The following is a 62,015-nucleotide window of genomic DNA, read 5'->3' on the forward strand; positions in this document are numbered from 1 at the left end:
TGATGCATAGTTTCCTTGCTGCAACTTACCACTGCGAATATCATCTTTCTTAGCATAACATTGGGTTGCAATATGACATGTTTTGCCACAATAGTGACACACAATACCAGAGTTGTTAGAGCCTTTGTTCTGCCATCCACCTCTTCCTCCAAAGCTCCCCCTGCCTCTAAAGTTACTACGTCCTCCTGAAACTTGCATATCTCCAAATTGCTGATTCAATCTGTTTTGCTGGTTGTCACTACCATGTCCTGTACCATGGCCTCTTGAAGAGAACCTGCCACATTCCCTTCCTGAACTAGAGTAGAAAGCTTGAACATGTTCACCACTTCTTTCAGATGTCTCACTCTGCATGTTGATCTCTTCAGTGATCATAAGAAAGACCAACTCATTGAAATCTAGAAATGGCTTTCTGACATATACGAAAGTTACAAAAGACTTCCAAGCCTTTTCATTGTTAAGTCCACCCAAGGTAGATGACACCAAATCATCATCATTGGGTATTGCATCAATTGTTGCCAATGCATCTGCAATGCTCTTTACCTTCATTCAGTGCATACTCATTGATAGACATCTTCCCTTTCTTCAATGTATTCAACTCTTTCTTGAGTTGAATCTTTCGTGCCTTTATATTTACAGAAAAGATACTTTCAAGTATGGTCCAAGCTGCATATGAATTCTCTACATTTCTAATATGTCCCAGCATATTATTGTCAATTACTGCAGACAACCAATACATGACCTTCTTGTCTTTTGCATTCCATTCCTTCCGTTCCTTTGTCTCTTCTGCAGTTGGAGGATCACTCACCTCCGGCTCCTTTTCTTCACCTGAAACAAACTCGTAGAGGCCTTTTCCAATAAGTAAGTTCATGACACGGAACTTCCATGAAGGTTAGTTGTTCTTGTCGAGCTTCTCAATGATGGGGCTTCCATTGTTCTCTGCCAATATCACAAAACTAATACCAAATAGTAAGCAAATCTTCTGCAACCCTCAACCTGTAGTGCACAGCAATACACCGGACAGCCTTTTTCACTGTTTGCTCAACAATACATGCAATCTGCAACTTGTTTGCAGATAAACCTTATGTTTGCTTCCTGCAAACACCTCAAGAATTACAGATTCACAATCTGTAACCTGCGCACCCACTTTTGGTCAAAACAACCGAAATCACAGTGTACCCTGAAACTGTTGTCTGTAACCTTGTGGCTCTAAAACGAGGCCTGAAACGGTCTCAGATGCCCAAAATAACTGCGAGACTACCCTAAAGGGCTCATCTACAGAATACACCGTGCTCTTCACGCACACCAAATCTCACTGCAATCTGAGATTTTTGCTATGCCCTGCTTCCGGTGCCTCCACAGGCACTATCCAAGAGAAAGAGTGGAAGGATGGGAGAGCTCCTTACTCGTGGCTTGCTTGCTCAAACCTTGCTTCTTCTCCTTCATTTCAGCCTTCGAAATCAATCTCTCTCAGTGGTGCAGCTCTGATACCATGTCAAGAATGGCGTGGTGGGGGGACTTGCTCAAGATGTTGTGCCGAACACACACAGAATGCATAAGGAGAAGCTCACTCAAGAGACAAGAAGAAAGATGGAGGCCAAAACGTTTTCTTGTTGGTTTCTTCTTCTTCTTCCACACACTTTTCAATGTACACAAAGTATAGATAAGATACAACATAAAGGAAAGTGGCGTACTAAGTCAAACAATGCATAACCAACTACACTAGTCAAGTGGCGTTATAACTATGCCAGCTGTAAATAGATGTAACAACCTGAATATAATAAGTAATGAGTCAATGGCCATGTGAGAGTCATAATGACCACCAACATGCTAAGTGTAGACGTGTGGACCCATCTAACCACACGGTCCATCATTAATGTCCGCATGTGTTGAGCTTGTCATCTCAACACCTTCGAGAGATAAGGAGAATCCAACACAAATATGAGTTTCTCATCCCGAAAAGTTCTTTTCATAAGGTTGCTCAAGAAGTCATGCAAGACTCGGAGCTGAAAGGGATGGGAAGATTTTGGGCACGAGTGCGGGATGGCCCACCAGCAAGAAGGTGGACTACTGCAGCTATGGAGGCCCTACAAATAGCTGCAAAGGGATTTCTCATTGACTTGTTCGATGATACATAGCTTGCGGCCATCCATGCAAAGCATGTCACAATCACAGATAAAGATATGAACTTTATTATTCGGCTTCGATACGGCAAGGGGACTCCGTCATAGTTTACTAGATTAATGATGCAAGTTTTGTAATGAGTGTTATAGCACCATAACATCTTGGAAGGCCAAAAAAATTTGTATACTCTGCCACATTTGAATATTTATTTATATATACATAATATCTGATGCGATGTGTACTAAATTCAAATAATTGAGTAAAGTTTTTTTGTTTTGTTTCTTGAAACACATGACTCTTAATTTTTGTTTAACGTACGAACGCATCAAAAGTAGTAATATGTATGGATACAAGTTACATTATTGCTTATGCATAATCGCAAGTGTAGTACTACGTGTTGAATTATATTAATATATGCAGATGCACCATTCACGTACCACACATTATCATCGCACTTACACAATCTCAAGTGTAGTACTACATATTGAATTATGTTAATGTATGTGAATGTGTCATTCACGTACCACACATTATCATCACACTTATAAGAGCCACACATTTATTTAATAAATATTTATTTATAAGAACAAAGTAAAGTATCTTATATTCATCAAGAAAAATACATATGATGGCTCTAGTGATGGTAGATACAAAAAGCCGATAGCCAACAAGAACTCTCAATTGTTCCTTTGCTTTTTCATCAGTGGAGAGGAGGGGCCAGCTTCCGATGAAAATATAAGTTTCTTATTTTCTTCAAAAATGATGCGCTCCCCCTTCAGCTCTTTCTCTAGGAGAAGCGAATATGACACTTTAGCGAGGTCGCCTAATGTAGCAAGCAAACACATTGCTCCACCACGTGTTTGGTCAAACAATTAAAGAAGCTTTGACCGCTTGATTAGCACCACCTTCTCCAAGCTGATGTCACAGGTATTGCTCGAAAAGATCCAAACTTGATCAAAACTCGAATTTTCATGATTATTTCTTGCCCTCCTGGTGAGCACTTCTTATGGAAGACTACCAAATCTACAACAAGGTTACCAATATACTCCTTCAGAGTTGAATCCTTTCATCGATTCATATGTCGAGCTCCTCCTTGCCTTGATGCAAACTCATCTATATACAGTATGCCCTGAATGACAAAGTCAAATCAAACAATATATTTAGCAACTAACCTAGAGTTATTAGAAAGTGATGAAACTTGACGGTAGGGTGCGTTGGGCCTAGAAAGTGGCCCCAGACGCAAGACTTCGAACAGGGCAGCTACAGGCATCATTTTTTGCCAATATTTCACCGATGGACTCCGGGGGACCCGACACACCCTACCGTCAAGTTTCATTGCATAAAAATATATGGTAGTTAGAAATCTCACCTTCTCTAGATCATCCTCGTGTGTCAGGAAGGCACCTCTTTGGGAAGAGGAATCTATAAACTCCTTGGTAGGAAGTTGGGGCCTTGGTCTGAATAAATCATGTTGTAGTGCTTCAAATTTAGCATCTGGCACAATGTAATCTTCTTCAACCGAGGTAATATGCTCCTGTGCTGCTATGATGGCACTCACAGTATCTAAGCTTGTGCCATCATATCTTCCAATCTCTACTGTTGTCGGATACACATCCATGTGATCATAATCTATCAGGTCTTCCATTGAATCCTTGACTAGGATAGAAAACAACTCTTCTTCCTTCATTTCCAAGTATTGCAGTACATCTGATAGAAGCAAGTATTGTATACCATCTACTTCAATGGGTGTCAAGGAGACAAGGTTGGGTTTGTCGACTTGTAGAGCTATTCTGAAGAAGATGGCACCATGAGAGCCAACCCTTGCTCTGCTACCACTCGATGTTCCTCTTTACCATTTATGAGCTCTTCAATCGGTTCTTCTCCCTTGTATGTGATAGAAACAACCTGTGGAGTTGTATCTTCATCGCTCTCCTCCTCTAGGGGTGTATCCAATGCAAGGAGGTAAATTTCCAATGCACAATCACACTCCATGAGATCCAAAGGTGATGTACCTAGTGCACTTCCCATGGGAACAGTGCATACTCTGTGCAAAGGATCCACATGGGCCAGACACATATTCACCACTTTTTGGTGATTCTTTCCTGCCTGAAATACCATGAATTGTTCCAGAGGCCCCCAAATCATGTCGGATCCCTCGATGGATTATGTGCATATAGCAATGGTGCTCACAAAGTCTTCCAAAACCTGAAGGGGGGGATCCAGCGATGAGAGCACGCTTTCAAGGTTAAAGTTCTTAGAGAAAACCTGGAATATCTCCTCACCCTGGTTGGCAAAGATAGTCTTGTGGATCCACTCATCAAAGTGTGTGCGAGCATCCGTTGTAACAAGTAGGAGGGATGTGGTGGATATACATAGATGAAGAGAGAAAGTGTGAAAAGAAACAATGAAACAAGAACTAAACTAGTTCAACCTTAAAAACCTTAAGTTTTAAACCATTAAGGGTTATTCGCATACAATATTTAGTTATGGCTTTACTTATGTCTTTGTAAAGTTTACATGCATATGTAAATATGTTGATGTGGAAAGTGTATAACAAGTGTATGATTTTGCATAAATACCATAATTTTTAAATATTGCAAGTTTGTAAGCGACAATATTTTATTGGCCAAAAAAATCCAAAAATTTATAGGTGTTGGATATTACAACTTGTGGTGCTGGGATTTTTAGGGAGGCTCTACAATTTCTAAAATATGTGGAGCCACACACTTTTCGCTTGTAACAGTATCCTCAGCTCGGCTTCAAATGTTCCTACCATCTAGTTTAAAATAGAAGCTAACAGGTGGATTCTCCATTAACATTGTAATTTCCTGGCGCATTATACTCAAGGGCCAATCATCCTCCATTTGCAACACTTGGGGCTCGCGGCCCTCACAAATGATAGTAACATCCATAGCTGCACTTTTACACATCTCTTGATCAAGGCACAACCATTTACCCTTGAGCATCCTCCATCTACGATACTTGAACATTGGGCATAAAGTCTGTTGTGCGACAAAGTACCCGTAATTGGAAAGGAAAGCTAGCCGATTCATCCCAAAGTAAGATAATAGTCAAATAAGAGAGAAAAATTTTACCTGAAATCCATTTCCCTTGTTGTGACTCGACACTCCACTGTGTCAGGACTGTGAGTTATTTTTTATATCCAAGTTTTGCCTAGAATCCTTGTTACATAATCCTCTGATGTATTTTTTATGACGTACGTGCTTTTGGTACGTCTCAAACCCTTACATTCCTTGAACATGTGTGCAAAAATTGCAATCGGTATGAACCAGCTTAGATGTACATACTTTGAGCCGGTGCTTGGCTCCATAGAATTCAATATGTCCGCTGAAATTTTTGTGCTACACATGTGCAAAATGCTGCTACTACACAATGGCTATTCTATGCTATTGAGATTTGATATGTGCATAGACTCAAGGGCTCCATATTCTCGACTACCCTTGGGCAATATGTACTTGGAGTCATACAAAAAAACAAGGTCCTATATGCGAGTTGCTTAGCTATACGCCCCTCAAAGAGAAATCTACCAATTTTGAGGTGGTAACACTTTAAAAAACTAGTGAAACTCTCAACATTTTGCCACTCACAACAATCCGAATTGTATACTTCTGTAAATACGAGACAAGTTGTTACATAGGTATCATGAAATTTCTCATTCTCAATGAGTTGCAAATACTTATTGTTTGCAATGTTTCGTTGAAAGGGCACAGTGGGTGCAATATGTATTTGTTTTTGCATGAATACATGTTGTACAAACACCTTTGTTACAAGGTGAGAATCAACATTCCTTTGTTTGAGAGCTAAAATTTTACCCTTCCAGTGCTTTGATACATCTGCAATTGTAGATGCTTTCACCCTGAAAGCTCCCTTCATACTTGGACGCATATGTACCCAAGATGAGCAATGATACGTATCAGTGATCTAATTCCCTTCTTCATCTTTTATGTTACATACTTCTATCAAGAGAATGATTGTTCTTCTCTCAAGCATTATAACCTACATATTAGATGTAAAGAAGTATGTATTAACCCCTAAATAATAAGCATTTTAAGTCTGTCCAGTAATCACCAATATGCCATACAAATCAACATGACATTAAGATATGTTTACACTTTTGTAAATAGACATAAACATCAATATCAAAACGCATGTGGATATATACATCAACACAAAGTATAGATTTAATTTCAAGGCATCACTTTAATCATACCATTTACATGAAATATAATGAAAAGAATAGCACAAGAATACTCAGAGAATTTTTCCAAAATAAATTTTATTATAATGAAGAGGAGTCTGATTTGACTCAATACATTATATGAAATGTGGGTATTATAGAGTAGTTGTTACAAGGATAGTAGCCACATGGCATGCAAATCTTAATAGGCACATTGGATTGACACCTAAGATATTCGAAGACTCAACACATTGTGTGTTATATGGATGATATGATACAAGAGCTTCATGGATCATTGCCAATTGGCATGGAGATCCAAATGGACACATACGACCAATAAAGCAGAGGATTTTTGAACCATCGACTTCCAGCAAATCCATATCATCCAACACAAAGGAATCACTCACCACATCAAAATAGTCAATCGAGAATTATATGCTTCACCTAAACCTTGTACAATACCTACATATACAAAAAAACACCTGCATGAATCCCTTTTAACAAAAATACTTGTATGAATCCCTTTTAGCAAAAAATATCTAGATAACTACATGAATAGAAGCAATACAAAATGGGCCAATTTACCTATAAGCTGATTTGTTGAAGATAAGATTGAATCATTGCTAATCAAAACCCATTGCAAATTATGGACATAAGAAAACACCAATCCCATCAAACATAAAAGTCACTAATTAAATGAATAAATTTTGGCACCACAAAATATGGCAGATTTACCTGTAAATTGAGCTACAGAATCTCTGCTCTACCTTGTGTTAAGTGCTACAACAACAATTGATCCTTAAGTTAGAATTAGCATCAAACCCTATTGTAAAGATAGTAGAAAAGGGATAATGCAGAGAGGAAGAAAGAGAGTGTGTGTGAGTACGCAAGAGAGAGAAAGAAATGAGCACCTATCCAATCTTGCCCAAATTGATCTCTGCAAAAGATAATTTTGCAAGAGTTAGTATTTACATGAAGGTATACTGGAAAAAACAGTAGAAAAGAGGAAAGATAGAGAAAGAAAGAGAGAGGGAGAGAGAGATAAGCACTTATGCAATGTCACCCCAAAATTATCTCTGTAATAAAAGAACAATAAGGGTTAGAACTAACATTATGTTGTATTGAAAAGATATCAGCAAAAAAAAAAACAAACAGAGAGAGAGAGATTAATACCTTTGCCTCTTACTCCAAATAAACTCTGCAAGAAAACAAAACAATTAGAACCAACATCAAATTCTATTGAAAACACAACATAAAAGAGAAACAACACATAGAGAGAGGGAGGAAAGAAAGAAGAGAGAGATGAGCACCTCTGTCTCATGCCCCAAACAACCTCTGCAATAAAACAACAATAATAGTAAGAAACAATATCAACCCCTATTGAAAAAATAGGAAACAAGAGAAAATGCAAAGAGAGATGGGCACCTGTGTTTTGCCCAAAATTTGGAGCTGCATGGAGAAGAAAGTCCAGAGGTAAGCAGAACGCTCAAAACCCCAATTACTCTCAGCAAGGAGCTTCAATGGAGACAAAAATTCACGAGTATAGAAAAGAGAGGGAAAGTGGTCTGTTGATCAACTTTAGGGACCAATTTTGTGAGAGGAAAAAAAACTAAAATTTAACATTCTTCAAAAAAAGGGGGGATATACGAGGTGAGAGAAACTCATATTTTGTGTACTATTCATTCTCTCTTTTTTTAATTCCCCACTACCCCTTTTTTTAATAGAAAACCCAATTTTTGGAGAGAGAAGATTCGCCCTCCATGGATGTCAACATCTAGCCTTCTTATTGGACAATCCAAAAGGCCCACATCTTAAACTATATTATTTTTAAGGGCCCATTTGTGAGTTCGTTTTTTTTCTAATGGGAGACCCTCCCAAGACTAGCTTATTAAAACTATGTTTATAGTATAGAACAACAAAAAGAACTAGGCTAGTGGATAGTCACTTGGTAGTTAAGTACACTTGGGTGATGACACTGCTAGGATGGGTGGCCTCCCGGGAAGATTTTCCTACAAGCTAAAGGGAGCTTCTCACGCACAATCAATGGCACCAACGAAGCCTTCGTAGTCCGTTGCTAAGTATGCCAAGGCCAAGATGCTAAGGTCTATGCCTTAGTCACCACCTCACCATCTTAGTCATAGCCTCGGAGTGACGGCTGCCCGACGATGCGCCATATGATGCTCGTCCATATATTCATAAATTTTTATCATCAAGCTACAAAAATGGAGATCCCTCTTGATGTCATCAATGATATCATCAGAAGCACTAAAAGAAAGTGTTTTCTCTTTCTCATCGATAATGTCATAAAAAAACTCTAAAAAGCAAGCATCCTCTCTTTTATCCCCCCTGCAAAACTATAAATTGAGGGCATGGGGATGACTAGGGAGATAGATAAGAGCAATCTTGACGAGGACGAGACACTGATCGAGAAGGAGGAGACTCTATTCCGCGAGACAAGGAGACATCATTCCATTCAACCCAAGGAGGGGATACACTGAAGGTCTCTCATCCTCTTCTACTCTAATCTGAGAAGACAAGACAATGAAGAACTTTACCCTATTCTATCAATCCGATTATAAGTCATATCTCTACTCTCGTCCCTATTTTGCCAACTAGCGAGAGTGAGATCATACCTATTTTCTCGCTCTTGCTCTATACTAGAGAAAGAGCTACTCTTGTTATTACCCTTTCTTGCTAAGGTGAGAGAGAGAGAGAGAAGCATTGCTCTTCACGAAGCAAGAAGAACCATTCGTGAAGCCTACATTAATGAATCTTGCAACAACCAGCATTATCATCAAGAGTCTTACACCCTTACTAATCGGTATTACTGCATTGCTATTCTTCTTCTACGAATCATATTTTTGTCATGGCCCCAAAGAAAAATAATTCAAAAGTGGAAATCACGACTGACCCTACTAACGTGGAAGCAACAGTTGGAGTTGCGAGCACGAGAGTCACTAACGGAGTTATAGAGGTTGATAACAACCCTTTACCAATTTCGATACAACAAGTTTTTCTAAAACCATTTTGCATGGTGTTGTCGTAGGAATATTAATGTATCATATCCTAGGTACATATGCTCTCTCGTGGACTCTAAATACATCAAAAGTATTATCTTTATCTAGGTCTCCATTTCTTGCCATCTCTCTCTTGGGTTGCCAACCATTTTGCATGGTGTTGTCTAGTTGTGCTATTTTCATATCTCGCTTTTCTCACTTCATATATTGCCCTACTTAGAAATTTTGCTTGAGAGGTTTTGGACTTCTTTAAATCTTTTTCCTCATATTGTATCTCTAATCACCTATACCACTATTGTAATAATTGCCTCATAGAATTGGAATCATTGATGCCACCTCCATGATCAGTTGCCTTTTGAAAAGCACATCGAGCTTGCTAATGAGATTGTTCCATGCCTTGAGAAACTTCCTTGATCTGCAAATGTGCTTCAAGTATATACTGAACAAGAAGAGAGATTAGAAACACTAACTAATTCAAAATGATGATATGTTTTTGTAATGATGACAATATTGACCACGTAGTGTGTTATACCATTTGTAGTCTATGCCTTCACCATGGACTTATAAAATTTAGCAACTGTCTCTTTAAATGTATTGGCATCACCATCCCTAAACCTTACCTTTTGTAAGAGAGCTACTAGTGTATCTAGATGTATCCACACTTCTGCCTTTGCAATCCTCGTTCATCCCCCATTGCTCCAATACGGAACAGCAAGGTGCAACTCTTTCCATGCTTCATACTTCTCTAGTTGTTTTACAAGTATATTCCCTTCCTCATCTCAAGGTGGATATATAAACTTCCTAGCCTTGGGTCCTTCGAAGCATGGTTTACAAGGGATATTTACACTCTTTCTTTTTTATTCCTACTTGGCCCCTATGCCATCCAACTTCAAAGAGGACTCGTTCTACCTTCTTGCATGTAACATCAGCTTCTAATACATGTTGCATCTTGTATACAAAGCATATATATTCATATACCAACTTTTCGATTATTCTAACCAAACAATGCAATATGCAAAACTGGACCCTTGTTGGTGGTATTTCCAAAATAGGGTGTCGGTTTGAATCCATTGGAACTAGCATTCCATTTCTCATGACTTTTTGATCATGTGTTGGAGTGCCTTGTTGTCCTGCCTTGGCAAGCCATTGTTCTTTCCATCTTTCCCTTTCTTACTAGTTTGCATGCAGTATATGCATGAAAATTTTGCATTCGCTGCATTTGATAAACCAAACATACACTTCAATGTTTTTAAATCACCTACAAGATGCCATTCAACCTAATAGTCCCCAAACCCCTTGATATGTAAAATTTCTCCTTTATTTTGTTGTTGAATAACACTGGGTATATTAGTGAGGTTAAAAAAAACTTTAAGTATCTCATGGTCCTCCTTTGGTACTTCAAATGTTGCAAGCCACCATATTTCATTCTCTGACTGTACACTAAAGTATAAAGGATGGTTTTCATTAATGTTGGGATCCAATGCTCGATTCATAAGTGTTATACTCACACGTTCAAGTTTTTGCCCCTTAATAATCTCACCCTCATCAAGTTTAAGGACAAACTTAAGCTTACCTCTACATTCTTTTATAGACATATTGTAGAACTTGACCATAGCAATCTGAACCCTACATATATCCAATACAAAATTGTTGGATACATTCAATACAAATGCAACTTCTTTGGAACCATACTTCAATATGTGTATTTTCTAGATGCATTGGCTCACCAATTAGTTCTAAAACTTTCTCATTTAGTTATTTTCGAGCCTTCTTCACATGAAATGGTTTTGAGAGAGGCATTACTTGCTTAGTTTTGAAGACTTGCTTAAATCCTGTATCCAATTGTTGATAGAGCATACTATATGACTCAGAACTCATTCCCACCTTGTCACATAATCCTTGAGCATCTGCAGACAGTAAACAAGTTGCTCACATCCCTAAGATGTTCACTTGCGACACCATCTACAATGTCCCCAAATTTACAATTTTCCAATGCATTTTTTACCATATCATTGCAATAGTATCATTCTCTGCATGACGGAACATGTTTCTCATTGTAGCATATTGAGCATATATCCGTCTATGATATTGTCCACTTCCTTTGGTTAATTGGTGAATTGGTTTAACTAATCGGATGCACCAACGTGCTTCTTTGGTTTTTAAAGTGGGTCCAATCTCCAAATTTTTTGTGAGCTTCCTCTTTATGTTTCGATTCTCCTTCTCCAAGTCCATAACTTTAGACTATAATATATTTTGCACGTGTGTAGCCTGCATAGCATCTTCAATGACAGACATTGCTTGTTGGAGGCTATGGTTCTCTCTATCCTTCTTAGCCAATAATCTATCATTTTCCATCAAAGACTACATATTCCCTTGTAATCTTGTTTGCATATTTGTCAAGGCTTAATGAGCCCCTACTAATCCTTGTGTGACAAGTCTGCGTGTGTATCCATGCAATCCTTCATTGCCTTCACAAAAGAACTTTACAAATGATGTAAGCTCTTCAAATTGTGGTGGCCTTTGAGTGACTGGATCAGGTGGATAAATGCACCCATCAACCCAAAGGTCCACATTTTTTTCCCCTGCATTTCTTTCTTGTTGCATCCTGTATCTTATTGCACCACCCCTTTCTACAGTTCTTTTGAACATTTGTGCATATTCATCCTCCAATTGAAAGTGAATATCTCTCTTTCTCTTGGTACGTCCTGCACCTACATCCTATAAAGAAAAATGTATGCCAATTTTAACATTATACAATTACACCCCTTTGATTAATAGTAAGCTAAGGAGTCTATGCCAATTTTTTTATCAATAAAAAAATGTTTAAATATTTGGGAGATGCAGGTCAGCATCAATCCAGCAGCATCCAGCTAATTCTGGACTAGCTCAAATCACACAATTACACCCCTTTGATTCACTATATCTGTGTTCTTTTTTTCCGAGTTGGATCTTGTCTCTTTCTCTTGATTTTAGTCATGCTAGACCCTAATTAACCTCTAATCTGCTTATAATCTTAGCTTTTAATCTACCTCTAATCAGCATCCAATCTTATCTTCTATTCTATCTAACATACACACACACACACACACACACACACACACTCACTCACTCACTCTCTCACTCTCTCTCTCTCTCTCTCTCTCTCTCTCTCTCTCTCTCTCTCAGAATTGATCAAAGATATTTAAATGCATTTATATAGAAGCTTGGCTAGTGGAGAACAATAACATCATCTTATATTCTACCCTAATTTACTCTTTGTCACTATATCACTTATTTTCTTAGTTCATCTCACACAGTCCTCTCTCTCTCTCTCTCTCTCTCTCTCTCTCTCTCTCTCTCTCTCTCTCTCTCTCTCTCTCTCTCTCTCTCTCTCAATTGACACTTAAGGATTAAACAACTATGAAGAATAATAACATCACAAAGATTAAAGAAATAAAGATACCTCTATTATCACTTGATTACTTATAGTATAGAGTGTTGAAGAGGAAGATATCTTATAGCATAGTTTTGAAGAGGGAGATTGCTTGTACCAGGGTAGAGAGTGTTGTAGATAGAGATTATTTGATTTCAGCAAATGCTATCAAAACCACTCCTAAGATTTCTTGTAGCAGGATAGAGAGTATTGTAGATAATACTGAGTGTTGCTTCAGAAGAATTCGTATGCAAGAAACCATATTCTAGAGGGAAGAAGAACAGTACACAAAATTTTAGACAAAACTAGAGCTTTGAGAGGGAATGAAAAAATGCCCAGAAATAGGCATATACTCGTCCAAAAACGAAACGATAAAAATTTACAAGGAAACTCTCGAGTCAAAAAGGTATCTCTAGGTAAAAAATAATCTTAAAATATAATGTGTACATCATTTTATATCATTTTTTAATTTCTGCCCTTTTAAGAAGCAAGAATGAGAATGATTCTAATATATTGTCATGTTGAAAAGTCATGAGGGCATTAAAGAGTCGTATATTAATGATTGGCTTCGTTTTTACAGAAAATAGAATTGTATTTTTTTAGTTATGAGGATTTTGAGAAAAAGTGACATCTTACAATTTGAGAATAAAATAATAGGTAAAATCTATTGAAAATACAAATACAAGATTTGCCTGATTGTAGAATATCTCTTATTCTAATATTATTTTGGAATCTCTTTTTAGAGAGAGAGAGGTGAGAGAAACCCCTTAAGGGGCAAAAAAGAGAGTCTATATTTCTCCTAATGCGGTCTATAGGTCTTGGCTGTTGAGCTTGATCTCACCTCCACATTTTGTTTCGTTGCCGAGACCAACGGATTAAAGCCTTGAGTGCTTGCACGCTCCGAATCAAGCATTAAAGTAAGGTTTTCCCCAGATCGGTGCTTGAGGTAGATAGGTAGGAAGTGATGGAGTTTGAAGATGTATTTGATCTTCTTAGTAAGTAGCTTTTTGGTTTTTTTTATTTGGAAAAGCAGGTTGGAGTAGTGTAGGTGTTTTCTTTGTGATTTGGATGCATTAGGATAGGAAAAAACAAAGGAAAAAAAAAAACAAGCATTAGGGTTTCTGCTATCATAACAGGGCAAGAGGGTTTGATTTGTTTGCCAATTTGTATTTTCGAGTTTATTTGTTTTTCCAGGTATACACAATCTTTCATTAGGGTCTATTTTTACATTTTGAAAGTTTGTGCGACCCGTCATGACCAAATTTGTTAGAATTGAGTGATTTTCATCATCCTCGAAAACTCATCCACAGGAATCGGACACTTTAACAAAGTCTGATTCCCAGAATCGAACAAGGATGGTTCGATTCCCAGAATAAGACGGGTCCGATTTTGGACTCAAACTAACCCATCCTGTCTTATCGGACATAACTTGTCTAATTTCAAAAATCGGACACCCCATAATTGAACGTTTGATTCCTAGAATCAGACTTTCAGAATCGGACATAAAAATCAGACACTCCAAAATTAGACATCTGACAAATCAGACGTTCGATTCCCAGAATCGGATGCACAAAAATCAAACACACAAAAATTGGGCCAATCCATAATCGAACCACCTGAATTGGACCGTTGGGACTCAAACCGCGTCTGATCAGTCGATCAGACCAACCCAAAATTGAATGTCCAATTCTGATAACCCAACTCCTAAGAATTAGACCTCAGAGAATCAGTCAAAAAACTATCAAAATTAGACAAGTAAATAGAATATAGATTTGACACATCTAAGCCCTTAAATCGACCTAGAGACCGTATAGAGCCGAAAGCACATCATAGATCTATCACGAAGCTGAAATCTAGAGCAAGTAGTTCAAAACTTGGCTATGAACGATCCTTCAAATCGTGCATAGTATTTAGCGTAATGGCCCTGTGGGCCAAGGGAGACTACCCCCCTCCCCCGGACTCCCGCAAAGGGGGCTTTGCCCCCTCTGCACCTCCCCCAAGTAGGCTGGAGAGAAAATGTGCACAATGTCAAGTCCTCCAAATTAGATCCTAATGTTGTAATGGCTCTGCATAAGCATATATTCTCACTTGCAAAATAGCAACCAAAAGCCCATACCCAAACAAAGACAAATAGAGACCCTAGAACCTCAATGGGCCAATCTAGCCAATAAGGGAAAAAATGCCACACCACAAAAACATGTATAGGTTGCATTCAGACTACATCTAGTTAAAGCGGAATGCAACAACATCAAGCTACAACTGTGAGGGTGATAAGACATGATAGTCTTGATGATGGATGCACCTTGAACGTCATTGCACAGATGGCCAAAGACATCAATGGAGAATCCACATTTGGTTGTGCAGTTGGGGACTCAAAGGCATGTATCAGAAGGCTTGAATTTATAAGCCAAGACCCAAAAGATAAAGACATAGTACCTCTTGCTTATCTTAGGGTCAAACTCACCGCAAAAAGAGAGCATTGTGTCGATGCTCTCATCAATGAATGAGGTGATTTTAATATCTTGACCTACGAAGCATGGACTCTACTCGGCCAATCAGAGCTCACACTGACTAATGAAACTCTTAGTCCTTATAGGGGACACCCACAAGCACCTATAGGGAAGTGAAAAATCCTTGTAACTATTGAAATGGAAAGCTTGCTTATCCTATTCCATTTTCCTCCAAATAGTGTGAATTCTAGAAAGGAAACCCTCCTAGGGAAGACCCTTTAAAACGGCAACGAAGTGTGAGGCTGATTATGTAGCACAGAGGATACACTTGATACTACCGAGTGTGAGGATAATCACAACTTTTAGTAAGGGTGACCTCATTAAACCTCGAGGAAAAGACAAGGAACATCTTAGCATACCAAGCAAGCCTAGTAATGAGAGTAAGGACTTGTTGAAAGAGTTGATGCAAGCACATGTGAAACAAAGAGAACCAGTGAGTGAGGCCATGCTTGAAACAAGAAGGTCAAGAGATAATGGCAAGGATAGCCTTTGGACTTACAAATATCATAGAAGACCACAAAAGAAGCCAAGCCTTATAGACAGAGGTATCGATGGAGAGCCAGCACAATGTCGTGATGGATATCCAAATTGTTGCTACATGCTCAAGGGTATTGCGTAGGTAACCGATGGGTTTGGGTACCAAAGCCCCTGCTAAACCACCTCTATTAGCTAAAGACCATATCGTATCAAAAGCAAATAAGTGAAAGAGGAAATCTAAACGAAAATCCAAGCCTCAAGGCAACAACATTAGAGCGGCTGAGCCCCTCATGATTAAAATCAAGAAACCAAACATGATAGTGCGAAAGGTAGATCCTCAGCCTAGCGTGCTTAACAAGTAGATATCATATGTAACTATCAGGTGTGCACAAAGACCACTAGTGCCCAAGGATCCTTTGACTTTCCAAGAGGATAATGAGTATCACATGTGCAAGATTGCTCATGATAAGGCTGATTGCTCAACAAAGCAAATGGCAAAATCGTCAAACAGCAACGAGCAAATCTTCCAGCTAGTGCCAAGTCCACCTAGGAGTCTTAAATCTCCTACACCCTCTTTCCCTAAATGGCACAGGAAGCACAACAACAGTTGTTAAGTGCAGCTGCTTATTTCCAATCTATATCTCCATCTAAGCTTCCAAATGTCCAAGATGCAGGACATGAAACCACCCTTAGCTCTCCGCCTAAGGATATGCCTATGCAATCCACCATCACTAGCTCAACTGATGCTCGATCTACACAAGTGAATGCACAAAGGGTAACAAAAGACACAACCATTTCTGATCTGCTTAAGAACTTGGCATCGCAGAGTCTACCAATAGTGGCCAGTCTACTAAACTAGCTGCTACTACATCCAATCAGGAATCACAGCAGTCACAACCTTTGGCTGTGAACAATGCCCCTTGCGGAACATGTCCTTATAGCATTTCACATGCGGAAGAGGTGTCACAACCAACATCCTTGACACCTCCATTACTTGCAAAGCACCTAAAGCCTAGGCTTGAGGAGAAATCTCTCGAAGATTTGGTCAAGGAGATGGCGCATCTAACCAATGAACCAAAGATTAAGTGCATGATGAAGCTTGATCAAAAGCTAATAGACATCACACGTGCATATGTCCATGTGGACATTGGAAGGCCAACACCAGAGCACACAAAGCTCATAGCCAAACCCCTAACTTGGGACAAGCAACAACATGTTTACTTCCACTATGTAGCTGTCACTAAAGAAGTCATAAAGGGCATCTCAAAGTCCCTAGCTAGAGAGTTGCACTTGATACCCTCACTCTATACTGCTCAATGTGAGATAAACAAGGAAAAGCTCGAAGCAACGAAAAGAAAAGGAAAAGAACAATGCAACTTTGTGCAAAAATGGTACTCCAACCAGAGTTTGGTAGTCAAAATTGGCCACCGACTAATGACACTCGTTGAGCAAAGGAAAGCCCTTTGGACATCAATACATGATCCCATATACGTTGCCCCGACCTCATTAAGAGTGTTGGCAATGGTCCATGAGATCTAGCTTTCTGCCACTGTCCAAAAACATCCCTTGTATGATAAACTGCTTCTAGAAGAAGATCATATAGCTAGCAGACTAGGAGTAGGAAACATGGTACTTGATGTTAGCGCATATGTCTTCTGCCTCACTCAAGATCCCGCAATCCTTGATCTCTATGCTTCCCAGATCAGCTAGTTTCTTGGTTCTATAGACTAGAGTCACTGAAACCTCATTAGCAAGAGAAAAACAACTCTAAACACAACACCCGCACTGATAAGAAGCAATGGAGGCATGTTCCAATGGGTAAGGACAAGAGCCTAGAGCAAACGCCTCCTGACCTAGAGCAACTGCCAATGCAATTGGATGAGGGGCTCAACGAAAGAGAATTGGCTAAAGAGCTAGACTCTCCACAAAGAGAGACAATTGTACCCTCAGAACCTAGTGAGGCTATTCAGCAGGCCACATCTATGTCCCATGAGGACACACTAAAGAAACAGAATGCTGAGACCCAACCAAGCACATCAACTGTTGATGTGGTTCAGGGTCTTGAGTCTTTAAAGGATACACCGTATCCTTCAATTGCCAAAAAAAAAAAAGGATAAAACAACAAAAACAATGACAATTGCAAGTGGCTGTAGACGGCAAGAAGATTGAGACCAAGAGTGCTAAAGAGCCAAGGAATAAAGCATTGAGTCCACCCATGAATGAACCCATTGCTATCTCTCCTAGCAATGGTGAAACCTCAGACACATCCATGTGTCATCTTGATAAGTAAAAGTAACCATTACCATCAACAATTTCTTGCAACACTCAATCCACTGACAATAGAACTTACATTGACCAGTCAAGAGTGGATATAACACTATCACAACAGGTTGACAAAACTATACTAGTCACATCTAAGGAGAAACATGACACAATAGCAACAAAGCCTTAGGAGAAACATGGAAACCCTGAGGACAGGAGCAATCCTAGCAACGACCAATCTTACTCATCTAGGCCTGAACCCCCAGCTATGCAAAAGCCTAGGGAAACTCCCAGAACCTTACATGAGATAGCTACCGAACAAGCCTTCATAGAACATAGAAGTGTCACAGAATGCTTGACCGGGTTGAAGGCTAAACTCAAATTATTCACACGTGCTTACATCCTTGCAGAAATGGGCACATTCCCTAGGGAGCAGATTGAGGAATATTTCTTATATCCGCTATCTTGGGAAGAGCAAGAATATCTTAACGAGCATTATGACAAGCTCCTACATGAACGCATGCAACTCATCTCTGACGAGAAGGCCGACAAACTACGCTTTACTGTGACATTCAACGAAGCGCTTTGCCAACCAAATCTCTTAGAGATAGAGCAACTAAAGCAACAATTAGAGGGTCAAAGTCAATTTGAAAAACGTTGGTTTGAAAACTGCGCTACAATGGCTGAACTTGGAGCCCAGATTATGATAGTCTCAGAGGAGCGATTGGCCAAATGGCGGTCTCAAAGAGACCCGACCTATGTGGCGCAACTTTCTTTCAAGTACTAACTACTGTTCGGGGTATGGACATAGTCAAAACTAGCCAAGAAAACTCTCTAATTGATAAAATTCTCATTGAGGAGGAGCTACATGTTGCGAGTAGACTCGAACAAGGTACCATGCTACTCGATGTTGCAAAATATCTATTGTTGTTGAGTAGGTTGCCATGATTCCTAGATGTGTGTGCCACACTCCAGCACAATCCTGAGTTCTACAATTGGTTTTTATCCTCATGAAGTGACATGGATCCATAAACGTGTACATAAATAAACAATGAGTTTTGTGACTATGTATAGATAATACCAAAAAAGCAAAGCTAGCACACACACAAGCAATGACTGGCCAACTATGAAAGGTTCATAATATGGTTGGATATGCCAACTAGACTACCTCCTCGAGCTATAAAAGGAAGAACCCTCTAGAGCCATCATCAATAACCCAGTCAAAGTTCTTCCAACTACCCTTAAGTTCTTTGCCTATCATCTATCTAGATCGCCATCTAAGCTTCATAGTGGAAGCACACACATGGACAGAGCCATCTTTGTACTAGTTTGTTTGAAATTAAAGCAATCTTTGTTCTTCTCGTACTTGTTGTGTGTTCTCTACTCCATAATCAAATTTTGTCCATTGTGCCATGTAATTTCTACACTAACCATTGGCCATACCCTTAGAAAATCAAACGTGCTTTCAAACCTAGTCAACATAGCATGTTCATTTTCTCGAAGCTCCCTAATATCTACATCAAACAGCCTTCCCTTACATACACCTTTCAACCTAGAGATCTAATATTCTCCTTCCAATTTTTCATCTACCTATTCACAAATTCTCCATAAATATGCCTCTATACCATCATTATATTTGCCTTCTCACCCTGGTCTCAACCCCCCTATAAATGACATATACATGCTCTCTTCTTTGACATCTATAGCAGAGTTAACCTATTAGCAATGGTTGGAATTCATCTCCATCTCATACTACTCTCTACTTTCTGCTTCGACTTCATTGATGACAAGAATGATAGCAGGTTTATTACCTATACAAATTACTTTCCAGTACTTCCATAACTACTTGTTGTGACTATTATCATTTCTACAACTTGTGTTGCAATCATGTACTTTCTACATTTGACCTTTTTCACCTTAACCTATTTCAATCGATCAACTTACTTTCTACCTTTCTACCACCACATCCATCTTCACCATGTGATTTCCCATCTCACAAATCACCCTCTAATTCTCTAATCCATTTAGAGCGGAACTTTTCAAAAGAAATAGAGAAAATGCTCCAATTGTACCATATGTAGGAGACTACATCTAGGGTTCCTAAGCTAGAAACATCATATGGCTTCAATTAATTGGCTCTACCTTTAACCTTTTAGCCCTTTTCCCTTCACACACTATCTAGGACACATCAAGGTGGTAGGATACCTTGAGCTTTCTTAGAAGACTTGAACACTTGGATCCGCTATACCACACCCTTATCACCAATTAAGCCCTCTAGGACACATCAAGGGCAAGATACCTTGAGTTTTCTTAGAAGACTTGAACACTTGGATCCACTATACCACACCCTTATCACCAATTAAGCCCTCAAGTGTGGGATACACCTGATTATTGACTCCCTAAGTTAAATCCATCTCCCAATTCCACCTCCAACCATGATTCACGTTATTGTAAAGTGTAAACCCATAGGCAATTACACATTGCAAGGTTGAAGCAAGAAGAAACTATGGATAATCCCCCTTTACCTTGCCATTAATCCATCACTTAACAAAAGTCCCCTTCGCATCATAGTACCATGGCACTTGCACAAGCTAGCAAGGGGATAATATCAAGAGATTTATAAAAAGGGGAGAATATTTTTGAAATTTGCAAGGTCAAAGGTACTTATTTGAAGGTCAAAGATCAAAGCAAGAGTCACGTAGAACTCAAATGGACCCAACTCCTAAAAATATGTTGACAAAATTAGAAGTTACTAAACATAGTAGGTTGACGTTGTGATGCCAAGAGTCACCTAGGAGTCAAAACAAGCCCAACTTCTAAAAATAGCATATGGCTAAAGATAGTAATCCATGAACTTAGAAGTTATGAAAAATAGTACGTTGGCATTGTGATGCTCCAATAAAGAATGAACCCAAGAAAGTATGTGACACAATAGAAACACTTCAACAAGAGAAATGAGAAGTAGTAGGCGTGATGATATAATCATAGACTTAGTACAAGAATAGGTAGGCTTCTCATTGCTCAAGAGTAGAGTAAGAACATCAAGATCTCCAAGAATCTACCTTACAAGCTACTAGGAATGCGATACCCATAACATCATGAGGGAATTTCAAAGGATTTGACATGCATTAGGGACGATAAAGGAAGGGCATAATAGGTCTACCTCCCTAGGATTCAGAGACTTCATGAACAGGTCTACAACTATGGCTCACACACAAGCCTACATCAACATTCCAAAGGACACAAAAGCAAATCTACAACAATGGCTCACACACAAGCAACATCAACATTCTAGAGGACACAAGCGAGGAACTCCTCTAGAAGGAGGCGTGTCGCCCTCCATCGAATCCTCTCACCGTCGTGATCATCAAGAGTCTCGTGCTTACAATTTCCTCATGACTTCCGGAGGATGCTCTTCCCCCGATCCTACATTGCCTTGGAAATACCAAAATATATTGAGAATCTCCTTTCCTTTTGTGACTACGTCCATGAGGTCGCAACTCGCTTCCTTCCCTTCTTACGTCCGTGAGGGCTGTTGAAATTGTGTATCAATGTAAAATCTCAAGTACTTTAAAATATTATTAAATACAGATTTGGAAACCTATCGCTCAAGATGACATTCAATCCAAGTGTCAAGCTTACTACCATGCATATTCTCTGCAAGCTATAAATATAAACAAGAAAAAACTATTTTCTCATTGCTAATTTTAGTTTTGCACAAGTTATCTCAAAAGTCATAGGTAAAATACTCGAGGCCTATTATCATATGGGAAGGGGGTTCTGTAGTTGATGATCCTGCATACAACAATCCACAAGACGTACATGTATTGGAAATATGTAAATTTTCGAGAAAACATCCCACTTGTAAAAATTCAAAGTAATGAAAAAAGGGCATTCTTATGTGTTACTTTGGAGCTTTTGTGTTCTTATCTTCGTTTTCTCTATCCTTCATAGCATAGAGAGAGAGAGAGAGAGAGAGAGAGAGAGGGTGTGAAAAATAACATGTTTATTACTTATTTATCGAATGCAAATGCAAAAAGTGTGCCCTTGGTCACCATTTTACAAACTAGGCAAGGGAGACTCCCCATCCAACAATGGTGAGGAATTCACATATTTAGCAAATAAATAACAAGTCATATCCTCTCTAGGTGCGAAGAATTTTCAACGACCAACCACTATATAACATAGTAGGTGTTCGACATTTGGTGTGTAACAAGCCTCTTTCTTCCCCTCTTATTCTTCTTCTTCTTCTCAAGTAACAAAATTGGGAGGAAGCTATAGATCAAGTGGAGCTTTGGGGGTGAGGACGAAGGGTTGTGGACTAGCATTGCAATTTAGCTTTGACCAACATACATTGTGGTTGCTCAACAACAAGGTGATGATGACAAATAGCAATGATGGAAACGATGGCAAATAATAATGATGACAATGATGGATGATGACAAAAGGCATCTAGAAAGGTGGTGATGATGTTTTGGACAAATGAAAAAAGTGATTAGGCATAATATCTCCCTACTCCAAGTGCTTGAGTTTCATACTTAATTTATTTTGCTTTGAAACGCATTTGGAATTATATGAAAGCTTATCATTTTAGCCAAAAATATGAGTAAATTTGGAGCAGCTTAATAGCTTTGTCTACTTTCAGGGCTTTCAAAATATTTTGGGTTGACCATTTTGGATTCCCTATGTTTTTGTCTTACATGCATGTGCACACGTGCATGCATGTGCACACGTGCATGCATGTGTTGATGTGCACACGCATGGGTGCACATGTATGTATGCAAGCACATGCACATTTATGTGTGTTCATGTGTGCACACAACTACCTTGGTTGTCGTCTTGCTTGACAAGCTACATCTCTTAAGGGCTCTCGCTCTCCCTAACATTGTATCATGACTCATATCTATTTAAAATCATTCATCACTATCATTTCTTTATTATTGTGGAGGTATTCTTATCACACATGCTTCAAGATGTGCACATTCTAACATGATATACTAGATGTTTCTACATCTTTCACCAAAACTAACATATAGAAGTCAAAAATCTTCTAACACTAATTTCCCAACACTTAATTCAATGTGACAATAACTAGGTACAACAATAGGAACACCCCAACTATCATAACAAAAAGTGTGTGCAAGCATGCTTAAAATTTGTCCCAAAAGCATATGTAGACATGGTTAAACAAGTTGTGCCATGGTCCATGAACATACGTTTCACAAGCTACAATTTTGGTACTAATGAGCAACCCACAAACTACCACCAAGGTAGTACCACTAAATAACATTATTAAAACATGTACTGGAGTATAGCCAATCCACTAAAGTAGGCAAACATAGTATATAAGGCATAATAGAAATCCATTAGGAAAACCTTAGTGTGAAATATGTTAGGGGCCAATTCAATCCTCTTAACTTGCAAACTCAAACTCACTCTCAAACAAGAGATGGGTTTCAAGCTTAAATGGCTACATGCACTCTCTTAACACCTCTAACCTACACCATCTTGCCACTTTCTCCACTCACAATGTCAATTTTCTTATCAATCAAAAGAATAGTATATTGCACCATTGTGTGCGCGCACGCGCGCATGCGCATAGTATTAGACATGCACAATTGTTCCCCATAAAAGTTATGGAACTACTACCAAGTTATGGCACTACTACCAAAATAGTGAGGCCAGAATGGCTCTTAAGTTCCCTATTCCAACCCTAGCTTGACAAAGTTGCGACCTACATAAAATGTGCAAAGTCCATACATGTGAGATCTAAAGTTTCTTCTTATTGCACCTACACCTACCTATAGATATGATATGTTACATTGCTCACTAGATGTCCAAGTCACATGGGATGGGGCATGGGTTGGAGACAAGGGACATGAGGATCAAGAGATGGAATTGTGCACATAAATAACATTTTATATTCAACAGATGTCTATCTTATCACGTGTTGGGTGGATAGGTGTGTTGAATGTGGGTGCGGGACTTAAATAACATTTTATATTCAACAATTGTCTATCTTATTATGTGTTGGGTGGATAGGTGTGTCTGAATGTGGGTGTGGGGAGTATGTGTGCATGCATCCAAGTGAGTATAGATGGGATCATATATCATTTATGAGGTGGGCTACTACAAATTATAGTCTCTTAAATTCTGTATCTATATATCCAACATCAATTGTTACACTATGGTCTATCATTGATAACCAACGTGTCGTGTGTATGTACATGGGCAAAACAAAAAAGAATGCTTTATTTGAAGAGAGAGATTATTTCATTTTGTGTGTGGTATAAATGTAAGATATTTTTTCTATAGGGATGGGATTTGAATGTGTACATGGATGTATGAAAGTTAAGTAGAAAACATTGAATTTTTGGAAAATAATTGTGATGTTTTTTACATCCTAAAAATGCACAAGGTGTATGTGTAAGTGTGATGCGATAGCTTATTCTGTATGTGTGGTATGAGTGAAAAATATGTGTTGATTTTGTACAAGTGTGACTTGAGAATGTGCGTATATATGGAAGATAAGGGGAACAAATATTGAACCTTTTTTTGAGAAAAAAAAATATATATTAAACTCTTTAAGTTCTATCTAAAGTAAGTTGAAATTTTATGGTGTGTGTGTGTGTGTGTGTGTGTGTGTGCGCGTGCGCGCAAAAGTCCAAATTTACATATAAGACAAAAACAAATACGTGTGAAATTCAAGTAACTATCATGTTTCCCAAGTACAATAAAGAAAGCATGATCTAAGGGAAACCATCATCCTAGGAAACAACTAAAAGAAAGAATAAAACCGTTAGGGGCCTAAGACAATGTGGAACTCACACATCCCATGAGGAAAAGGAGGATCGACAATATCCCAAGATCTCTCATACATTTATCCACATAGATAAGCTAAAGCATTGAGCTAAGGGTTGTTCAATAATATTGTCAATATTGACAATATTCTCCAATGGTGTGCCTCAGGCATGGACATGAACCAATGAGCCATGGTGGCTTTCTTTGCATCTCTCAATGGTTCTACCTAAGGTGACTCCTTGCAATAGAAAAACAAGTTGGCCTTGATTGTGCTCTGAAGTATTAGATGTAGTTGCAACTCTAAAAAGGTCAATAAGAATGCACTAACATATATTGCCAAGATGCCTCCCTCAAGGTTGTGAGAAGCGGTCTCTATGTCAAAAAGTGGCTCAAACCCCTTGATCTCATAATACACCACACCCCTCCTATGTAATGTTTCTCAATTATCAAGCTATAAGGATTGATGACCTAATCCTAGGAGGAGGAACTCTACTACGTATCCACAAATCCTTATTCATAACTGGTGTTAGGCTGTGTGGAGTTGACCAATGGTAAGACAAGTCTATATCCATATGTCTAGACCATATCCATGTGTCTAGACCAAATCATAAAACCATCAAGGAAATCGAGGTCAAGTGTAAAAGATACTTTGAGAAGAGCCATCCTCGTCCCTAGATCCTTGGTAGGCATCAACCAAGTCTTAGTTGTGTGTATCACAATAATGTCCATCCTAATGATCCTCTTGAGCTCCTCTCAACTAAGCTCTAGGATACTTGTACAACTAAAGTGAACGTGAACTTTTTTGAAATAACATGAGAACCAAGTCAAAGATGTCATGACATGCTTGGTTGACCTATGCTTTTTTGGGTTGCCATGGTACTTCAAAAACAATTTGAATGATCTCATAAAATTGTTGACTAGAACAAGCTATTATCTTGCAATGAATAAGCTTGTAGTAGAGACCATACAACACCACCGTAGGTCACCTTCAGGGCATGTCATAGTAGGTGATAGAGAGCTCCCCACATACATAATGTTGATGACACATATATTCTCAACAGATTGACTTGACATGTGAAGTCTCCATTTTGGAAGCTACACAAGCAATTGCAAATGCCCAAGTGACACTAGTATGAATGAAGGAGAAGCACGTACTCATGAAGAACTTAAATCTCCGTGTAAGATGTACACACTGCCCAAATCTTTACTTCAACAAGCCCATCCTTAAAAACTCATCATTGAATGGATTGGTTGTGCTTGAATGATGGGATGATCAAAATCTTCATGTGGTGTGTGATCAAGACACCCAAAGGTCGTGTGCACAATCTTATCTTCAATCTCAGATTGCCTTGCACAAAATATTATCTTCATTCTTATCTTTGTGCTATAGCCTGAGTGTGTACGGTCTATTTCATCAATCAGGCCATTAAATCAATACAGAATTTTTAGTTAGCAATTGTTTTCAGTTTTTGGGCCTTACTGGAAAATAATCGGCCAAATATACAATGCACTGCTCACTATTTGTCCAGAATTGGCCAAATAAAGGTCTATGAAGGTGATGAACTGGTGCTCGTAACATTTCAAAGCAATCTGGTCAGATTGCTCATGAGTTGTCTGAAAGTACTCAAACATACATCCATGCCTGTGATGATGACCTGCAGAATGTTAGCTTTTATAGACCACAACATGCCTAGATCCCAGCAGCACATAAACAAATACGAATAAACCATGCAGACTGACATTCATTTATCTAGACCTATACACTTGGTTGATAACATCAAAAAGAGCATTGACAAGTAAATAGACACAGAACTCCTAATTGGGCTAATCTAGAGCAGCATTTTGAAACTGAAGAAGGTCAAGGCTACTCGATAGAGCCCACAATGAGAAGTTTCATCATGTATGGCACACACTTGGACTCCTTGGATGTACAATTCCTCGTGGGTGAACTCCTCAAGTATATTTTCTATCACATCTGATGGACAGCTCATCCAAATGAGCTCAACTAGTTACATGATCAAATTCAGTTTTTAACAATAATTACCTGCCTCCCATCCCAGGCAAATCATACAGCTACGTCATGAACTACACTAAACAAATCTTGAAACACTAACCAATCATTATGGCTGATTAAAGAAATACAGCTGAGTGATTTAAGAGGGGGCAACCACAGTACTACCAACAGTGGATGTTACACATGGGTGGTTGTGGTCCCCTTCATATGTCACAATTAGCATTGTTGGGTCATCTAAAGACCGCTCCACATGTTTTCTCGCAGGGCATCCCCTCATACTGCTACACTTGTAGTAACCCCTGAAAATAAATGCTTCTCCATCAGTTGGAGTTCAATATATCTCACTTGAAAGACAATTCAATGACCTTGAAAGGCCAGCCATGTGCCATCTGCGTGTTTTATATATTGATAAAGCATATTACTGTTAAAACTTTAGCTTGGTGAGAATCTACCACAGACCAACTCATCAACTTATCCATTTGTTTGCTGCTTATGCAACAACAATGTCCATGACAATTATACTATATTCTTCTTTGCCGAGCTTTGTACATTTATTCCTGTGAGCATGCTTCAAGAAGCTAAAAAAGAAGGATCTTTCCTTTACAATGAAGACGTGCGGTAGCAAAAACTGTCCACTTCATTGACAAACTCTGACAGATGAATGAGTGTACTGGGTTTTACAGAACTGTTTAACTGCAGAGACTTAGTAAGCAAGGTAAGTACCTGGGGTGAGGGGAGCCTTTGATCGGCTTCTGTCCATATTTCCGCCATGAGTAATCATCTGGTGGGATGTCAGCCAGCTTGTCACTTATGGCTGGAACTTGAATAGTCCTTTTTACCCTTGTTTTCCTATTATTTAAGAGCAAAAACGGTTATGGCAAGTAAAACAAGAAAATTTGCATCAGCTGAATCAGCATTATGCTTGGCACATTAATCAAGGTAAAATAGAACAAAATCTACTATGATAGACCTGCAATTCATTACAAGTAACTAAGCATGTGTATGTAAAAGGCAGATGAAGAGCCATGAAAAATAAAACAAACAAATATAGCAGTCACACAAGAAAGCCAGAAATGAGCCATGTCACAGCTAGAGAAATAGTTTTTTGGGCACTGTTCTTTCTTTCTCGATTTGCTCATGTTCACTGCTGTGTACCTTTTTGCTTGAGAGTAACAGAGTGGACAGGGCAGGACCTTGCAGCAACCAGGACACACAGGAAATAAATATTGCTTATTTAAGCACAAGATTACAAGAATAACAAAAGCAGTTGCCATAGTCAAAATAGCCACAGGAAGAACTCCAAGTGACAGCCTTGGATCAATCTTAATATCCGTATTATTGTAGCAGCTTTATTGGATCTTGCAATGCAACATTTTCCCTCTTGATAACTAAGAAGGCATTTATTAAACAATTAAACACACTTAACATAGAGGAGTTAGAATGCCCTGACTTAGAGACACAAAACATAGATTGGCCCCAAAGCTTGGCACCCCTTGCAGTATTCCTCTGAATATTACTAAAGTTGTTCGATCTGAGTACAAAGAGCCTGATTTCTGCTCTGAAACCTTGCATTTCAGCCACAATCAGACTAACCAAAATCTTGTTCTTGTACCTGCTCTCCACAGATCACTCCAGCCCTGTTGGTTCACTAAGTCACAAGTTGCTCTCGCCAACTGAGACTAACTGACACTAGAACTGACCAACATCTACCTTGAAAATTCCAATTTCTGCATAACCTCTTCAAAAAGCACAAAAAGCACTTGCACGCAGACCAAGACTACTGCCTATAATGAGCTTTACCCCCCCTGGAGGGAGAGAATGTTTCACACTACCTTAGACAGAAGGTCTACTAGAAGCTTCAGCCTATCACTAGTGCCAAACACTTCGACTCAGCCACGCACAATGCTAATCCAATCCATCTTTTAAATACACGAGAGAATACATCCAGTCCATGACAAAACTGCACAAAACTGGAAAAAGCACCTGTGTGCAGGTCCCAACAGCAACACTCCTGGCCACTAAAGAAAGAGAGACCTATAGACATCCTACATGCAACCCTAGATAGCAAGTCTACGCTGTCCAAAGCAGCCCACAACTGTTACTGCCACAGCATGATCTCTTTCAGCACACTGCTATTCCACTTGATGCATGCTCACACGGAAGAGACAAACCTACCACTATGCTATAAAAACAGCCACAACCTCTCCCTTGTATGCCACAACTCCCTCCACCTGCCCAAAACTGGCATACAAACTTTACTAACTTTTTTTCAACTTTTTCCTTTTAAGTTTTTGCGTAAAAAGCATGTTTTTATTCAAAAATATTAATTTTCAGTGTTCGAGCCCAAACCTTGGTCCCACTACCCGAATTCAATACTCTAGTCTAAATCCTGGTACTAAGGTTCACAAAGTCCCAATTATTTAAATGTGCACCTTGCATTTACACATTGTACAATTAATTAATCTTTGGCTCACTACTCTCAACTATTTATTAGCTTCTACCACCAAGCGTCTCCTATTGGAGGCATTATAGATTACATCTTGCAGAAGGACCTTCCATATCTGCTCCCTAGTGTGACCCCACAAACCATGAGCTTGCCCAAGAGTACTAGACTCTCGTATTGTAGATCAATAATCCCTACCAACCCCCCGCCCGGAGTGATGCCGGATAATAGTCGCCCATGCCAGCTTGGCCTAGGAGTCCCTAGAACCATCCGAGCCGTCCCAAAGAAAATTCAACACAAGGCAGCAAAGCAGAGCCACACAAGACAAGGAGAAACACCAATGGAAAGCAATGTACTAGGTTGTCGCTAAGAGGACATGGTTGACTACTAGATCCCTGCCTGCCAAGGAGAGGCGAGTCGTGCTCCAATAGGTCAACCTCCTCCTAATGGAGTCAAGCACTAGGAGAAACTATTGGGTTGGGGTAATGTCGAGGCCCACCTAGAAACCAAGATAACGAATGATTTGTCCCCTACTCACCCATCTGAAACCCAAGTGGAAACACCGCTCAGTGCTAAACTCTAGATCTGTGAGAAGCCCAACTGACTTCCAAGAGTTGATCCTCACCCCTACAGCAATGCAGAATACCTCCAGTGCTAATCTCACCTTCTCCAGCATCAGCTCATCCTCCTCCACATAAAGGGCTATGTCATCTGCATACTCAAAATCCACCAGCTCTGTCTCCTCTCTCACTAGGAGCCTGAGGCCACACAAGCCACTCATGCTTGAGTGGAGAAAGTAGTACATCACCTCTGCAACGAGTAGAAAGAGGTAGGAGGCTAAAGGGCAGCCCTACTGGACCCACCTCTCCAAACAAAACTCCTCTCCCCTCCAAGCACCTATGAGTATCCTACTAGTGGTCGACCTCTACAACGATACCCCTCTAATCAGCTCTTGGGGAAGACCACTCATGCCATGGTACTTTCTAGAAAGTCCCAATCAACCCTATCATAGGCCCTCTCGAAATCTAGTAGTAGAAGCATTGCCATCCTCTGGCCGCTATGTTGAGCCCACTCAATGGCCTCAAAGAAGGTAAGGACGTCTAGGATGCTCCTATCCTAGATGAAACATTCAGTGTGCCATGGATGATGTCTAGGAAAATGGGGCAAAGATTGTTGCCAATCATCTTGGCCAAGGCCTTAATAGGCCACTAACGACAAGGTGATCAACTGCCATTGGGACAACTCCAAGTGGTCTCTCCCTTTGGGGAGGAGACTAACTAGTCTTGTTGACAAGCTGCCGGCATTCAACCTAAGCTGAAAATCTCCTAAAAAGCTTGAGCAAGGAATCCTTCACCACCTCCCAAAAAGTGGTGTAGAAGGCTTTACACAACCCACCCTCTCCGGGGTAATCAGTCCATCCTATGTGTGGAATACCTCTGCTAGTTCCTTCTGAGTGAATGGCTCAAGGAGTATCTGTCCCATCAGCTCAATCACAAGGGATAAGATTTACTCCCACACCTGTTATCTACACCGGAGCACCCTATCTAATATTGCTTCCTGCTGAAAAAGTTGTTTATAGAAGTTCGTAGTGAGCTCCATCACCTCCTCCAAGCAAGAAAAGACCCTCCCATGCTAGTTATCGAGACTTCGGTTTCGGTCTCGTAAGATACATAGCTGATGCAACTAGATAGGCTTAGCAGTCGGCCAAAGGCAAAGAAGCTTATTGAAGGTGGGGAGACAAATTATTGCAAGGGGTGGCATTAATTCTCGAAGGAGAGCGTGTTTCACACACTACTCACGACGCTTTTTTCACCTGGACATCTAGCACCAAGATGTCAGTGGGTGTCAAAGGCAAAAGTTGTACTAAATTATGCCAGTCGAGTACAAGGTGGTGCTTGGTATCAATTTTAGTCTAGGCTATTTAATTGGTCAATAAATGTCAATGACATTAGAAACTACGCATTCATTAATTAAGTAATGTCAGTTCATCGACCAATTGATGCATAGAACCACTTGGGAGTCAAAATGGGCTGCTACCCAATTTGATTGTGGATGGGCATATTTAATTTTTTGGGCAAGGAGAAGGGCTGAAATTAACTTTCACAATTATTTATGCTGAAATTTAATTAAATGGCTGAAAAATCTAATTAAACGGCTACCACTTGGCAAAACTGACCCATACAAGTGAAGAGAAGGCTATTAGAGGCTGATAGAGATTTATTCAAGCATTGTAGAGGTCGGGAGAGGAAGAGAGAGAGATATAGCTATGGGTGATCAACCCAACCATTGGAGACTATTAGAGAGCTACTGCCAACTATGGGTAATCAACTCAACCATTGGAGACTATCAAAGAGCTAGTGCCAACTAATCAAGAGACCATAAGAGGCATGTGAAAACCCATGTAGGCTATCTACAAGCAACCGATATCAAGCTTGGGGCCCATAGGGGCACACGACTGCCTATGAGGCTCCTGTTGATGGTGGACTATGGACATTCAGCCATTTCCAACAAAGTAGCAACAAATTTTACTAGTTTCTCACGATAGAGATCAAAGATTTCTCTTTCCTCAACTTTCTCTCATTCCCCAGTTTCCAAAGTTCAACAAATCTCAACCATTGCAGCCATTTGAGGTGCTAAGTTCAAGAGTTTACTATTTTAAACCCTAATTTGCAGCAAGAATTAGGGTTTAGCAGCCACTTCAAGTCCCAACCAAGCCTAGTTGCATTCCGTCCACAGACGGATCCAAATAGTATGATTCCTCCAATCCAATCAAATGTGTATGATCCGTCCAATTTTGGCCCCTTTTTTTTTAAAGTTCATGTTCAAAGAAAAGTCGTTTTCTTCTCTGCCCTTTTCCCCTTTCTCCTCATTGACCACTACCTATACCTCACTTACCACTTCTTCTTCTTCTACCTCTCTCTTACAAGCTCCTCTACTTTTCTCTCTCCTCCATCCACTTCCCTCTAGACTCTACCTCTACATCCTCTCCTCTTGTCTCATCCTCTATAGCTCTATTTCTATTTCCTCTTCCATTACCTCATCTTCTTTCCCTTCCCTTGCCTCTACCTATATATCTATATTCTTTACTCCTCTTACAACGCCTAAGCCTCTTCATGAAGCCTTTCCATTATGCACAGCTCACCTTAAGTCGTAGCCTTCAATTTCCTTTTGTATCTACTACTTTTTATGCTTTGCCACTTGGCACTTGTGACTTGCTATATCGTGATCCTTGAACCATGATCCAACATTGTGGCTAGCTTTTTCTTAAATCCATTGTACATGTCTTCAAATCTTACAAATAAAATTGGATCTTGAAAATGACTTATAACTAGATTTACATTTTGTCTCAACCTCAAGTCATGTTCATGACTCGTCGTTGAAAATTGAAGCAGACATTTGTGGTTTATAAATTGTTTTAGTATTGGATGGATAATACCTTGTGAGTATCTCATGGGTGCCACTCTCATATTAAAACAAAAAATATTTACTAGCCTAACCCTTAATTTTCTATGTATTTTTAAATAATTGTGCGAAACACCGAATTTTACCCGAGATTTTTTTTGTGTATGTTCGGTGTCATATTAAGTCCACGAACTAGACGCATTGGATGAATCATACCTGATTACCTTGGTGCCAAGAAATTGAAGGCTTATACTTGAAATCAGTGACTCGAATTCGAGGAATTACTAGAGATTTCAAAAAGTCAATCATTCCAATTGTATTTGGGGCTCATTTTGACCAGCCAAGGATCAATTGGAGGGCCATCCCCGATTGGATGAAGGGGCAAATCAAATTGAAGGCTTCCCGGTCATTCTTGATTTCAAGAGACATTGGATAGTGAAGGCTTGCTGGTCATTTTCGATATCAAGAGACATTGAACAAGATTCGACCAAATCTTCGTGCACTTTATTCAATATTAAAATAAGCTAAAGAAATACCAAAAGGGGCACCAGCTTTGAAGCCAACCAAGAGTCTACTATTCAAGACTAACTAGCAGCATTTGTACTTTCAATTAATGTGAATTTATATTTACTCTAATTTTGTGGTTCCATTGCCAGGATACCATCAATTCCCTTGAGTTGGTGGGCCCCTGGTACTCAATGGGAAGTTAGAAGCGTTGCTTTGTGTGCTAAGATTGTAATCAACTGAGTATTACATCAAGAATGTCTTTGTATAGTGAGATGGAATCAAGCAGTGATGATGCCTCTTGGACTAAAAATTCGCAAACTAAAGGTGGGAATGCATTGCCTTATCTTGGACAAGGCACTCAACATGGGCACTAGGCAGCAAGCTGATAATGTTGGTCCCAAAATGCTGGTCTTTCTAGGCCTCTTGAAGCCGATGACTAGCAAGAGGAAGAGGAATTTGATGACAAATTTAAGGATTAGCTAAGGACAGCAGCTAAAATGTTTGCGCAATTGGCAAATGATCCTCCGTTTATGCACTTCTTGAACTCCCCAAAAGAGGGCAAGCAAAGGTAAGAAAAGAAAATAGTCTTCAAGAGCTTCGAGACAATCAGATGCACCAAAGGAAGAGCCAATGCAGCAACATAATGTTTCAAATGTGTATAATGAGCATACGCATATGATGGAAATGGGGCAATTGATGCAAATGCAAGGCGAACTTGGAAGTGCCAATCCATTCAGTTATGGAAAGCAAAGCATGCATCCTAATGTGGGTCACCCTAGTGATTCGGTTTTCCAAACAATGGCTGGTAAGGCTTCAGCCATGGAGATGCAAGGACCAACTGTATTTGGTATTCAGCAACCCATGCATGGTATGCAAGGACCCATGTATCTGTTAGCAGTCATGTTTGTCATGCCTTGTCATCTCCTGCCTGTGAGCCTCAGTCTGAGTCAGACGAGGACATTAGGAGCTCTGACATGTCTGTCATGTGTTATGATGAGGGAGGCTAGTCACTCTCAACTAGCTGTCTTAGGATGTGTATTTCTTTTTGGCCTCTTTTAGTGGGCAGCCACTGGCTGCTGGGCCACTTTTTGGTCACTGTTGTGGGGCGCCCATTTTAGGGCATTTTTAGGGTTTGCACCCATTTTAGGGTTAGGATTAGGGTTTGTCCTTTTGCCTATTTATAGGCAGCCCCCCTCCCCACTTGATCACTTGTCTTCTTGCCGATTCCGACACTCCTCCCCCTCCGTGGTGGTGCTGCCATCATCATCAGCCTGATCTGGTGCCCTCACTGACGTTGTGGGCTGCGTGCAGGGACTGATCAGTCCCCTTCCGCCTTCCCGTTTGTATTCAGCATTCATTTCAGTCAGTGCAGATTTCTCTTCCTTATTTTCTGCTTTCTCTCTCTCTCCCTCCGTGTTTGTATTCCCTCTTCCGCAGCACACTCTCACATGGTATCAGAGCCGAAGGAGAGTACACAGAGCTGAGATCTACGCAGGAGAACACCCACAACCTTGTGTTTGCTGGTCAAGACGTCTCCAACAGCTGAGGCGTCACCTTTTGCACCATCTCCTTGATCAAGGCGGCCTGTTTTGGTGTCAACCTACTTGCGTTTGCTGCTGGCATCATCCCCAAAATCTGCGTTTTCAGCCTGTGCGGCCCTCCTCTAGCTGGGCGACACTCCACCAAGCTGCGTTTTCAGCTTTTGTGGCTGCGTTCAACCTCTGGCGGCACTCCTCCAAGCTGGCAACCTCATTTCTCCTTGCGTTTTGAGGCAAGAGGTTGTTTTTCTGTGGTGATTGCATCGTTAGCACTTGCGTTTGACATCATCCTTGCGTTTTCTGCAAAGCGGCCAACTCAGGAGCTTCTAGTGTTTGTGTTTCGGCATCGGCAACCTTCCCTTGATGTGTTTTGGTGTTTGCAGATATCGAAGATGTCTTATCATCAGTTTACGGGCTTTGATGACTCAGATGACGAGCTTTTGTCTCGATACTCATCTGAACGAAGGCGTGATTTCTATCACGAGGACCGTTTTCCGGAGTCTATTCCTTTTTCCCGTCCCCCTTCTATTCATGTATCTCGGCGAGCCCCTTCCAGTGAGCCGAAGATGCAGCCTTTGGTACCCCCTGTACAGGTACCCGTACTTCCTCAGCTGCCCAAAGAGGACCGGTTGGATGGATCCAACTTTTCTCTATGGTCCTGCAAGGTGGAGTGTATCTTGGACTCCTTCGATCTTTGGAAGCTTGTTTTTGTTCCTATTCCCCGGCCTAAGGTGGATCCCGCCGATGGAACAACTATGGATCATGCAGCCTTATGGGATCGGCTCAATTCTAGAGCCAGATCTTTCCTCTTTCTGAGTTTGTAGGATTCTGTCCTTGTTCATGTTCACAAGTTGAAGACAGCAGCAGACGTGTGGAGAAAGCTCGCGTCTCTCTATCAACAGAAGACATTTGCCCATCGGATATCTCTTGAAAAGAAGTTGCGGATGCTCGCTATTGATGATAGTCCTTCCATGAAGGACCACATCAACAGATTACAGGATATGAGGGATGAGCTTGCATCCCTCGGTCGGACGATATCTTCTGAAGACATGGCTATGATTCTCTTGACTCAGCTGCCATCACCTCGGTTTGATGTCTTCTACACCAGCCTTCTTACATCGAGGACCTGTGAGAAGCTTCTATGGGAGGAGCTATCCCCGCTTGTCTTGGAACATGACGAGTGACTCAGAGAGGTCAGTGCTAGTGGATCCAACTCCACTAGAGCCTTTGTTGCAGGTTCGGGAGGACAGAAGAAGAAGAAGAAGTCAAAGGCTAAGAAGAAGGGCAATTCTTCAAGCTCTAACTCAGATTCAGAGAGACCGAAGTGCCCACACTGTGGGAAAGGGACACATCCCGAGGAGAAATGCTAGAAGAAGTACCCTCACCTTCGTCCGGGAGCAAAGGGTGGATGTACATCGGAGCCTTCTTCTATCTCTACACCAGCTGTTATCCATGAGTCAGTGTTCCTTCATATCCATGTTTTGGAGAAGGATCCTTCTTCCGTGGCTGCAGTGTCTTCTGCGCAGCCTTGGTTAGTGGACAGTGGTGCTTCGAGTCATATGACTCCCCGAGGTGATTTGTTACAGGATCTCCGTCCATTAGAGGGTTCAGTCACTGTTGGTAACATTTTATCGGTGCCTATTAGTGGTGTTGGCACATTGCCTTTATTTACCAACCGACCTTCGAGCTCCTTTTCACAGACCCTACATGCTCCGGATTTGGGCCTTCCCCTCCTCTCAGTTTATGGCCTTACGAGGCTTGGCACGCGAGTGATCTTCACAACGAATGCCGTTGTTATTGAGGATTCGTTTACAGGAGCTGTCTTATCTACAGGTTGGCAGGAGAGCGGGCTTTACAAGCTCCATTTTCCTTCTTTGCTACAGGGTCCTCCAAGGCAGTCTATTGCTACACCCGTTCTCGCTTGTGCACCTTCTATTCCACAAGTTCCTTTCCATCCCCCACCTTCTTCTCCGGTGGTTCCCTCGTACCCCCCATCCCTTTCAAAGGGGGACGATCTCAGTGATGCGGCTGTGGATTCCCTGGCCCCTAGTGTTTTAGAGGGGGGTTCCCAGGATCGTGAGAAGCTCCTTCAGCAGCAGTCTACATCGACGGACTTCATCGACATTGGCATTCCTCTTGCCACCCTAGGATCTATTTCTTCTTCGGCCTTCAGCCACATCTAGGATCTAAGAGGGGGTGTTAGCAGTCATGTTTGTCATGCCTTGTCATCTCCTGCCTGTGAGCCTCAATCTGAGTCAGACAAGGACATTAGGAGCTCTGACACGTCTGTCATGTGTTATGATGGGGGAGGCTAGTCACTCTCGACTGGCTGACTTAGGATGTGTATTTCTTTTTGGCCTCTTTTAGTGGGCAGCCTGGCTGCCCGGCCACTTTTTGGTCACTGTTGTGGGGCGCCCATTTTAGGGCATTTTTAGGGTTTGCGTCCATTTTAGGGTTAGGGTTAGGGTTTGTCCTTTTGCCTATTTATAGGCAATCCCCCTCCCCACTTGATCACTTGTCTTCTTGCAAATTCCGACACTCCTCCGTGGTGGTGCTGCCATCATCATCAGCTTGATCTGGTGCCCTCACTGACACTGTGGGCTGCGTGCAGGGACTGATCAATCTCCTTCCACCTTCCCATTTGTATTCAGCATTCACTTCAATCAGTGCAGATTTCTCTTCCTTATTTTCTGATTTCTCTCTCTCTCCCTCCGTGTTCGTATTCCCTCTTCCGCAGTGCACTCTCACAGTATCTGGGTATGGCAAGTGGACTGGAAAGCCCAATACATAGCAATGTTGGCATGATGCTAGGACACAAAGTGGCATCTAGGCCCAATGTTTGGGATTTGCGGTATTAATGTTGGTCGTGCAAATGTTCTATATAGTGCTAGTCATGAGTAAAACACAGTAATGCTTTGAATGTATGGGAATATAATCTTAGTATGGTTGGTGGTATGCAAATTCCCATGCACAATCACATTGCAATGTTCCAAAGTATACAAACAGGAATGTTTCGCAATGCATCTAGGGCTCCTAGCATGTTAGATTACATATAAGGGGGCTGATCGACTAGACCCGATCCATGAGTAAAACACAGTAATGCTTTGAATGTATGGGAAAATAATCTTAGTATGGCTGGTGGTATGCAAATTCCCATGCACAATCACATTGCAATGTTCAAAAGTATAAAAACATGAATGTTTCGTGATGCATCTAGGGCTCCTAGCATGTTAGCTACATATGAGGGGGCTGATCAACTAGACCTGATCCATAGCTGGATTCATACTCATATGTTTCCCCATTACAAACCTTTGTAGATGCCTAAAATTAGACATATATCATGGGCATTTCATACTTGTCTTTTCTGGGCAAAGATATTTTTGGCCCATGCCTTCATCATACATGACAAAAGATGCTCCAATGTTGGCACCTATAGTATGCCACAAGATGAGGTGTAGGATGAGGATGAGGAGGATAAGCTTCAAGCCAAAGATGAAAAAGAGTTATCTTGAGTAGCACGACACTACAATCTTGATCCTTGACTCTTGGGTCTCTTGAGTTGTCTAGAGTGATGGAGGAGGATGACCTAGCAAATCATCCTCAATGATGGACTTTACCTTGATGTGATTTGGTTAGAGTTGATTTTGGATTAGGCTCGTTCTGTGAGAGTGTGCAACAAAAGGAGCTCGAACATAGATCGAGAGAGAGAGAGAGAGACAATCTGCAAGAAAAGAAGAAAAGAAGCCTACACTGAACAAGGAACAAATGCTGAATACAATAGGAGAACTAATAAGTCCCTGCATGCAGCCCACAGCATCAAGTAAGGGCACTAGATCAAGCTGATGATATCAGCAGCACCGAAGATAAAGGAAGATGACGGAGTCAGAGTGTGCACCTACTAAGAAAGGAGGAAAGATGATGATATATCTGACTACCAAGTAGGAAATGGCTATAAATAGCCAAACACCCCAAAAATTGGCCGACCTCAAATTTGGGGCCAACAATATGGCCGACCAGCATTTAATGCTAGGAAAAATACCAAAGATACTCAAAAAAATCCCAAAAAGGGTAGACAATCTCTAGCATGTGAGGCAAGCTGAAGAAAGCAGAAACCACTCGGGAAATGCACATAAAATCTCGACTGGAGGAGAAAAAGCGCTGAAATGCAATAAACAAAGTGCTCTAGAGTGAGCTACCTCCTCCATCAAAACAAATGATAGATAGATCAGAGCTCCTATAAAGTCTTCGTTTGACTTGGATTGAGGCTCACAGGCAAGAGATGACAAGGCATGAGAAACATCACTACTAAAACCCCTCTCAAATCTTGGATGTGGTGGAAGGCCAAGGAAGAAATGAATCTTAGGGCGGTAAGAGAAATGCCAATGTCGAGGAAGACTATTGATGAAGAAGCTCCTCAGGATCCTGGAAAACCCCCTCTGAAACAATAAGAGCCAAAAAATCCACAGCCGCATCACTGAGACCGTCCCCTTCTGAAAGGGATGGGGGTTACAAGGGAACCATGGGAGGAGAGGGTTGGGGATGGAAAGAAACCTGTGTAAAAGATGGTGCACAAGCGAGAACGGGTGTACAACTACATCAAAGGACCCTGCATAAGAGAAGAGGAACAGAACCTATAAAACCCGCTCTCGTACCAACCTATCACGATTGTAGGGACCAATTAGACAAGGAGATCGAGACAGACTGTCGTTACGCACAATGAGAAACAGAAAGAGTGAGAGAGAGCAAAGTAGAGAGTGAACACGTTTTCAGGTACAATGACGAGAGTGTACCTTTAGGTTTTTAGATAGATATATATGTGTAAGTACAAGTGCTAAGGGTGTGTTCACACCCAAGCACATTTAAAAGGCATGAGGCCTTTATTCCTAACAACCTCCCACCTAAAGGCAATGTGCCTTAAGAGGAGAAAAGAACTAGCTAAGTCTAGGTATGTACAAAGCTAAAATACATATATCTATCCAACTCCCTGTTAGCAGAGTATTTGTCAGCTCATGTGTGAGTCTGAGCTTGATCTGAGCTGGGCATTTTTATTAGGTATTTTAGGTTTTTTCTGGTGTGGCATTTTATGCCAGTGGAGCATTTTTATGCACTAGTCGGCCAGCATTAATGCTATCCGACCAGCATTATTACTCCCCACTTTTTCAGCCTATTTATACTCAGTGCTCCTCCTCAGTCAGTATCATCATCTTCACCATCTACAGACTCTGTGGAGAGAGGAGCCAGAGCCAGTGCCAGTGCCAGTGCCCATGCAGCCAGTGACTCCACTGTTGTATGCGACTGTCTCGTGTTCAGATATATGGATTCCATTTCTCGTGCATACATCTGAGTTCTCATCTGTATCATGTTCATTTCTTTTCTCTTTTTGTCTTGTGTTTCAGCAGTTTATTTCAGCACATGTTTATGCTTCCACCGCTGCCCCACTTCTGACATGGTATCAGTTTTTAGGATTTGTGTTTCTGCTGTGTTTTATTGCTGATTTCAAGACTGTTTTCCCCTTTTCTGCTCTGGTGGCTGCTGCTCCTACAGGCGACCTGTTTGACCTGCGTTTTCTGCAGTTTTACCATCGCCTGCTGCCTACGCACCCTCTACTGCCTGCGTTTTTCATCTGCAGCTGCTGGCGACAATTTTCTACCTGTTTTTCTCCAGTTTACAGCCTGCATTTTGCTGATTCAGCGTCTCTCATGGCTGGGTGACTGTTAATTCAGGCCGTTTTTGCTGTTTTTGGCAGGTTTTGACTGATTTTTTGACTGTCTGCAGCAGATTTTGTCTTCTATTGATCAGATTTTGGGTTATATTGCATGTGAACTCTCATTTTCTGCAGTCTCTGCTTGTGTTTTGGCTGTGTTTCCTCTCTACCTTCCATATGGCTCCTCCGTGCACTTCCACTGATGATAAGTTACATGGACCTGATTATCTCACATGGAGTGCTGTCATGAAAGCTTGGTTTGTGCAGAAGCGGTTATGGTACATCGTCTGTGGAGCTATTCCTCGACCTCTCCGTCCTTTTCCTCTTCCTGAAGACTTTGATGAGGACAATCATGAGGAAGCGGTGCTCACATGGGACTCGGACGATGCCCGTGCTTACTCGGCGTTGCTTCGGTGTATTTCTAAAGCGGTCTTACCGGCGGTTACCTCCTGTAGGACATCTCCTGAAGTATGGCAGAAGTTGCAGCAGATGTACGAGGCACCTTCCACCATGCGGCCAGTCACACTTTATGGCCAGCTCCAACAAATGAAGTTTGAGCCGAAAGATACTATTCAGTCTTTTCTTCTTTGTGTTACGCAGGTACAAGATCAGCTTCGGCACATGCAATCTGCTCTTCCCGAGGCGCATCTCGTTGGGACGATCCTCTACAAGCTCCCCCCGGAGTTTGATGGAGTAGCCAATGCTTTGCGGGCGCAGATATCATCGACTCCTGTCAGTTTTACACACATGACCTCGATGCTTCTTGAGCATGAGACATCCTTGAGATTACAAGGGCGGCTTCCGGCACATTATGGAGGCGAGGCTTATGTAGCTTCAAAGAGGGGTAACGGGAAGAAGAAGTCGAAGGCCCAGTGTTACCACTGTGGCAAGAAGGGACATTTGCGGAAGGACTGCAAGACCTTAGCAGCTTCCAGGAAGAAGGAGCAGAAGACGAAGTGGGATGTTAACTCTACCGATGAGTCCTCTCCTTCATCAAACTCCGACTCCGATCCTCCGACCAAGGTGAAGTCCAAGGCGCGGAAGGGATTCTCTTCTTCGGATTGCGGGAAGGGCTTGGTGGCCCCTTCCTCCGCTGCTTTCTAGTGGTGGTGATGAGGCCATCCCTCACGACTCTCCTGTGCTAGAGAGAGAGTGTGAGTGGGTGTTCACATGGGGCAGTCGCGCCTCATCTATACTTTTATACAGGTGCACAGGTTCCAGAGAGGGACGTCCCTCGCGCATCGATTTCAGTCTGGCGGAATCAAATCCTGGAGCTGGGATTGACATCCAGGTTCATGATGAGCTGGTTATCTGACAGAGAGCGGGAGGCTTTCGTCTGGAGCTCACATGAGGGAACACTTTGGCGGTCTGGCCAAAGGCGGGAAATCCATGGTCACCTATGTTCACGGGTATTTTTGACAGGATGGTCTTGTATGCTACTGCGAGACATTGGTGATGGACACAAAGACATGCTATGATCTTCTCTATTTTCAGGTGTTTGGTACGATCGACATCGACATCAAGTTCTCTCCGAGGCACCTTGGTGGTGGCTTGATCACCCACTGCTTGGGTATCCATGGTTCTACTTGGTGGTTCTATGTTGTATAGTTTCTTATCCCTTTTCATTGTACTATTGTCTTGTATCAGATCACTCATGATCTGAGAGAGGGTGTTAGCAGAGTATTTGTCAGCTCATGTGTGAGTCTGAGATTGATCTGGGCTGGGCATTTTTATTAGGTATTTTAGGTTTTTTCTGGTGTGGCATTTTATGCCAGTGGAGCATTTTTATGCACCACTCGGCCAGCATTAATGTTGTCCGACCAGTATTATTGCTCCCCACTTTTTCAGCCTATTTATACTCAATGCTCCTCCTCATTCAGTATCATCATCTTCACCATCTGTAGACTCTGTGGAGAGAGGAGCCAGAGCCAGTGCCAGTGCCAGTGCCCACGCAGCCAGTGACTCACTGTTGTATGCGACTGTCTCGTGTTCAAATATATGGATTCCATTTCCCGTGCATACATCTGAGTTCTCATCTGTATCGTGTTCTTTTCTTTTCTCTTTTTATCTTGTGTTTCAGCAGTTTATTTCAGCACATGTTTATGCTTCCACCGCTGCCCCACTTCTGACACTCCCATCATCTATCGGCAATGAGCAAACCACTCTGCTGGAAGACCCTTCGTGAGAAGGTCTACAAGTTTATCATCTGTATGCACTTTGACAAGCTCAATGCTCTTGCTGTCAAGTACATCACTAATGAAGTGGTACTTCACCTATATGTGCTTTGTCTTTGCATGAAAGACAAGATTCCGTGCTAGCATGATAGCACTCTGACTATCACAATGGAGAGGAGATAACTCTTTGATGCCAAGCTCTCCCACCAAACGTAAAAGCCATAAAGTCTCTTTGTATGCCTCAGTGGCAGCCACATACTCTGCCTCTGTAGTAGACAATGCAACACACTTTTGTAGCCTGGAGATCCAAGAGACTGCTCCTCCTGTGAAAGTAAACACATACCCAGAAGTGGACTTCCTGCAGTCCACATGACCAACATAGTCTGCATCCGTAAAGCCAACAACAAATGCCTTCTGCTTTCCAAAGAAGATGCACAACTCCTTGGTGCCTTTAAGGTATTTCATAATACCTTTCACTACATCCCAATGCTTCTTGCCAAGGTTTGCCATGTATCTGCTAACCACTCCCACTGCAAAGGCAATGTCAGGACGTGTAGCAACCATAGCATGCATCAAACTGCCAACAGCTGAAGCATATGGTATCTTGGCCATTTCAACCTTCTCATCATCAGACGTAGGGTTGTCCTCTGTACTAAGTTTCATATATAGAGGCAATGGAACCCCAATTGTTTTCCCCCCCTCCATATTGAAATGCTGCAAAACTTTGGAGATATACTCCTGCTGAGATAGATAGAGTAAGCCTTTCGATCTATCTCTGAGTATTCGCATGCCAAGAATGTGATTTGCATCACCAAGATTCTTCATGTCAAAGCTGCCATGAAGACTTTGCTTCAATGAATCCAAGGCATGAGTATCCTTGCCAGCAATCAGCATATCATCAATATACAAAACCAAGATAATCAGGCTGCCATCTGCTGCCTTTTAGGTATACAAGCAGTGATCCACTTGACTTCTATGAAAGCCTTGGAACTGCATGAATGTATCAAACTTATACCATTCTCTTGGTGCTTGTTTCATCCCATACAAACTCCTTTTGAGTTTACATACCATTTTTTATTTCCCTTGTTCAACAAAACCTTCAAGCTGCTGCATATATATGTCTTCATGCAGATCACCATGTAACAACGCAGTCTTTACATTCATCTGTATAAGCTCCATATCCTCAACTGCAACCAAGTCCAAAATGGTTCTCAATGTAGTCATCTTGACTACAAGAGAGAAAACCTCATCAAAGTCAATTTCCATGCTCCTGCTTATACCCCTTTGCAACCAATCTTGCTTTGTACTTTGGTGAGGAACCAGAAGTGACCTTTATCTTGTAAACCCATTTGCATGGAAGGGTTTTCTGCCCTTTAGGCAACTGCACCAAGTCCCAAGTGCCATTTTTTTCAAGAGATTCCATCTCTGACAACATGGCTTTATATCATTTCTTGCTGTGATGTCTGTCCATTGCTTTCTTGAAGCAAGATGGTTCACCATAGTCTGTCAACATGACATAATCAGCCACATTAATTGCACCAGGAACAAACCTGTCAAGTTGTCTAGTAGCCCTAGACGATTTCCTAACCCAATGGTCATTGTTTACTGGCTGTTCCTGCAAATTTCTATTTTCAGTATGCTGTCCTGGCATTTCAGCCTGCAAATCAGCATTAACAACTTGCTCTTCCTGCACATGTAATGGCTCATTTTCATGGGCAATAGCTGGCTGATCATTTCCTGCATTTACAAGTTCATTTACAATAGGTATTTGCTGTTGTACAACGGGTACATTTTGATGTCCAAAAGATATTTCTTTCCGAAATACAACCCTACAGACCTCCTCAATCCTTTCGGACTGTTTGTGCATGCGATCTTGCCGGAAGATAACGTCATTGCTGCGTACTACTTTCCTTTTCTCCGGATCCCACAATCTATACCCCATTTCACCCTCCTCACCATATCCTAGGAAAATGCATTTACAAGACTTTGGTTCAAGTTTGCTGCGTTTTTCTTTACGAATATGCACAAAAGCCTCATAACCAAACACTTTCAGATGAGCATATGAAGGTGGCTTGCCCGACCACGCTTCTTGGGGAACTCCCCTATCCCCCCCGCCCCAAAGATCTATTTGGTGACTGATTAATCAAGTGAATGGCTATCATAATAGCCTCTGCCCAAAAACCATGGGGTAATCCAACATGAGACAGCATCGTATGGACCTTATCCTGGTCCGATTCATACGCTCTGCAACTCCATTTTGGGGCGGATTATGAGAGGCAGTGAGCTCCCTCTTTATTCCTTTGCTGTCACAAAATGCCTAAAAGGCCTTGGACACATATTCCCCACCATTGTCAAAGCGAAGACACTTAAGTGTCTTATCTGTCTGATTTTCAGCCAATGCCAAGAATTTTTTAAACTTATCAAGCACTTTATCCTTGCTACGAATGGGATAAACCCATACCTTCCGTGTAGCATCATCGACAAAGGTAACAAAATATTTCTTTTCCCCTAAAGATAATCCTAGCATTTGGCATACATCCGAATGTACTGACTCTAGAGGAGAAGATTTCAAAGAAAGAGACTTTTTATGAGGCGTCTGTGCATATTTTCCACAAATACAATGATCACAGTGCTCAAAATCAGCATAAAGAAGACAAGGCAAGTAACCCAAATGAGAAAGCACTTTCATTCCTGTTTAACTCATGTGTCCCAACCGGCCATGCCACAAAGAAATGCTTGGTTGCTCGGTCATGGCAACAACATGGTCACGCACACTAGATACATGAAGTGGATACAAAGTATCACTCTTGCAACCTCTAGCAATAACCCTAGATTCCTTACAGATCTACCATTTTCCATCACCAAAGGTGGTATAAAAACCATCATCATCTAGCTACCCTGTGCTAATCAAGCTCTTCTTGAGTTGAGGTACATGCCGTACATGCTGAAGTGTAAAGACAGAGCCATGCGGAAACTGTAACTGCACACTGCCAATACCTGCAATCTCACATGCATAGTTGTCCCCAAGATGGACGACACCATGTTGACCCCCTGTATAGGCGGAGAACAACTCACGATGAGGGGTGACATGAAAGGAAGCACCTAAATAGAGAATCCACGTATGCATGTCATCATCTGTATCTGCAAGTAAAGCATGTGCACCAAAGTGTGAAGAGACAAAAAGTACGTCACTCTCACTGTCACTGTCATGAGTGACTGCATTCACCTCTTTAATTTTTACACTACTCTTCTTAGACTAACTGTCCTTCTCTTCCTTGCTATCATCAATCTTCTTGTCTTTTCCTTTCTCTTTCTTACATTTGTAGCAGACACGTTTAAAGTGACCCTTCTTGCCACAATGATGGCCTTCAACATCTTTGCCACGTGATTTATTGCGTCCCTTGCCATCATATTTGCCCTTTTGCTATGATCTACCCCTAGTATACAAAGCACTGGAAGACTTACTGGATGCATTATTCTGCCGATTCATCTCTTCCATATGTAGAGCACTCTCTACATCAGCATACAAAAGGATTACATTAGAATTGCTCATAGCAGTCCTGAATGTATCTCAACTCTCTGGTAGAGTGCAAAGCAAGAAAGTAGCCGTAAATTCCTCATCAATCATGAGCTTCAAGGCAACCAGCTGGCTGAAAATTGAGTTAAACTCACTCAAGTGAGTAGACATTGCTGTACCCTCTTTCATACGCAAATCCATAAGCTTTTTCAGCCAATACACTTTGCTTGCAGCACCTTTTATGCATACAGTTCTTCCAATCTAGTCCATACATCATATGCAGAATCCAAACCTTCAATGTTGAAGAGCAAGGCATCAAAATCAATAGCTCTATGGTTGAGCGTGCAAGCTCATTTAACTCATCCCAATCGTCCTGTTCCATGTCTGCGGGCTTTGCCCCTTTGGTTTTGATTGGCTTTGCCTGTTTCTTTTGCAACAGGATATTGTAGCATTGCTTTTACCAAACTGCAAAGTTATGTGCACCTTCAAGCTTCTTTATGTGCATCAGATTACTGCTGTCATTGCTGCCAGCCATGACTTTCAGCCCAAATGTGACCAAAAAACAGCAAATGCAAGCCCAAAACTGTCACCCAAGTGACCAGGGTACAAACAAGTACCAATCAGCACTAAATGACCACGCAGAAGCACAGATTTCAGATCTATAATTAAATTTTCAGAAGCACCAAACCATGTGCTAAAGCATTATCCAACTGATTACAGCTGTTCCAAGGGCATATGCATCACATTACATGAGGAATCCCAAAATTTCAGCTGCAATTTCTGTTGTACATGTATCCACGGGCATAAAATTTGACATGAACAGTCAAAAGCCCAAAAATTTTGTGCTCAAAGCATCAAACACACATCTGCATTTTCTCTGTCATGCATAGGACAGGCCGGTTTTGCCAAAATAGAGCAATTTCAGCAAAACCCCCAAATTTTACCGAGTGTTGATGTCCAAATTGCGCAAAATTCAACCTACATGTACATAAAATGCCCAAATGCTGCACAGAGTTTGCCCAAACTGCAAAAGCCCCAAATTGCACGAGGTCCAATATGCATCAATGTCAAGAAATTGGGTAAATTTCAGCCCAATTTGCGCATGTACATGAAAAGCCCCAAATGTCAGGGACAAAATGTCACAAATTCCTGCAATTTCTGAGACAAATTTGCTTGTCCTGCATCACAATCCCCAAATCTGGGAAAAGCCCCAAATTTTATGTGTCCAATGTTGAGAAATTTCACTTAGATGAGCAAAATTTCAATAATTATGGCGAAATTCCCAATTCAAATGCGCACAATGTCTGCGATTTCTGACGCAGATGCCTCAATTTTGCATGGACAATACTCCATCTGGAGAAGCCCCAAATTTTTGGGCCAAGATTGCACAAATCCGACCTTCTGTGCTTGTGTGCGCGAATGCTCGGCAAGGGAAGAAGGAAAAAACAAAATTTCCAGGAATTTGCCAAAAAAATGGCGAGAAGAAAAAAAACGTCACGTCTGACGTTGACCCGTCAAGTCAAAACAGGTCGCGCTGATGTGAAGTCGCCCGCCATAAAGTTCGTGTCGCTTGCTGGTCTCATCGCATGCCGTAAAGTCGTGTCGCCTGCTCGTCTCGTCGCATGCCGTGAAGTCGCCAGCTTGGTCACATAACTGACCTGTCCAACTCGTCACCTGCTAGCCCAGCCCGTCGCACGCTCATCAGCCCGTCAACTGCCCGTTGCTCCTATCGACTGCTTCTCAACTACTACTCGTCGAACTCCTGCAAAACATGAGCCTACCTGCAACCTGCCCCCGTTGCTCCTGTTGACTGCCTCTCTTTTGCTACTCGTCGAACTCCTGCAATACACGAGTCTACTTGCGACTCCCCTGCATCTATCGACTATCAACTGCTACTTGTCAAACTCCTGCAACACCTTAGCTGTCCCTTGCCAGCTCTGATACTAGTTTGTAGGGACCCGTTAGGCACGGAGATTGAGATAGACTATCGTTACACACAGTGAGAGACAGAGAGAGTGAGAGAGAGTAGAGTAGAGAATGAACACGTTTTCAAGTACAATGACGAGTGTACCTTTAGATTTTTAGATACATGTAAGTACAAGTGCTAAGGGTGTGTTCACACCCGAGCACATTTAAAAGGCACGAGGCCTTTATTCCCAACAACGATAACAGCCCCTATAGAAGAATCCTCAATACAAATGGCCTACTCACTGAAGACAACTCAGGTACCAAGCCTAGTAAGGCCATAAACTGAGAGGAGTGGAAAGCGCAAGTCGGAAACATAAAGGACCTGTGAAAGGGATCTTGGTGCACGGTCGTGAAATAAAGGCAAAGTGCCAACACCACAAATAGGCACCGAAACAATGTCACCAGCAGTGACGGAACCCTCAAAAGGGAATAGATCTTGCAACAAATCACCTCATGGAGTCATATGACTAGCAGCTCCATTATCAACTAGCCAAGTCCTCTCAGAAGATGAGGCAACCACTGAACTCCTCAACAATATGAAGGAACACTGACTCATGGGTAACTGCTAGAGTAGAGGTTGAAGACTCGGATGTTTTAGCTCCATCCTTCGCTTCCAAACGAAGGTAAGGGTACGTCTTCCAACATTTCTCCTCTGGATGCGCCCCCTTCCCACAATATGGACATTTAGGCTTCTCTAAGTCGAAGACAGAACCTGAAGAACTCTCCTATCTATTAGCCTTTAACTTCCCATCCTTCTTCATCCCCTCTCAAACCTACAACAAAAGCTTTGGTGGAGGTGGATCCACTAGCTACCTCTTTAGTGCGCTTGTCATGCTCCAAAACGAGCAGGGCAAGCTCCTCCCATACAAGCTTTTCACGGGCCCTCGATGTAAGAAGGCTAGTGTAGAAGACATCAAACTGAGGAGATGGCAACTGAGTCAAAAGAATCATAGCCATATCCTCCAAAGAGATCATCCTCCCAAATGCTAGAAGGAGAATCGTCAACAGCGAGCATCTATAACTTCTTCTCGAGAGTAATCCGATGGGCAAATGTCATATGATGGTACCAAGAAGTAAGTTTTATCCACACTTCCGCTACATTCTACAACCTGCGCACAGGTACTAGGATAGAATCCTTTAAGCTCATAGAGAGGAAAAATCCGGCTCTAGAGTTAAGCCGATCCCATAAGGCCACATAATCCATCGATGATCCAATAGTGGGATCCTCAGTTGGGACGGGGAATAGGGTAAGTAACAATCTCCCAAAGATCAAATTAATCAAGGATACACTCCACCTTACATGACCAAAGCAAGTGGTTGGAACCATCAAGCCAGTCTTCTTTGGGCAAAGAAGGGAGTACAAGCACCTGTATAGAGGGTGCCATGAAAGGCATATGAAGGCCAACAAAATGGCCCTTTTGTAAAGCATGGAGAGAACGGGGAGGAGAGAGATCCCGTACAAACAAGCTAGGTGACCTCCAGTCGTTGCGTGAATGAGCACAAAAATCTCTCCGTCTCACAAAGGAAGGAGCAGAGACCACATCCTCTGAGTCAACAAAGAACTAGTGATAAAATATATTTGATACCCTGTAAGACACCCACAAAAAATCTATGTTTTGGCGGTAGACAACCCCAAAACAGGAGGAAACGGCTACAAGATCACAAGGAAGTCCATATAGAGGGCCCGCTTGGGGGAGATAGACTGCTGCTTGCACAAAGACTATGTGCGTTTGTTGAGAAGAGTTGTCACCTAACCAAGGAACATTGTCTTTGCTGTAGAAGCCTGTCGCCTCCAATAGGAGAGAAAGTGGACAGCAAAAAAGGTACTTGGCACAAGAAAAGAGCACGCCTCGAATCAAAAAGCTGTGTTTTCAGCAAAATGCCGATATGGCAAGGCCAACTGGCAGTCTAGGATGCTTTGCAAGAAATCAGCTCTGTCTCTCTCTTAGACAATGAAACCATGCTTTGATAGCGTGTAAGAGTGTGCAACACAAGAAGAAACTCGAACATAGAGGAAGGGAGAGAGACAATCTACAAGAAAAGAAGAAAAGAAACTTGCACTAAACAAGGAACAAATGCTGAATACAAGAGGAGAATTGATCAATCCTTGCACGTAGACCACAGCGTCAATGGGCACTAGATCAAGCTGATGATGTCAGCAGCACCAAAGACATAGGATGATGACAGAGTCGAAGTGAGCACTTGCCAAGTCCTTGTCTGACTTAGACTAAGGCTCACAAGTAGGGGATGACAAGGCATGAAAACATGACTGCTAACACATTCAGGCTCGGCAAAGTATAGAAAGTCCAGAATATTACCCGATGCTCAAGGGGAAGGTTGCATCTTCACTCCCCTAGTGAGGGACAAATCAATTATGTAGTGATCTCGAATGTCCTTGGTTTGCATCCAAGATATTGTGTGCTATCATTGGGATCACTATTCGGTGTACTAGTCACACATTGATGATAATGGCACTACTAGAGAGGAAGGAAGATGATAGAGTCGAAGTGTACACCTACCAAGGAAGGAGGAAGATGATGGGCCGAGTGAGTGGGGAAGGCTATAAATAGCCAAATATCCCCAAATCTAGCCGACCTGCAATCTAGGCCCTAAAAATGGGCTGGTCAGCATTTAATGCTAGTCTGACCAGCATCTGATACTTGAAAAATGTCACAAGTGCATGCAAAAATCTTGGCAAGTCCGGCATGTAAAGGCAAACTAGTGAATGTGGAAACTGCTCGGAAAATCCCGATTGGAGGAGAAACTGCACTAAAAGGCAATGAAATGGCTGCTCTAGAATGAGATACCTCCTGCGTCAAAACAAGTGACAAATAGGTCAAAGCTCCTAGAGTCCTCATTTGACTCAAACAGAGGCTCACAGGTAGGAGATGACAAGACATGACAAACATGACTTCTAACATATTCTAACCAACAGTGTACTCTTAGAGAGCTCTAAGAAGGCATGTGGGTTTACCTTAAAATCCCAAAGGACTCTTATTCAATGACTATCGGCAAGTGCTATAAATTGTCTTCAAGGTATTGTGGTCCTTTTCATATATTACCAAGAAGATAAGTAGCATTGCGTATATTCTACTTGAACCCGAATTGCTTCTTGACCTTAGGACTAACGATCCCGCCAAACCATTTATCCCAAGTATTTGATCAAGTGAAAAAACAACTTGGAGACAGAGGCTACTTGGGAGTTGGCACATTGATTAAAGAGTCGTTTTCCTCACTTCATCCCTAAGGATATTACTAAGGACAGCAACAATTCATAAGGGGGGAAGTGTTATGTCCTTGGACATACAGATGGGCACCAATAGCATTGGTTAAGAGTGGTCGTGAAGTGACTTAGTGTGGATGTACTAAGCACACTTCGAGGTTAGTAGTCTAGACAGCCCATGTGTGAGTTTGAGTTTTGCCAAGCATGACTGGGCATATTAGGCATTTTATTTTAGCATTTATGATGCTTATTTGGGGCATTTTATGCTGACCCAACCTGCTCTTATATTTACATTGTTCTCCTATTTATACCCGGCTCCCTCCTCATTCAATCACATCATCACCTAAAGTTCTATGGAGAGAGGGAGCCACGGCCAATGCCTACAAGCTAGCGTCTCACTATTGTACGTATCATTCTCATGTTTGGTATATGTAATCCATGTCCCGAGAATTCTTCTAAGTTCTCTTCTTTGCAATGTTTTTCTTTTATGTCCTTGTGTTCAGCAGTTTATTTCAACATCTATTTATGCTTCCATTGTTGCATCCACTCTTGACATGGTATTAGAGCTCAGGATCTCCGTTTTGCATGCTGATTTCTGCTGATTACAGATCTATGAATTCAGCTACTGATCATCTGACTATTTGCTTCTGTAAATCGTGCTGTTTTCAGCCTTCCAAAACTGTGTTTCCTGCAGTTAATGCAACATCAGCCAGTGTTTTACCTTTTTCCACTTGGGTTTTCAATCTACTATCCCAAGCAGCCCCTAGTCTGCTGACAACTGCTGTTTTTCTACTCAGCATAATTGTGTTTTCAGCATCTGCTGTTGGTAGGCTGCTGGGCGATCTCTTCTGGCTAGTTTTTTGCAGATTTTTCTGATTTCAGCATTGAGATTTTAGTGATCGGCTCATATCCACTGCATGTGCACTCTGTTGTACAATCTATGCTCTTGGTTTGGCTGTACTCTCTCTCTCTCTCCTCCTCTTCTTTCCTTCATTTTCTATTCCTATCCTCTCCAAATGGCTCCGCCCTTTTATTCCACTCATGACAAATCACATGGCCCTGATTATCTCACATGGAGTGCTGTTATGAAAGCTTCGTTTGTGCAAAAAACAGTTATGGTACGTTGTACCTGGAGCTTGTGATCATCCTAATCCTCTTCCAACTAATTTTGACAAGGACAACTATGAAGAAATTGTGCTCACACAGAAAACTAATGATGGCCTTGCATATTCTACCTTGCTTCGCCACATCTCCAAAGAAGTTCTTCCAACAATCACTAGCTATAGAACTTCTCCCACAATTTGGGCGAAGCTTCAAATGTTGTATAAGGCTCCTTTGCCTATACATGCCGTCACTCTTTATAGACAGCTCCAACAAATGAAGTTCGAGCCAAAGGATACTTTCAAGCTTTATTACTTCGTGTCACACAAGTATAGGACCAGCTTTGATACGTGCAATCCACCCTTCTAGAGACTCATCTTGCGGGGACTGTGCTCTACAAGCTCCATAAAAAGTTTGATGGAATGGCCAATGCTTTGAGGACTCAAATGTCATCGACACACATCAATTTTCTACAAGTGTCATCGATGCTACTTGAGCATGAGACGTCTTTGCATTTAGAAGGAAGGTTTCCATTACAGTCTGGTGCTTCCAGTGATGCCTTTACAGCTTCAAAGAGGGGTGACAAGAAGAAGTCAAAGGCCCAGTATTATCATTATGGTAAGAATGAACATATGCACAAGGATTGAAAAGAGTTAGCAGCTTCAAGGAAGAAGAAGAAGAAGCAAGATCCCGACTCCTCTACTGAGTCATCCTCTTCCTCAGACTCTGACCCGGATCCTCCAACCAAGGCCAAGGTGTGGATAGGGTCATCTTCATCAAACCGCAAAAAGGGTTTGGCGGCCCCCCCTGCTTTCTAGTACCGGTGATGTAGTCATCCCTCACGACTCACCAATGCCAAAGAGGGAGTGCGAGAAGGTGGTGAAATGGGCCAGGTCTGCCTCATCTATACAAATATACAAGTGCACAAGTTCCAAAGAGGGACTTTCTTCACGCATCAACTAAAGTCTAGCAAGTTCAAATCCTAGAGTTGGGATTGACATCCAGGTTCATGATGGGCCGTTACTTGACAAAGAACAGGATTGGCTCCTAGGCCGAGCTCACATGAGGAGGCACTTCGGCAGTCTTGGTCAAAGGCAAGGGAATCCATGGTCACATATGTTCGAAGGCATTTTTGATAGGATGGTCTTGTATGCTACTGCAAGTCATTGTTGACAGCCACAAAGATCTATTATGACTCCTCTGTATTTTTTCAAGAGCTGGTACAATTAACATCGGCATCAAGTTCTCTCCGAGGCACCTTGGTAGTATCCATAGTTCTATTCTAGTGGTTCTTTGTTGTATGGACTATGATTAGACTTTATCATTGTAATTTGTATCATTGTTTGGTATCAAATCACCCATGATTTGAGCGAGGGTGTTAGCAGTCACGATAGCTCATGTGTGAGTTTGACTTATGCCACGCATGACTAGGCATATTAGGCATTTTATTGTAGCATTTATGATGCTTATGTTAGAGATTAGTCATCCCTTGGACTAGCATTTCTCAAGTTACCATTGGTATGGTTAATTCTCTTGGAGATACTCTCGAAGGGCATTATTCATTATTCCTATTAATCAATGGGCATTTTTCAGCAGACAATATATGGACAATTTATTAGGTAGGCGATGATACCACATGGCACCTCTAGAGGACTGATCACTGATTGTTTTATTCATTTGTGTAGCAGTCAGTAGGTTTTTGATCAAGTCAGCCGGTTTTTGCAAGCTAATTGCATTATTGTACTACATTATTTTCTCCTATTTAGGCCCAATTGGCAGCCTGCCCTCCTCACTGGCTTTTCAGATGCTAGTGGGAGAGAGATGGCTCAAGGAGATACGTCTACAGCCCCTGAATATCTGCCCTCTTTATTTCAGCATTCATTGGCTACAAATTTATGCGTTCTTTTGTCTCTTTTCTTTCTCCCTTTCTCTCATGTTCACTTTTCTTTCAATCTTGTCCAAATGCTCCCGCATTTGTTGCACTCTAACAACTTATTTGGGGCATTTTATGTTGGCCAACAAGCTCCTATTTTGGCATTGTTCTCTACTATTTATACGGGGCTCCCTCCTCATTCACTCACATCATCAACTACAAGTTCTGTGGAGAGAGGGAGCCGATGCCAATGCTTACAAGCCAGTGACTCAGAATTATACACATCATTCTCATATTTGGAATATGGATTTTATTTCTCGAGCATTCTTCTAAGTTCTCGTCTTTGCAATGTTCTTTTGTGCTTTTCTTTTCTATCGTTATGTTCAGCAATTTATTTCAACATCTATTTATGCTTTCGTTGTTGCTGCATTCACTTCTGACACCTTGGACTCTAAGCCCATTGGCTACACTCTAACAACTTATTTGAAACATTTTGCGCTGGCTGACCTGCTCCTATTTTGGCATTGTTCTCTCCTATTTATATCGGGCTCCCTCCTCATTCACTCACATCATCAACTACAAGTTCAGTGGAGAGAGAAAGCCGGTGCCAATGCCTATGAGCCAATGACTCACTATTGTACGCATCATTCTTATGTTTGGTATCTGGATTCCATTTTCCAAGCATTCTTCTTAGTTCTCTTCAATGTAGTGCTTCTCTGTGTTTTTCTTTTCTATCCTTGTGTTCAACAGTTTATTTCAACATCTATTTATGCTTCCATTGTTGCGTCCACTTTTAACACCTTGGACTCTTGGCCCATTGGCCGATGCATACGTACACCAAAACGATGAGGGCTAGTGGTATGGGACGCTAGCCCTTGGGACATGGTCGTAATGCAGAGTGCTACTAGCTCCTAGGTTCAAGGGTGAGTCCATTTGGCTCTATGGCTATGAGATGAGTCTGATGTCCAATCCCTTTTATGGTCAATTTGGTTTGCATTGTGTCTCGAGTACAGGTTGGATCCTAAGGGGGCATTTCACTTGGACACAACCTTTGGAACCTCTTCTTTAACTCAGTCAAGTGGTGTACCCATGATGAAGGCTTGTCCTTCCGACCACACACATTTGGGCTTATCACGACCTAGGATTTCCACCCAACCATTACAAAGTGTATATTAGTTTTAGTACCACAATTTGCCTCCATGGCATTACCTACTGGATCTTCTAGTCATTTTGTTGTGCCTCAGCCAACATTTGGACACGACTCATGTTAGTGTCTCCACCTCCATCAGCACCTTATAGAAAGATTCATGTTCCAATGCCTTCGCGTCAGTTAACACCCATTGGACATTTACAACCTATTTTTGCCTACCCACCTCCTCCTCCTTATCCCCCACCACCACCTCCTCCTTATTTACACTATCCTTCTTACCCTACCTATCCAATGCCTCATGATTCTTCTTCCTCATCGACCAAGTATGCCTTCACTATTAAGACTTATTTTAATAGGCCTTAACTACACTACTTGGTCCGATTTGATGAGACATGTTCTTAACTCCCTAAACCTACTTTGCAAGGGTTGGAACCCCAACTCTATCCCACACCTGTTCCATATAAGGTTGCCCACTCATGGAAGGCTAGGAATGCCTCTACTATTGTCGAGCTTCTACAGGGCTTATTGCATGAGTTTCATTCTTAGCTTCAACATCTACTGACAACTGTTACCTCCTTTAGAAGGCTGCATTTACAGCCTAGTGGCCTATTCTAGACTGCATTTGCTGCATTGCAGCCTTGTCTACAGTGAGCAACTTGTTCTAGGGCTGCATTTTTTATCTGCTGCTACTGTTCAGACTGCCACATCATCAGATGTGTGTTTTTGCTGCCATCGGCCTGCCACATCATCACCAGCCTGCTGCATTGCAGATTTTCTCTCTCCTCTGCCTATTTGACACAAATCCAAGGACTCACATTCATCTTGCCATTTTTGCTGCTGCCACACATCTTCGGAGGCTTCCTTGCTGCATTTCGAGATCCCTCAGAGCATGACACACTCTCCAACTCATTACCTCTGCGTTGGTCCTGAAGACATAAGAGTTCAATGTTCAGCATTAATTCACTGCGTAGTGTGTTTGCTGCATGAGCATTGTATTATTCGGATTCATTCATTCCAAATTACTCACAATGTTCATTGTTAGGTACTTTTAGAGTTTTGGCCTTTAGACTCTATTGATTGTCAAAAATCTCACTACAGTTCAAAACTCAGATGCCACCATATCCACGTGTTTTCATGAGAAATTCAGTAAAAAGAGATAATCACATTCCATGTTATCATTATGTGCTCAACACTGGTTAAGAAGATGCAATGATACTACAAAATTTCTTCACAGGTAATCTGCATTGCTGACCCTCAAATTTCCTGGCACACATTTCTACAAGATTTGTAAACATTCGGTAAACATGATAATTTCTTGCATGGACAAGATATCAGGCTACATGGACAATACACATTGATCACAAATCAACTCTTAAATCGACGAGTCCTTTTACATTTGTCACTCTTAGTGACAGTTCTTATGTGATTGCCAGCAACAACATATAAAGCAATCATAATTAGTTTTGTTTCCTATTTGTTTTGTGCAGGTAAGTCGGATAGAAACTCTCACATCTACAGCCCCTCTTAATGTAAAAATCAAACATTAATGTTCACAAGAAGCATGCAACTGTCCTTGTGCATGCATCTATGTGTGCTTATGTGTATGAATACATGCATGTTGTGTGCATCCATGAAGGCTATACTCTAACCAGGGATATTCTCTAACCAGGAAATGAAATCAAAATCTCAACACAGTCAAAGAGACCAACAAATAAAGCATAGAGCAATTATTACAAAAAGTACATGAAATTTTTGCTTTACTTCAAAGAATAAAGGGTCCTGACCTTCTCTTGGAGCAATGGCACCTCCCTGTCCCACTGCACTTCCTGCCTGTTTCATCCACCTTGCAAGCACATTTCCTCTTAGAAGAATTAGGTGTCTGCTCACTAGCTCGTTGAGCTTGAAAGTGCTTCTCATTCCCAACGCTGCCATCCATGCTAAGGGATGACAAGAATGATCTTGTGGTAGATTTCAAAGTACAGCTTAATGAATTCTCCATTCTCAGATATGGAGACTTCAGCTGTAAATCTGTATGCATGTTGAAAGGTTGCATCTGTAAGGAAGTCTGAACATGCAACATTTGTTTGTCATCTGGATAAGCATTGAGGAGTTGCATGTGCAAAGGAGGTTGAGCATGCATTAGCTGTGGTTGCATATGTTGACTATGATATCGGAGCAGCATTGACATATTTTCATTGCTTACTACTACTGGAGTGCCTTGAAGTGGAAACGATTGTCCTGCATCATGTGCAGTTAGAATCTCAGATGAGCCTTGGAGAGGAAATGGTTGTCGCACATCCTGTGCAATGCCAACCTCTGGAGAACTTGAATTCAAAGAAGTTGTGTCAGGAGTGCTGCTGGAATCAAGGCGGACATGAGAACTTTCTATCAGCCCATGCCCAAGGCAACCAAATGCAACATACTGCAATTCAGCTGGACCTCGTCTGACCCTTGCATGCCCCTTTCTACTCAGCAATCTCACTGCTTTTCGGAAATCTGATAGGGTTTCTGATGCTATTGAGCAGCAATCCTCTGATAATTGTCGCTGCCCTTGTTGCTGCTGTGATAGAATGTGCAGTAGGCTGTACGCTTTCTCCAAGCCTGCCATTACAGCATCCTGCACATCTCGATCTTTGTCCATGTCTAGAGGAAGGCACAGAGCTGGTATTTCTACTGGCATTGATATATCCCGGTGCTGTGGCAATTGATCAGCTTACCGTCCAAACCCACTATTCTCCTTGTCATTCCCAAGATAAAATCCATATGTTATCTTAATGAGAGAAGAGCTGCTTATGGGGTCTCCATACGGTCCGCACAACAAAGTTAACACCCTTAAGAAAGTCCAAATATCATATGTTCTATTTAACAAAGTCCACGACAATACAAACAACCACAAGAAGTTTATGACACCCTTTAGACCCATTCATCTCCTTGTCATTACCAAGATAAACTCCATCTGTAATCTGAAACTGGAGAAGAGCCTCTTATGGGGTCTCCATACAGTCTGCACAACAAAGTTAACACCCTTAAGAAAGTCCAAAATGTCACATGTTCTGTTTAACAAAGTCCATAACGTAGAGGCAACCACAAGAAGTTTTTGAAATTTTCCTATGTTTTCCCCTGCTTGGGAGGCATCACATACCTAGCTAGGCACAGTCGAGGGCAGGGGCCTGCCAGTCCCCCCAACAACACCTAGCTAGGTATGTTGTCCCAACACACAACCCCCCCCCCCGAAAAAAAAAGCCTAGCTAGTTATGTGGTCCCTCCCTTGCCATAATTCACTATGTGGGAATAAAATGGGAATTTGTGTAGAAGTACTTGTGAATTATACTGGGAAATTGTCTAAAACTTCTCGTGAAACTTGACAGGCGACCATGAGGGTATGTGTATAAAGAGGTGAGCAAGAAGAAAAATGTGAGAAAACAGGCGTAAAACCAGGTTGAGAGTGCTTACTAACTCAGAAATAGAGCCACACACATTCTTCACACACAAGGGCCAAATTTTATCTGTAAAAGCTTTGCTTTTGCCTTGAAATTAGGTGTTCAAACATCCCTACCACGTTCAATCAACTTGATTATGAGGTTCTCAATCGACTTGATTATGAGACGGTGGCCCTGATGACAGACAATTAGGTCTAAGAATTGCTCAAAAATGTAATGAACAGATGTCCGTGATTATAGTAATGAAGAAGGTAAACTCTACCACGTTCAATCGACAATCGCCTTGATTTTGATTATGAGACAATCGGAATAATGACAGGCGCGAATTCTCACTGAGAAACCAGCCATACCGAAGAATTTCGAAGGTCGCAAAAAAAAAGTGGATATGGAACCAAACCTACCTGAAGCAGAATATAGCGTTCTGCAATGGTCGGAGAGATGCCACGACACGAAATTCGAGGCAGGCGATTAGGTGCTCGAAGAACGGTTCACAGGAAAGGGCGATCCACCAACAGAGAATGGCAATCCTCTAGAACAGGTATGCAGGAGGATGGAGGTAGAAGGAAGATAAAACCCTGGAAAAAAATAGTTTGGAATGTCTTAAGAAAGGGATGAAAAGTATGGACGAGGAAGGTCAAGATGGGGAGGAGGGGTAGGCAGGGCAGAGGAAAGGAGAGAGAAAGAAAGAGGGAAAAGAGTTTTGTTTGCGGGGGGGGAAGAGAGAGTTGGTGTGCAGGCTTCGTACAGAGGAAGCACGAAAAGAGTGTGGAAAGCAGCAGGAAGTCCAGGCGAATTGGCACACATAGACAGAGACGCAAGAGAGAGGGAGAGAGGCGCACAGACACAGACAGAGAGATAGAGAGAGAAGGGGGGTGGGGGAAGAAGATGAGGAAACAGGGCATTATTATCATCATCATAAATCATAATGAAAAAATCATCATCATCACGACGCACCAGTTGGTGGGCAAGATAGGCACGGGTCAGAGATCCTTTTGGGGTCGGCCAATCGGCGCGCGACACGCCTGTTGCCACGCCAAGTCCCCAAGAGTCCTTCCTTCAAAGTTCTTTCTCTTCTTCAGCGCTGACTGTCATTGTCCGCCCTACGACAAGTTCCGCCTGCCGTTTTGACTTAGGAAGTTTTAGTACGTTAAGTTTTGTGCCGTCGATCAGCACCGGGTGCGATACCCAGGTCCCACATTGTCGACCAAGGGCCCAGGTCTCCCTATCCCTAACCCTAGAAAGCCCCCACCATAAACACTCGTCAAAATCCCTATGTTAGCCTCACGCTAAGAGTAACCAAGCGTTTCCATTAGCCGACTCAATTGCACACATCAAACAACTACTATCGACTGTAATCATTTTGCTCATGCTAGACCTCTCAGTGCACCCAGTATGCGATCGGTGTTTGTTGGCCACACCCTCGCAGCCCAAGCTCCGACTCTACTCTTATCGATAAACCCAATTTCAAGCCAAATCTCCAAATTCCAGTAGTTTTCCTTCTTGTAGAAATGAGATAATCCAGCAAAATTCCCTAGGGCTAACTACTTACCCCTCTCGTTTTTTAGATACAAAATAAGATAGGTTTAATGTATTATTGACATAGAAGTATTAATACACAAAGGAGACTACCAAACACTTTATACATGGGGAACTTACTACTCATACAATGAAAAAACCATGATGAGCTAGTCATGCATCATTCAATAAACCTTAAGAGGGGAGTCTTTGTGAGGGTCATTCCATACACAAGTCATGACTAGACTTTTCCAATGTTCAATAAGTAAAGTTTGCCCCTTTAGTAACAAGTATGAGGCTTGAATAAGGTGCCACATCCAACTCACTTTACTTGTTACACATCCAAAAAGTATAGTAAGCAATGCATGTCACATCATCTTAAGGATTTTTCCTCCCTACCACCACACCATTCCTAAAGATCCAAATGCAATTCAAAACAAAAGCTTTACAAGCATCGACAACTTTTTGACATTCCTTGTTCATTTTTCTTACATCACCCAAGATCGATTGCTTCCAAGAGATAGAGTGAAACATGTTGACTTTTGTCATAGTTCACAAAGGTTTAACAACTTGACAATCCCAAAAAATATGCTCGGCACTCTCCTCCTCTTAGTAATAAAGGGGACAAAGTGGCGACATTGGCATCCACTTGGACAATTTGTCTTTCAAAGGGAGCTTGTGTGTTAGAACAACCCATCAAAAATTTCCAAGTGAGCATAGTCCCAAGCTTATCCTAGTGCTTCCAATAGCGTGGAATTTTCTCCACCCAAATCACATGTGTTTATTGTGGGGGAGAGGGAGAGGGAGAGGGAGAGGAGTAACGTCTCACACACCACAACATCATACTCTTGCCCTATTCATCAACCCAACCACTCAAGAGATTATCCTTGTTGAGAGTGACAAAAGTGGCCACTCATCACACTATTTATTCCAAACAACATCCAGCAAGTCACACTCACTAGAGGGCCCATGAATGGAACCCGACTAATCTATTGAATGCAACTTGCTTTGGGAAGGGTTCTAAAAGTCCACCCAAGGTTGAATGCCCTTGCTACAAGTAGCATGTGAGATCCTAGAACTTCACAATGATAGGCATGTAGTGATCAAGGAAAATAGTTGACCACATCCAAAGTACTTGCCCTAAAGAGGAGTCACCTTTCCCGCCACACGCATTCCAACTAACATCAGGCATGAGGTCTTTCTATGCACAGCAACCAAGGCTCACACCTCCTCTAAGGACTTAAACTTGCATTTGATTTTAGGAAATGATAGGATATCTTTCCATTTTAACCTTTCTTAATTGCCCATAGAGATTTTAGCTGTAGCAATCCAACTCCACATCAAGATGGGCTACATTGAGCCTCTTAAGCATCCCAAAAACACAATCTATTACCTTTATCCTTGAGATCCTCAAGCCCCAATCTACTATCTACCTTTGTTGTAGTGAGTTGTAGCACTAATAACATGCTAGGAATGAGACCCCTTAAATAACCACAAAAAGTTATGAAGTGCCTTCACCAACCCCATCCAATCACTGCAACATCGATTGCTGAAAGGGAAAATAGTACTAACAAAAAAATCTAGAGGAGACAAAATCAACCTAGCAATAGTGAGTCTACCTATCAAGTAAGAGGGATATGGGCTCTGT

At 41.6% G+C, this 62,015-nt stretch overlaps 1 protein-coding gene across 2 annotated transcripts; it reads right to left on the reverse strand.

Annotated features, from left to right (window-relative positions):
• Positions 1-26,674: 26,674 nt before the first annotated feature.
• WRKY21 (WRKY DNA-binding protein 21) lies at positions 26,675-59,733 on the reverse strand. Of its 2 annotated transcripts, XM_087699261.1 has the most exons (5): positions 59,254-59,733; positions 58,866-59,026; positions 57,197-58,416; positions 27,536-27,661; positions 26,675-27,111 (listed from the first exon to the last, which is right to left on the reverse strand). In XM_087699261.1, the coding sequence occupies exons 3-5, from the start codon at positions 58,090-58,092 to the stop codon at positions 26,952-26,954; spliced, it is 1,182 nt and encodes a 393-aa protein (XP_087555387.1). In that variant the 5' UTR covers positions 58,093-58,416; positions 58,866-59,026; positions 59,254-59,733; the 3' UTR covers positions 26,675-26,951. The 2 variants fall into 2 exon arrangements, with proteins under 2 accessions (XP_087555387.1, XP_087555386.1); XM_087699260.1 differs by lacking the exon at positions 58,866-59,026.
• Between the last annotated feature and the right edge of the window lie 2,282 nt (positions 59,734-62,015).

Source organism: Lygodium microphyllum, chromosome 18, assembly GCF_053477565.2.
Source record: "Lygodium microphyllum isolate KBCC chromosome 18, Lygodium_microphyllum_v1.1.10, whole genome shotgun sequence".
Taxonomy (NCBI): Eukaryota; Viridiplantae; Streptophyta; class Polypodiopsida; order Schizaeales; family Lygodiaceae; genus Lygodium; species Lygodium microphyllum.

What these genes read in the sequence shown, in the direction of transcription:
- WRKY21 (XM_087699260.1), bottom strand. Translation starts at nt 58,092, where the DNA reads ATGCCAGTAGAAATACCAGCTCTGTGCCTTCCTCTAGACATGGACAAA. An exon ending in TGCCATTGCTCCAAGAGAAG is followed by an intron (nt 27,662 to 57,196) that starts GTCAGGACCCTT and finishes CTTAAATAATAG; the next exon opens with GAAAACAAGGGTAAAAAGGA. An exon ending in AAAGGCTCCCCTCACCCCAG is followed by an intron (nt 27,112 to 27,535) that starts GTACTTACCTTG and finishes ATTTATTTTCAG; the next exon opens with GGGTTACTACAAGTGTAGCA.